This window comes from Pelophylax lessonae, assembly GCF_965119305.1.
Source record: "Pelophylax lessonae genome assembly, chromosome: 13".
Classification (NCBI taxonomy): Eukaryota; Metazoa; Chordata; class Amphibia; order Anura; family Ranidae; genus Pelophylax; species Pelophylax lessonae.
This window is the reverse complement of record NC_138780.1, coordinates 5,842,351-5,914,439: the sequence shown is the minus strand read 5'-3', so window position 1 is coordinate 5,914,439 and position 72,089 is coordinate 5,842,351. Positions and strand designations below refer to the sequence as shown.

Genomic DNA, 72,089 nt, shown 5'->3' with positions numbered 1-72,089 from the left:
TGGATGGTGGTCTCAGGTCTGAAGGATGACCTGCAATGCACAGTGCTCTGGATACCGGTGGTCAGAGGAGGCCTGTAATGCTGCACAGTGCTGGATGGTGGTCTTAAGTCTGGGGAATGGCCTGTAATGCAAAGTGCCCTGGATGCCGTTGGTCAGAGGAGGCCTGTAATGCACACACAGTGCTCTGGACAGACGGTGGTCTGAGGGGAGGCCTCAGGCCTGCCTGTAATTGGAATGTACACACTCACAGTGGGTGCTCTCTGCTTTGGATGGACTCCGTCTTGACCCGTGAGTCGGGAGTGGGACTCTTGTCGGGATTCGGGAGGCCTGTAATTCACAATGCTGCTTTGGTCTCTGGACGGTCGTCTGAGGACTCGGAGGCCTGAGATGCTGGCTGCACACAGTCGCTTGCTTGCTGGGAGTGGAAGCAGGCGGAGCTTCGTGGAAACTGGACGTTAGTTCACAAGGGTAAACGCCCCTGCCTCACATTTTTGTTTAGTTTTCGTTCGTTAACAAAAACGGAATCGATTTTCGTCATAGTTTTCGTCAGTGGACGAAGATGTGGTGGTACTTTTCGTTTTTTTGTTCGTCACTGTAAAAATGCAGCTGATGTAAATTTTGATGAAAACATTTTCGTTGACGAAATTAACACTGGCTACCATGACATGAAAGGCTTAGGGTACAACTGAGTTACAAATTGTAAAAATTCATTTTAACAAGATGTGGTATCCAGGCCTCCTTATGACCAACCAGCAGTCACTTAGAAGAAGTTTTGGACAGATGGGGATAGCTAAAAGGGGCACTAAGCAGCCACGATTGGCTCTAGAAAAAAAAATACAACACATGGCCCCATGGCGGCGAAGGAAAGAAAAAAAGGCTTAATGGCTGAGCCCAGGCCGGCCCTTCCTAGCCTTATGGTGTACATCGGCGTCTACATTCTGTTGGCGCCTGTCCCTCCCGGCCATGTTGACTTTGAGATTATCCAGCTTGATTCACACAACGAAAACAGCAAGTGGTCGAACAATAGCCCCTCCGAGGTGCTAAATGTCTACGCTTATGTGGCCAAGCAAATCACAATAAGGGCAGGATTGTGTTGTTTCATTTGCCATCTGCCCAATCTACGGACACGCCAAGCCCTGACGTCATGCCAGCCACCAACTGTTAGAGAGATGGGCCTGCCAAGCTGGCATAAACTACATAATTTAGCCACATTTGGTGACCATGGAGGCAATACCGGACCTCACAGGCAAAGAAATGATTGTCAGAGAGATTGCAAGAGACAAAAGATGATACTTCGATGTGAGCGGTCATGTTTCTGAGTATAAAGAGTATCACTTACACCCTTGTTGAGATGTTCCCTAAAGCATACAGCTCTGTACAGTGGCTATTTCCAGGGAACATGAAGAGGTTCTGATACTTCATATTGGTGAGATCTAAAGTGGTAATTTTCTTTAAATGGATCTCCAGGACATAGAAAGTCATTAATATCACTTTATATATCGGTAGTGAGATCTTACCTAGAACTGTTTCTCATCGTATGATGTGGGTCCCAAACCATTACCTACCAAGCTTCACATATCTCAAGTATCCTCTAGCATATGTACACTATATAGACAAAGGTTTGCGGGCTATCATTAGCCAAAGGTTTGTGCACCATCAATACCCAAAGGTTTGTGGACCATCAATAGTCAAAGGTCTGTGGACCAATAATAGCCAAAGGTTTGTGGACCATCAATAGTCAAAGGTTTGTAGACCATCAATAACCAGAGGTTTGTAGACCACTAATAGCCAAATGTTTGTGGACCATCAATAATCAAAGGTTTGTGAACCATCAATAGCCAAAGGTTTGTGTACCATCATTAGCCAAAGGTTTGTGGACCATCATTAGCCAAAGGTTTGTAGACCATCATTAACCAAAGGTTTGTGGACCATCAATAGTCAAAGGTCTGTGGACCAATAAGAGCCAAAGATTTGTGGACCATCAATAGTCAAAGGTTTGTAGACCATCAATAACCAAAGATTTGTGGACCATCAATAGCCAAAGCTTTGTGGACCATCAATAGTCAAAGGTCTGTGGACCAATAATAGCCAAAGGTTTGTGGACCATCAATAGTCAAAGGTTTGTAGACCATCAATAACCAAAGGTTTGTAGACCATTAATAGCCAAAGGTTTGTGGACCATCAATAATCAAAGGTTTATGGACCATCAATAGCCAAAGGTTTGAGGACCATCAATAGCCAAAGGTTTGTAGACCATCAATAATGAAAGGTTTGTGAACCATCATTAGCCAAAGGTTTGTAGACCATCAATAACCAAAGGTTTGTAGACTATTAATAGCCAAAGGTTTGTGGACCATCAATAATCAAAGGTTTGTGCACCATCAATAGCCAAAGGTTTGAGGACCATCAATAGCCAAAGGTTTGTGGACCATCAATAGCCAAAGGTTTGTAGACCATCAATAACCAAAGGTTTGTAGACCATCATTAGCCAAAGGTTTGTGGACCATCATTAGCCAAAGGTTTGTGGATCATCACCCCATTATCAGTGTTTTAAAACAATGGGCTCCAACTTGGTCTGCACCCACCATTTGTATGGCTATAACAGCCTTCACTCTTCTAGCAAGGCTTTACATACAATTCTGAAGTATGTAGGAATTTGTTCTGATTCAGAACAGTCATGAGGTCAGGTATGCTAAAACAAGAAGACCTGGTTTGCAATCTATGGTGTTTAAATGGGTTGACACCAGGGCACTTGAGTTCCTCCACACCAAACTGGTCAAACCATATCTTTAGGGAGCTGGCTCTGTGCAGGGGGGGGGGGGGGGCACAATCGTGCTTGAACAGTTAAAAGACCACAAGGTTGGAAGCACACAATTGTCTAAAACAGTGGTCTCCAAACTGAGGCCCTTTGCTTACCTTTATCCGGCCCTTGAGGCATTATTCCTGCCACGGACACCAACAATGGGGCATAATTCCTACCACTGACACCAACAATGGGGCATGATTTCTTGCACTGACACCAACAATGGTGCATGATTTCTTGCACTGACACCAACGATTGGGGCATAATTCCTACCGCTGACACCAACGACGGAGCACTATTTCTTCCACCGACACCAACAATGGGGTACTATTCCTCCCAACGACACCAACTATTTGGCTCCCCTAACATCTGAAGGAGAGTAAACTGGCCCTTTCTTTAGAAAGTTTGGAGACTCATGGTCTAAAATATCTTTGTATGCTATAGTATTAACAGTACCCTTCACTGGAAAGACCTGAACTCCATCATTTGGAGGATGGGGGGAAGTCTACATACTCCTGAATATACATTACATACTGTAAACTACGTAGATTTGTTTTTTTATGTGTAAGCTACAATTTGCTAAAAGTGTAAGATGTTGTCATGCATTGATTGTGTCAGAAACACACTTTGTACACGTGGGGGGTCTTTCTCATCCATAGAACCCTAGGGTTTCTTCGGAGGTTTCTAGTGGTTCCTTGTAGGAGAGGTAGAAAGTGATCACTGACACCACTCTGGTAAAATGGTTGAGAAAGGCTGACACAGGGTATGGTGATCAGCTCTTTATAATGTTTTTTCTAATTCAGAGATGGCTCTATGGAACCCTATGGTTTCTCCAAAGGCTGCAAGGGGTTCCTCGAACAATGGTCGATTTCTACCTCTAAAATAAGTAATCACCAACACCACTCTGGTAAAAGGGTTGAGAAAGGCTGATATAGGGTAGAGTGATCAGCTCTTTATAATGGATCTTCTAATTTAGAGATGGTTCCATGGAATCCTTGGGTTCCTCCAAAGGCTGCTAGGGGTTCCTCGAACAATGGTCGATTTCTACCTCTAAAATAAGTAATCACCGACACCATTCTGGTAAAAGGGTTGAGAAAGGCTGATATAGGGTAGAGTGATCAGCTCTTTATAGTGGATCTTCTAATTCAGAGATGGTTCCATGGAATCCTTGGGTTCCTCCAAAGGCTACTAGTGGTTCCTTGAACAATGGTTACTTATAGGAGAGGTAGAAAGTGATCACTGACACCACTCTGGTAAAATGGTTGAGAAAGGCTGACATAGGGTATGGTGTTCAGCTCTTATCAGCTCTTTATAATGGATCTTCTAATTCAGAGATGGCTCCATGGAACCCTAGGGTTTCTCCAAAGGCTGCTAGGGGTTCCATGAACAATGGTCAATTTCTACCTCTAAAATAAGTAATCGCCAACACCACTCTGGTAAAAGGGTGGAGAAAGGCTGATATAGGGTAGAGTGATCAGCTCTTTATAGTGGATCTTTTAATTCAGAGATGGTTTCTTTGAATCCTTGGGTTCCTCCAAGGGTTGCTAGTGGTTCCTTGAACAATGATTACTTATGAGAGGTAGAAAGTGATCACTGACAACACTCTGGTAAAATGGTTGAAAAAGACTGACGTAGGTGATCACCTCTTTATAATGGATCTTCTAATTCAGAGATGGAATCCTTGGATTCCTCCAAAGGTTGCTAGTGGTTTCTTGAACAATGGTTACTTGTATGAGAGGTAGAAAGTGATCACTGATAACACTCTGGTAAAATGGTTGAGAAAGACTGACAGGGTTTAATGATCAGCTCTTTATAATGGATCTTCTGTCAGCCTTTCTCAACCATTTTACCAGAGTGGTGTCGGTGATCACTTTCTACCTCTTATATAAGTAACCATCGTTCAAGGAAACACTAGCAACCTTTAGAGGAACCATCTCTGAATTAGAAGATCCATTATAAAGAGGTGATCACTATACCCTAATTCAGAGATGGTTCCTCTAAAGGTTGCTAGTGTTTCCTTGAATGATGGTTACTTATATAAGAGGTAGAAAGTGATAAGGGACACCACTCTGGTAAAGGGGTTGAGAAAGGCTGATATAGGGTAGAGTGATCAGCTCTTTATAATGGATTTTCTAGTTCAGAGATGGTTCCATGGAATCCTTGGGTTCCTCCAAAGGTTGCTAGTGGTTCCTTGAACAATGGGTACTTATAGGAGAAGCAGAAAGTGATAACGGACACCCCTTTGGTAAAAGGGTTGAGAAAGGCTGACAGGGTATAATGATCAGCACTTTATAATGGATCTTCTAATTTAGAGATGGTTCCATTGAAGCCTAGGGTTCCTGCAAAGGTTGCTAGGGGTTCCTTGAACAATGGTCAATTTCTACCTCTAAAATAAGTAATCACCAACACCACTCTGGTAATACTCTCTGATATAGGGTAGAGTGATCAGCTCTTTATAGTGGATCTTCTAATTCAGAGATGGTTCCTTGGAATTCTTGGGTTCCTCCAAGGGTTGCTAGTGGTTCCTTGAACAATGGTTACTAATAGGAAATGCAGAAAGTGATAAAGGACACCCCTTTGGTAAAAGGGTTGAGAAAGGCTGACATAGGGTATAATGATCAGCACTTTATAATGGATTTTCTAATTTAGAGATGGTTCCATGGAAGCCTAGGGTTCCTGCAAAGGTTGCTAGGGGTTCCTTGAACAATTGTCAATTTCTACCTCTAAAATAAGTAATCGCCAACACCACTCTGGTAATACCCTCTGATATAGGGTAGAGCAGGGCCAGGGATTCCCAAACTACCGCCCTGCAGCTGTTGAGGAACTACACGTCCCATGAGGCCTTGTAAAACTCTGACATTCACATACATGACTAGGCATGTTGGAAATTGTAGTTCCTAAACAACTGGAGGGCCGTAGTTTGGGAATCCCTGGGGTAGAGTGATCAGCTGTTTATAGTGGATCTTCTAATTCAGAGATGGTTCCATGGAAGCCTAGAGTTCCTGCAAAGGTTGCTAGGGGTTCCTTTAACAATGGTCAATTTCTACCTCTAAAATAAGTAATCGCCAACATCACTCTGGTAATACCCTCTGATATAGGGTAGAGTGATCAGCTCTTTATAGTGGATCTTCTAATTCAGAGATGGTTCCTTGGAATTCTTGGGTTCCTCCAAGGGTTGCTAGTGGTTCCTTGAACAATGGTTACTAATAGAAGCAGAAAGTGATAATGGACACCCCTTTGGTAAAAGGTCTGAGAAAGGCTGACATGGGATATAGTGATCACCTCTTTATAATGGATCTTCTAATTCAGAGATGGTTCCTCCAAAGGTTGCTAGGGGTTCCTTGAACAATGGTTACTAATAGGAGAGGCAGAAAGTGATCATGGACACCACTTTGGTAAAAGGGTTGAGAAAGGCTGACACAGGGTATAATGATCAGCACTTTATAATGGATCTTCTAATTTAGAGATGGTTCCATGGAAGCCTAGGGTTACTGCAAAGGTTGCTAGGGGTTCCTTGAACAATGGTCAATTTCTGCCTCTAAAATAAGTAATCGCCAACACCACTCTGGTAATACCCTCTGATATAGGGTAGAGCAGGGCCAGGGATTCCCAAACTACGGCCCTGCAGCTGTTGAGGAACTACACGTCCCACGAGGCCTTGTAAAACTCTGACATTCACATACATGACTAGGCATGTTGGAAATTGTAGTTCCTGAACAACTGGAGGGCCGTAGTTTGGGAATCCCTGGGGTAGAGTGATCAGCTGTTTATAGTGGATCTTCTAATTCAGAGATGGTTCCATGGAATTCTTGGGTTCCTCCAAGGGTTGCTAGTGGTTCCACAACAGGTGGAGGGCCGTAGTTTGAGGATCCCTTATATAGGTGTAGTTCCACAACAGGTGGAGGGGCGTAGTTTGAGGATCCCTTATATAGGTGTGGTTCCACAACAAGTGGAGGGCCGTAGTTTGAGGATCCCTTATATAGGTGTAGTTCCACAACAGGTGGAGGGCCGTAGTTTGAGGATCCCTTATATAGGTGTAGTTCCACAACAGGTGGAGGGGCGTAGTTTGAGGATCCCTTATATAGGTGTAGTTCCACAACAGGTGGAGGGGCGTAGTTTGAGGATCCCTTATGTAGGTGTAGTTCCACAACAGGTGGAAGGCCGTAGTTTGAGGAACCCTTATATAGGTGTAGTTCCACAACAGGTGGAGGGCCGTAGTTTGAGGATCCCTTATATAGGTGTAGTTCCACAACAGGTGGAGGGCCGTGGTTTGAGGATCCATTATATAGGTGTAGTTCCACAACAGGTGGAGGGCCATAGTTTGAGGATCCTTTATATAGACGAATGTTTAGAAAAACCCGACCATCCCATCTACGTCAGGTTGTTGGACACCCTGGACCAAAACTATGGGTATTACTAAAAAGTTGACCTCCGCTTTGAAGCTATAACAGCCTCCAGTCTCACGTGAAGGCTTTCCACAAACTTCTGGAGTATGTGGAAGTTTGCGAGGTCGGGTAATAATGGTGGGTAAGAAAATCCAGCTTTCAATCGTCCTTCCAATTTATACCAGGAGATGTTCAGTAGGGTTGAGGGTCAGACTTCTTGAGGATTTCCCCCCCCCCCCACACCAAACTGGTAAGGTCATGCCTTGATGGAGTTGAATTGTAGACAGGAGCAAAGTCGGAAAAGTCTTACCTAAATTTCCACATGGTTGGAAATGTACGAGATTGATTTACTAAAACTGGAGAGTGCAAAATCTGGTGCAGCTGTGCATGGCAGCCAATCCGCTTCTAGCTTGGTCTATTAACCACTTAACGACCAGCTGCAGGCATCATTTTAAAATATTTGGGGGTTTAATTAATTTTCTCTGCTTAGAAAAAAAAAAAAAAGGGTTTGGATGTTCTAACTAATTTTCTCTGCTTTAAAAATTAAATAATGTTTGGGGGGTTCTAGCCAATTTTCTCTGCTTTTAAAAAAAAAAAAAAATAATAATAATAATAATGCTTGGGGGATTCTAATTTTCTCTGCTTTAAAAAAAAATAATGTTTTGAGGATTCTAATTTTCTCTGCTTTAAAAAAAAAAAAAAAAAATATATATATATATATATATATATATATATATATATATTTGGGGGTTCTAATTCATTTTCTCTGCTTTAAAAAATAATGTTTTGGGGGGGGGGGGGGGATTCAAATTTTCTCAACTTTAAAAAAAATACATTTTTGGGGGTTCCAACCAATTTTCTCTGCTTTAAAAAAATAAATAATAATAATGCTATGGGGATTCTAATTTTCTCTGCGTTACAAAAAAAAAATGTTTTGAGGATTCTAATTTTCTCTGCTTAAAAAAAAAAATATATATATATATATATATATATATATATTTGGGGGTTCTAACTCATTTTCTCTGCTTTAAAAAATAATGTTTGGGGGGTGTAACATTTTATTCTTTAAAGCAGAGAAAATTGGTTAGAACCCCCACTTTTTTTTAAAGCAGAGAAAACTAGTGTTTTAGGGTTCCAACCAATTTTCTCTGCTTTAAAAAAAAAAAAAAAAATAATGTTTTAAGGATTCTAATTTTCTCTGCTTTACAAAAAAAAAAAAAATTAGAATCCCCCCAAACATTTTTTTTTAAACCGAAAATGAATTGGAACCCCCAAATATATATATTATATATATATATATATTTTTTTTTTATTTAAAGCGGAAAAAATTAGAATCCTTAAAACGTTTTTTTTTTCTCTGCTTTAAAAAAAAAAAGAGAACTCATTTTTGGGGATTCTAACTAATCTTCTCTGCTTTAAAAAAAATAAATAATAATAATGTTTGGGGAATTCTTACCCATTTTCTCTGCTTTATAATAATAATTGGGGGGGGGGGGGTCTAATTCATTTTCTCTGATTTAAAAAAAGAATAATAATAATGCTTGGGGGATTCTAATTTTCTCTGCTTTAAAAATAATAATAATGTTTTGAGGATTCTAATTTTCTCTGCTTAAAAAATAATATATATATTTTTGTGGGTTTTAATTCATTTTCTCTGCTTTAAAAAAAAAGAAAACACATTTTTGGGGATTCTAACTAATCTTCTCTGCTAAAAAAAAAATAATAATAATGTTTTGAGGATTCTAATTTTCTCTGCTTAAAAAATAATATATATATTTTTGTGGGTTTTAATTCATTTTCTCTGCTTTAAAAAAAAGAAAACACATTTTTGGGGATTCTAACTAATCTTTTCTGCTTTAAAAAAAAAAATAATAATAATAATGTTTGGGGGATTCTAACCCATTTTCTCTGCTTTATAATAATATTTTTTTGTTTGGGGGGGCCTAATGAATTTTCTCTGCTTTAAAAAAATATACGTTTAATTTTCTAAAAAAAAAAAATACTGATTTTTACATGTAACAAGTGTTAAAAAGGGCCTGGAGCTGAAGTAATTAAAACCTGGAAGCGGACTGGCTACCATTCACGGCTGCACCAGACTTTGAACTCACAGTTTTAGTAAATTAACCTCCATGCCTTTGTATGCTGTAGCATTCGAAGGTCCCCTCACTTGGATGTCCGTGTACATTTGGATACCATACCGAAAAAAAAAATTTAATTAAATATGAAATATCATAGGAAACTCCTTGGGTTGAGTCTAATCTAGGTTTTTATGCCAACTGGTTGATGACCATAAATGTTTGGCCATATAGTAATAGTGATGGTCAGGTGATTATAAGTTTTAGGGTTCACAAATTTTGCATCCAAGTACGCACCCCTCCCTAACCCAACAAAGAAAAAGAAGGAAACCATTATTTTTTAAGTAATAATACTTTAATAAAATTAAGTTCTTAATGTCAATTCAGCACATTTAATACATTAACCCTTCCCTTCTTTGTTTTCTACAAGTTGTGCAACATCATGTATGCTTTAACTATCTGCATTAAACAACAAAAAAAAAATTAAAAAAAAAATCCATAAAACAGGACTATATCTACTTTCTGCAAATGGCTCATGGGTTTCTATTTTTTTTTTTTTTCCAGGATGGATGTATGGGCGGTCAATTGGAAGAATTCGTTTGAACGGGCCGAATTCTTGAAACACATCAATGGCAATTTTTTTTTTTTTTTTTTTTTTAACATCCCAAAAAGGAAGCCCTCAGTGATAGAGTTTGAGAAAATAAGAGTACAACATTTTATTACAAATGTATAAAAAATTAAAAAAAAAAAAAAAAAATTAAATGAATAAGTCATAAACTTCTCTTGAAGACCCATAAGGGGACAACTGTAGTTACCAAGAGGACACGTAATACAAGTGTCAGTCCTACGGAAAGGGAACCAATCAGAGAAAGACGGGTGCCTTACGGCGCACCAAACCGCAATAACTGAACAATTATCCTTTACTATCACTTAGATAACTGAGAAATCAGATGCCATTTTTTATTATTTTTTTTTTAAAAAACAAAAATCCATTTTATTCCTTCCAAAATGAAATGAAAAATCGGATGGAAGAACATGACTATTTAATCTTGCCTCTTTTTTTCATTCCAACAAGATTTTGTTTTATTTATTTATTTGTTTTTTTAAGAACAGCGCCGTGTGTATTATATGCATATAAAATGACCAAGCCCCTCCCCCTCCCCCCTGCTTTTTTTTTTTTCTTCCCATTTATATAACTTTTTCCATGAAATGTATTTGAAATAAAAAAAAAAAAGAAAAAGAATATAAAGTGCATGAAGTATGATTATATATCTCAAGACGAGTTTCATTCAGGTTTGTTCAAGTAAAAGAAAAAGAAAAAAAAAAAAAAAAAAGGGGGGGGATAAGTCTGGCAACCTCTAAGGTTAGAATTTAATAAAAAAAAAATATATATATAAATCAGAGATTAAAAATAAAAAAAATGTAGTAAGATACCAGCAATTAATCTATGTCATAAATCTTCTTCCCATTTCATACAAGTATTAAATAGTCATCCGGATTTGTAATCTCTATATAAAGTTTTTTTTTACTTTTGTCTCGATTCATTAAAAAAAATTATTTTTTTTTTTAGTTTTCCACCTATGTATTTTGGCTCAGACTGCTTAGTGTTTCTCCTGGGCCCTAAAATGTTAAAGCTATTTGCAAAATGTTATGGGACAAGTCTGAACAAATACACATCCCCAGCTTGTCCTCTCTCTCTTTTTTTTTTTGAACATATTAAGTGCTATATTAGGAACCATATTTTTTTTTTTTTTGCCTAAAATGTGAAATTAAATGCAAAAATCAAATAACCCACTTTTTTTTGCAGAGGAATACACAGAGGAAAAAAAAAAAAAAAAAAAGCAAAAAGTTTTTTTTGGTTTTGAAATCGTAAACAAAAAAAAATTAAAAAAAAAAAAAAAACAGGACCTTTCGAGGGGTAAGAATGGGGGGGGGGGGGGGGGGGTTACATTTAGACTCCTCTATACCCACATACATTTCATTTTAAATACCAGCCACAAAAAAAAATAAAAATAAGTCCTTCAATACAATAGGCCCTCTTTTGGGACTTATTCTGCAATATGTACCCTTTTTAATAATATAGGGATTGAGAATAACCCCATAAATCAGCATTTGGCTATAAGATTGCTAGCAAATCTCTCTTTTAGTGCACAAGATTATTGCTGGGCTGTTGTCTTTGCTCAATGTCACAAACAGCAACGAAGATCAAAAATAGAAGAAAGAAAAAAATACCTTTATAAAATTCCTACACTGTATAAATACAATAATAAAAAAAAAAAAAAAAAAAAATTGTAGTATTTTGGTAACGATGTTTAAAAAAAGCTTAATAAAATATTTATTTTTTTTTTTTTTAATTACCATCTGTTTCCTGCAGAGGGCAGAAGATCCAAATGGTCATACACTGTTGAAAAAAAAGACGAGCCTATTAGCTCTCTCTGAGCTCACACAATAGTAAAAAGGTAAAGAAATAAACTATACACATTTTTAAAACAAAACTATTGACTAAAGGGTTTTGACACCGGCTTCCTCATTAAAAAAAAAATCTTCAAAAAAAAAAAAAAAATAATATAATGAATCCCTTAAGCTTGGGATAGCAAATCTGTTACACTAACAAATGCCAGGAGTTTTCATAACGGCTAGGAAGCCAGTGCAATTGGGATACCAATATGTCATCTTGTGGTCAGTTCAGGAAAAAAAAAATAAAAAAAAATAAAGAAAAAATATAAAAATTAGTAGAAAAATTTTGGTAAAAAAGTATAAACTCATCAATCAAACCTCTTTTTTTTTTTTTAAAGGTGGCTTGTTCATTTATATTTCCTGTTTGACAGAAACTTTACTTAACTCTCCTTCATTGGGCAGCCAAAAATTTTAGCCACACAAATTTGTTGAATTTTTTTTTTTCTGCCAAAACGCTTGTTGTGGCGCATATTAAAAAAATATATAAAATAAGTGAATTCGATTAATTCCTTATCAGTGGTGGGCCCCAGCATACGAAGGGGCCCCCTATGACCAAGCATTTTAGCTAAGTGCGAAAATATTAATAATTAATTAGAGTCTCGAAAAGATGGCATCTGGTAATAAAATTCTGGCCTTTCCCATTGCACATGGCCATCCCGCCATCTGTTGTGTCTTGAAGAGATTTAGATCAGATTGGAAAAAATAAATAAATAAAAAATTGGGGAGCTGGCTTTAGAGGGACTGCTAGATCAGGAATTAAAATAAAATAAAATATAAAAAAAAATTAAAATTAAAAAAAAAAAAAAAAAAAAAAAAGCTGGAATAGGAAAATTTTGATCGGTTAGGATTTTTCGTGACACAACTATCCAGCCCTTGACTGTAAAGTCAGAGATGGTGGGAAAAAAAAAATAGATAAATAAAATAAAATTTGCATCCACTAACGAAACATACAGTGATTTCCCCCTCAACACAACAAAAACTGGTCGGAAATATTATTTATGACAAAGAGATAAAAATAACCCCCCAAACAATACAGAAACTGTGGCATTTTAGAATCGTTAACGCAACAAAATTTTTTTGCTGGACTACCCAAAAATTAAAGCGTACAATGAGCTACCTAAGACACTTGAAAAGCTTTCTAAAATCCCCAGCTACAAAATATTGCATTTACATCACTAAAACAGCACGAGGTGTAATAAAGCCCCTTTGTTTATTTTTTTATTTATGACGCTGGTGGGTCGAACTAACTCCGCTAATGGTTGGAAGGACTAGGGACCCACTCATTTGCAGCGATCGGTGAATTCCTTTTACGGAAAAAAAAAAAAAAGGAACCCAAAAACCATTGTGGGAAGCTTTTTTTTTTTTTTTTTTAATTTTTAGGCATAAAAAGGCATTAATGTTCAATACTCTAAAACACAATGATGTGAATACTCACTAGACAAGGCATTTATAGCTAAATCTCCATCAACAGCAAAAATGTTCGGCACACGAAAAAAAAAAAAAAAAAAACAACAAAAAAAAAAAAAAAACATTTAACTTTATTTTATTTTTTTTTAAAAAAAGAAATACTTAAAATTTAAAATCTGGCTACAAAAAGTTTCAGTCTTTTTTTCTTTTCTGTCTACATATCTATGTTTTTTCGAAAGCTTAAGGATTACTTTATCATAAAATAAAATCCTTTATTTTTAATAAATTACCCAATAAAAAGTATTTTTTTTTTTCTTCAGAGCATGTGTCCTGCTTACCTTTACACGTAATAAATGCATTTATTAAAATAGATTATTAAATTATAAAGAAATGATTCTAATTTTTTTTTTTTTTAAGCAGTGTCATTTATTTTTTTTGCCTCTACTTTTTAATTTTTTTTTTTTTTAATTTTCCTTTTTGATTACAAATGAAATAGTTACAGACCTATTAACAGTCACGGCCTCCTGATGGGTCAGAAATAGACTCTTAAATAAAAAAAACTCTCCTCCAAATAAAAAAAAAAAATTCTTTTTTTTCCCTTTAATAGCTTTTTAACATCTCGGGGCAAATTAAAACTATCTTTATACTGCTTCCTTAAATATAAACAAAATTTGGTCTGTGTGTAGAATAAAACATTTATCTATATAATTTTTTTTTGATGACCATATCACAGTATAGTTTTTGCCTTATTAAGTATATTGTTCTATATCTCTCTCTTTTTTTAAGTGTCTATAACTGTTAAGTCCAGCAAAGGTATTACATTCTTATATGGAGATGGCTAAAACTTGGATCGGAAAGCAAAGATGAGATGTTCTTCAATGGTGGACCACACATGAGGCGTGTCTCAGAAATGGACCCTATTTCCCTCTAAAACAAAAAAAAAAAAAAAAGTAAAAAAAGGAAGAATACACGGTATTCATGAACAGGTAAAGCTTAGGTCTGCCCAATGATCCAGAGCAGACCTCCCCTCAAGAGCCTACTGACCACCTACTCTCTCAGAAGCCCCTAGATCTTGGAACAGCAACAGAGGTTTGGGCTTGAGATAACTTCCCCTCTCAACCCTAGGCTTGGGGTTCACGGGATATCTTCCCCTCTTCAGCCTAGGCTTGAATTCACGGTGATATCTTGCCCTCTCCACCCTAGGCTTGGGGTTTATGGCGATATCTTCCCCTCTCCACCCTAGGCTTGGAATTCACGATGATATCTTCCCCTCGCCAGGCTTGGGGTTCACAGGGATATCTTCCCCTCTCCAGCCTAGGCTTTGAGTTCACAGGGATATCTTCCCTTCTCCACCCTAGGCTTGGGGTTCACAGTGATATCTTCCCCTCCCCAGCCTAGGCTTGGGGTTCACAGTGATATCTTCCCCTCTCCAGCCTAGGCTTGGGGTTCACGGGGATATCTTCCCCTCTCCAGCCTAGGCTTGGGGTTCACGGGGATATCTTCCCCTCTCTAACCTAAGCTTGGGGTTCACGGTGAGATCTTCCCCTCTCCAGCCAAGGCTTGGGGTTCACGGTGAGATCTTCCCCTCTCCACCCTAGGCTTGGGGTTCACAGTGATCTCTTTTCTGCCCCCCCTAGGCTTGGGATTCACAGTGATATCTTCCCCACTCCACCTTAGGCTTGGGGTTCACGATGATATCTTCCCCTCCCCAGGCTTGGGGTTCACGGTGATATCTTCCCCTCTCCAGCCTAGGCTTGGGGTTCACGGGGATATCTTTCCCTCTCCAGCCAAGGCTTGGGGTTCACGTGGATATCTTCCCCTCTCCAGCCTAGGCTTGGGGTTCACGGGGATATCTTCCCCTCTCTAGCCTAGGCTTGGGGTTCAAGGGGATATCTTCCCCTCTCCAGCCTAGGCTTGGGGTTCACGTGGATATCTTCCCCTCTCCAGCCTAGGCTTGGGGTTCACAGAGATATCTTCCCCTCTCCACCCTAGGCTTGGGGTTCACAGTGATCTTTCCCTCTCCCCCCTAGGCTTGGGGTTCACAGTGATCTCTTCCCCTCTCCACCTTAGGCTTGGGGTTCACAGTGAAATCTTCCCCTATCCACCCCTAGGCTTTGGGTTCACACTGAGATCTTCAACTATCCACCCTAGGCTTGGGGTTCACGGTGAGATCTTCCCTTATCAACCCTAGGCTTGGAGTTCACGGTGAGATATTCCCATCTCCATCCTAGGTTTAGGGGTTCACTGGTGATAATTTCCACTCTCCATCCTAGGTTAAGGGGTTCACTGGTGATATCTTCCACTCTCCATCCTAGGTTAAGGGGTTCACTGGTCATATCTTCCACTCTCCATCCTAGGTTAAGGGGTTCACTGGTGATATCTTTCACTCTCCATCTTAGGTTAAGGGGGTTCACTAGTGATATCTTCCACTCTCCATTCTAGGTTGGGGTTTAGGGAGCTATCTTCCCCTCTCCTTCCTAAATTCCATTAGTTTAACCCCCCCTCCAATATTTTAGAAGGGGATTCCTATAACACAAATGTCTCCCAACAACCAACCATTAAGTTCAAGGGGTATGGCACCAGGACTGGACGGATTCCAAAAACAAGGTCTGATATTGGTAGCCAAAGTGCCTTCAAACATTTAAAATGGTGGCTATGTCTTCAGTACCTTTGTGAACAGAAGTTTCCTGGCTCCTGGGTTCTAGAAGGATTTGATAACTAGCGCTCAAAATGATTAATAGTCATCTCCGATTGGTCCACACAAATCATCTGCGGTGTCACCATCATTCTTCATGAAGCCATTTTTTTTTTTTGTTAGCTTAATTCAGTAAGTGGAATATACCTTTAGGTAAGACTAGAAAAAGCCTTTTATAACCCTACACCGTAAGCTCCGTGTGACTAAAGATGAGTCTACTCCAATGTTTTACATTTTTTAGTGCCCATATCAAAATAGTAGACACCTTTTGAAGGCCAGATCTAAGATCCAGCCTTGTTGGGTTACTGGGAGACAATAGCATCACCCGGGATCTCTTGACTTATGAAGCTCTGAGGTCCCACAATGAACCATCTTCTCAAATGTGCATCCCTAAACATTGGTTCACAGGGAAACCTTACCCCACTTTTTTTTTTGGTGGCTTCCCGATGACACCACAAACCCCGGGGCTCCGTCTCCAAACCTTTGTTTCCCAAGCTACGACCCATCTTGTTATACAGTATTCTCTAAGATCCAGCCTTGTTGGGTTACTGGGAGACAATAGCATCACCTGGGATCTCTTGACTTATGAAGCTCTGAGGTCCCACAATGAACCATCTTCTCAAATGTGCATCCCTAAACATTGGTTCACAGGGAAACCTTACCCCACTTTTTTGGTGGCTTCCCGATGACACCACAAACCCTGGGGCTCTGTCTCCAAACCTTTGTTTCCCAAGTTACGACCCATCTTGTTATACAGTATTCTCTCGATGAGTATCCACAATCCTATCGGTCACAGGAGGGTAGTTTCTATCCTTTATATATCTCTATTTATGTAATGCCAGTACAGATACCCCTTTTTTGGGGGGGCAGCCATGTCAATCTGAAGTGCCGTATGTTTAAAGAAGGCAAAAAAATCCCCCATAACTAAATTCACACGTGAAAGACAATCCTGAAATGTTTTGACACAACAAAGCGCAAGTGGCACAAGGCTACAGAAAGTGGTTGTTCAAAAAAGTGATGTAACCCACAACAACCAGGTCCTAATTGTCAGGTTCGTAGTGCACTTTAGAAAAAAAAAAAGGAGAAAGCTTTGGGCTGACTGATACGGGTTACATAACCTCCGCTCGTGAAGCACCGTACGCCAAAAAAAATAAGTTAATCTGAGAAAGTCGATCCAGGCAACGAGGTTACGGCACTTTGAGTGTCAACTGGCGTTCAAGTGGTGGACCCCTACGTGTCTTCTGAAATTTCAAGTCAGCTTGCCCACCATTCCCGTTCATTTGGTTCACAGTTGGTATAATGGGTAACCATTGCCTACTACGTGGGTTGTTGAGAAAGCCATTTTCTGAACGAAAATTATTCACGGCCTGTCCATTCACTAAAAGACATCTCGGAGGAGGCAACCTATCCAGACAAGCAATATCATTAGGAATGAAGCATAGCCAGTCACTAGAGGACATTAAATTCAACATAAAATGCAATCCTTCCATTTACTGAACTACGTGGATGCAGCCTATCCTTTCACTAGTGACCAAATTACAGCACTGAACCCATCTGGTCACCAATGGTTGGAGATACCATTTAGACCACAGCCTATCCATTCAATACTAAACAAGGCAAGCAGTGAAAACGCGCCTCCGGTCCTCACTAGACCACGGGGACATCACTAGGAAAGCAGACGATCAATTTCGATGGACACTTTACGACATCACAGAGAATGCAACCTATCAACTCAATGGAGATTGGTGACATCACTGAGAACATAGCCTATCCATTCACTGGATACAGGTGATATCACTGAGCAGGTAGTCTATCCAACTGGAAACCAAAAAGATATTTCTTAGAACCATTTACTAGAGGGCAGTGACGTCACCCATAATGCAGCCTAGCTGTTCAGACTGGTGATATCACTCAAAATACAGTTATCCATTCACTAAAGATCAGGGAAATCAATGAGAATGCAGCCTATCCATTCACTAGGGAGCAGTGACATCACCAAAGATCTAACTTATCCATTCATTAAAGTTGGATGACTTCAGAGAGGCTGTAGTCTATCCATTCAATAAAGAACAATGACATTTCTGGGAATGCAGCCTATCCATTAACTAGAGATCGGTGACCTCACGAAGGAGGTTGCCTATCCATTAGAGAGACCGAAGATCTTACCACGGATGTTGCCTATCCATTATGGAGACCAGGGATCTCACCCATGATGTCGCCTATCCATTTACTAGAGACCAGTGACATCACTGAGAATTCAGCCTATCCATTCACTAGAGACCGGTGGCCTCACCAAGGATGTTGCCTATCCATTATAGAGACCAGGGATCTCACCAAGGATGTCGCCTATCCATTTACTAGTGACCAGAGGCATCACTGAGAATTCAGCCTATCCATTAACTAGGGACCGGTGACCTCACTGGGGATGTTGCCTATCCATTTACTAGAGACCGGAGACATCACTGAAAATGCAGCCTATCCAGTCACTAGAGATCGGTGACCTCACCGAGGATGTTGCCTATCCATTCGCTAGAGACGTCACTGAAAACGCAGCCTATCCACTCACTAGAGACCAGTGACCTCACCGAGGATGTTGGCTATCCAGTCACTAGAGATCGGTGACCTCACCATAGATGTTGCCTATCAATTTACTAGAGACGTCACTGAAAACGCAGCCTATCCATTCACTAGAGACCGGAGGCATCACTGAAAATGCAGCCTATCCACTCACTAGAGACCAGTGACCTCACCGAGGATGTTGCCTATCCATTTACCAGATACATCTCTGAGAACTCAGCCTATCCATTCACTAGAAAGAGATGACATCACTGAGAATGCAGCCTATCCATTCAATAGTGAGTGGTGGATGGAGGATGTAGCCTATCCAATCATTAGAGACTGGTGACATCACCAAGAATGTAACCTATTAGAGGCACCTCACAGAGAATGCACCATATCCAATCATTAGAGACTGGTGCCATCGCATAGAAAGCAGCCTATCCATTCACTAGAAAGTGGTGACATCACCAAAGAAGTAGCCTATCCAATCATTAGAGACTGTGGCATCACCAAGAATGCAACCCTTTTAGAACGGTGATCACAAGGCTTGTTGATAGGATCCATCTAAGCCGGTTTCCTCTACCAAATGAATAGGCTGGCACAAGGTCTCCATCAGCTGCAACTTCACCACAACTCAAAATGGTTATTTTTCGTGGAAGGGATACGCCATGGTTAGTGCCAAAACTCTTAAATGGCTTTCTCAAAACCCACTTCTCAATAAAGAAATAAAAAGGTCACCTCAAACCAGATGCATTACCAAAATTGTACAGTACCGCTAAATGGGCTGCCACCAAGCAAATTGTTCTAGTGAGTGGGCTAGCCATTGGTCAACTTAGAATTCCCCCCCCCATTTGCGGGGTTAAGGACTCAAACTTTAGGTTCAACTGCCTTGGAGCTGGGCATGAGACCCATTAAAAAACAGCCGGTTCCATAACCTACTTCAAGACAGGATCCCTTTTCTCCGAAAAACTTGGGGCAAGTACAGAGAATGGTCAAGACAACGTTTCAGGTCTGAAGGACACCGAGTTCCCTTAGGTCCGATAAGACTATCCATTCTGGGACACAAAGGGGTTGTACCACCACAGTCCTAGGAGAGAGAATGGGCCCAGATACAGCAAACCACTGGACTATCTCACAAACTTCTCCAACGAACCAAAATTTTATGAAAAGTGCTTTTTTTTCCCTCATGAAATGTATCAACCATTGGAAGGAGTATGCAAGAACGTAAAAAAAGGTTGACCAACCTTGGAGGTGTAGTTGGTTACGTACAAGTAAGCAAGCTTTACAAAAGACTTGTAAGACTGGTAGTTAACTGTTAAATCCTTCAGTGCAGTAAATACATTCCCACTGAAGGTTTTTATTTTTTTTTGTCTCTTTTTTTTTTTTTTATTAAATAAAAGACCTTAGAAGCTTTGAGAGCGGAATTAAATAATTCAACCAAACTCTTTGACAATGTAGACTCATGCAGTCAAAAAAAAAAAAAAAAAAAAAAAAAAAAAAAAAAACAGTCCCATCTCGAGCCTATCCTGTCCTACGAGACCTGACTGAGCAGTTCCCACCGAGACTGACCTGAAATATTAATTTTTTCCATTAGGTCCCTTTTGTTTTGTTTTTTTTTTTAATAAAAAGTAAAATTGCTACATTTGATTTAAATAAAAAAAAAAAAAAAAAAATACTGCTAATCCGTAATAAGCTATAAAGAGTGCTACATACATTTAAAACCATACATTAAAAAAATTATATATATAAAAAATGTCGAAAGTATACTTTTTTTTGAAATATTTGGGTGAACTTTGTTTCCCATAAAAATCCACGTTAAAGAAGAATATTGGTATTTTTTTTTTTTTCTTGGGGAAAAAAAGGGGGGGGGGGATTAGGGAAGCTTCACATCCCTTGCCCCCACATTCGGATGCATCAGATGCAAAGTAATGGGAAGTTTTTTTTTTTTTTTTCACAGGTGCGGTATGGAAAAAGGAGGGCTATGTGTAATAAAAAGAACAGCCCCTCCTTCGCCAGGGAAGAGTTGAAAAAATGGAACACACCACCACCGGATGATGGCACAAGGACAAATTTTTGGAATCTTCAGATACCCCAAAAAAAAAAAAAAAAAAAATATATATGGTATTTTAGAGTTCACAGAACACAAGTGGAAAAAAAGTTTTGCAACTGTCATGATCTAGTGTTGTTCTAGTCCCAATGCAAAAAAATAAAATAAAATAACTGGGATGGCATCATCCAGGAAGCACCAATTTTTGGATTACTCCAACCCTAATCTAACTGGGAAGGGATGAAAAAAAATTTAAAAAAAATTAAAAAAATAATAAAATATATGTATATATCAGATGAGATGAGCAATATATGACAGGGCGCAGTCTTTTGTATCGCAAGCCCCTCTGGTTTGACTGTCGTCCCGTTAAATTTGATCCGAAGAGCAGTAGGAGACCCTAAGACGTCAAAGGCTGGAGTTTTACACATGGCACAATCAAAAAAACAATTTTTTTTTTTCCTTCCAGCACGTGAAACTTTGGTCCAACGTATCTGCATTATCATTGAAAATGTTCTGTCTTGTCCAGTTACAAGGAAGAAAATAACTTTGTTATATTTTTTTTTTAAATCTTTGCATTCAGGAGGAAAAAAAAAAAAAAAAAAAGTCCTGTGGACACAATTGGAAGTGTTCCTCCGTTCCATCACCTCAGTGCTCTCCTGCTTAAAAAAAAAAAAAAAACGACTGCTTTTTGCTCGTCTAAATGGCCATAGACACCTGGCAGGTACAGCGGCAGTTGTCTGAGATAAAGAGGACCGCAAATCGTGGTGCCTCGAATTCAGTGCACAGTAAAAAAAAAAAAAAAAAAAAAAAAAAAAAAAAAATCAGTAATTTTTTTTTTCCCCCCCATGTCTTTTTGTTTCATTTCCCTACATAAAAAAAAGCAAGACCTCCATGCATAAGTCCTGATAGCTGTGTGTTTTTTTTTTCGTTGTAATATTTTTGTGGTGCTTAAAAATTGAATCCCGGCAGAATATTTTTTTTTTCCATCTGAAAAAAAAAAAATAAAAAATAAAAAAAATAAAATAAAAAAAAAATAAAAAATAAATAAATCAGCAAATGACAGTTAAAATTACAAAAAACGGTAGATTAAGCTGCATTTTTGTTGAGCGTGAGGTAAGTGTTGTGTCCTCAATGTTGCAGGTTCCCAGAGTTTGATACGTACAGTTTTTTTTTTTTGTAATTTTTTTTTTTTTTTGCTAGTAAAAAAAAAAAAATGATAAAACAGATTCCTGTAGTCAGGCAGAAAGAGAGAAAAAAAAAGGCATCGCTGGGCGCAGGGAGGAGGGGCCTGCAAATGCCTACAAAATTTTTTCGACCTGGCTAGAAGTACCCCTGAGTGCCCATAAACGCTTCGTCCAATAATCCTCGATTTAGCCCTTCTGCTAAAGCTGCCCGCTTTTTTTTTTCTTTTAATTTCCGAAAAGGAGAACAAGAACAGCACACGCGGGGAGAAAAAAATAAAAAAAAAAACAATCCGCGACGGCTGAACTGATGTAACTCCCAATGTTGTAGAAATCAGGTAACTGACGTAACTCCCAATGTTGTAGAAATCAGGTAAATGTTGTTCCTTTCTTCGCAAGAACAGCGCCTCCCATCTGTCATCCACTATAACAGCAACAGAATACGAGGGACGTTCAAGGTTTGGACTGCATCAAAAAAATGTTTTGTTCCTCTGTTCTTATTATCCGCTCAACACTTTTTTTTTTTTTTTTTTATCCACAACTACAATGTGTCATCTGGTGGAAAACCTGCTTTTATCCAATGTTCTCCTGTCAAGAAAAAAAAAAAAATAATAAAAAAAAAAAAAAAATTATATAAAAAAAAAAAAAAAAAAAAAAAGTACATCTGGTATTGAGAGATTTTTTTGGGCGTGAAATCCCCAGAAAAACCAGCTGTGATTTTTTTGGGAAGGGTGACCCCCTTCATTAACCAGTAAACATTTTGTCCACGTTCTCATCGAAAAGGTTCCTGATAAGTTAATTGGCGGTAAGAATTTTCGATGAAGTTTAAATATCGGTTGTTGACCTCTATGCACCACAAAGTCCTGCACCCTTTCCCCCCCGCCCCACCCCACCCCACAGTCCCATTCCCTGCGTCTCTTAAGAAAATATTCTGATAGCCTGAGTGGCAGATGCATGGCAAACGGGGCATTCGGGTTCGTTACGCTCGCAGATACGGACGGCGCATTCCATGCAGAAGAGGTTGTGTCCACAGGGAACAAGTGCAGCTGTGACCTCGCTTTCGAAGCAGACCATGCACTCCCGGCTTCCTGAAACAGAGGTCCGGGTGGCGTTGATCTTGGTAAAGCCTTGAAGAGCTTCCCCTTGGCTCCTCCTTGGCAAGCTAGTAAGGCCGGATTCCGGAGACCGCTGCGTAGAGTTGGTCTGGATTGTACCGCTACTCCCGGAACGCTGTTGCTTGGTGAAAATACTTGGCGTGGAGCTGTTGTTCTCCTGACCGCCCCACATAGGACCTCCGGTCTCGGCCACGCCGTAATACACCTCTTGCTTGTAGTTGGGGAACAGGTATCCGTAGTTGAATTCGTTTTGATCGTTGAGCCTTGGCGTCTCGTAAACAGGTTCCGCCGGGCAGTCGCCGATGCAGCCGAGGCTGTTCTGCCGGAAAGTCGACAGAGGCTTGCACCCGGCCGCCGTGCCGTGGACCCTCCAGCTTTCCGGGTATCGGTTTTCCATGCCGGAGTCCGGGCTGCTGGAGAGAAAGTCATTCTCGTTGTTGTACTCGAGGATTTTTCCGGTGCGTACCGCGATGTGCGTCTCTATCTCCTCCCGAGCGCGTTCCACGTTTCCCGGGGCCCCCGTGATCTCAAAGACGGGGTCTCTGTCGCGGCTGGGCGTGATGATGTAGGTGTTGGTCTGCTGCTGGATCCGTTTGATGGTAGCACCCTTGGGTCCGACTACCAAACCCACCACTCTGTAAGGGACTCGCACCCGGATGGTCACTTGACCGGGTAGGGTCGGGGCGCTGCCGAAGGCAGTGCCGGCTTTGTTACGGGAAGCTCTGATCATGGAGAAATGTTCTGCCGCCGAAATGATCTCGCGTCTTGCCATGGCAACGTCCTCTCGCCGTCCGGTCACCATGAACACTGGCTCTTCTCCCCGGACGGGCGTCTTGATGTATGTATTGGTTTTGGCCCTCAACGCTTTGATTTTGCAGCCTGGATATTAGAAAAAAAAAAAAAAAGACAAAAAAAATAAAAATTAGATAAGAATCACAAACCATAAAGCTACAAAAATATAACAATCAGCACCAACATATAGGACAACAATGTGGAAACTGGGTAGAGAGTAATTGTCTATCAAAGAAAAATGGCGGCACAGTCCCCTGGGAATAAAATGGCGAAGGTAAACCAAGCCATCGTTGCCTATAGGCGATGTCACCGCTCCCAGGCATTCCTAGCCATTGGTTGAGCGCTTTTTCCCCTCCAGCCGCCGCAACGGGTGCGGTGACATCACCTATAGGCAACCATGGCCTATCCCGTTCTTGCTGCTCCCTCCTCTCCCCTGCAGCTGCCGCTAGCTGACATGGGAGAGTCAGTTCACGTGACCGGAGCATCCGGAAAATAAGCACATACATCTTTCTTACATGTTAGTCAGCAGAGGTGTTTGGAGTGGGGGGGAGGGAACAATTTTAAGATGAATTAGGTCAAGGCTCCGTTCACACCTAGGGGCGTTCCGGGTCTCGTGCAGAAATTTCCTTGATTTCCAAATTGCAACAAAATGCGGGACGCGCTTGCGATCCCTTTACTTTCAATGGCATTCCATTGCGATTACTGGCCGACAAATAGCGGCAAATTGGCGCAAGCAGAATCACGGGACGCCTGCCGCCCAAAATAAGTTCCGGAACGTGGCAATTCCGCCCACGATCCTCAACACCTCGGTGTGAACGCAGCCTTTGCCTGGAATTCTACTTTTAAGCCAGGCTGGTTACACAAATGCCCTCTACTGCTGTTAAGCAATACAGCTCAGCGATTGGATAAAAGAGAAGCAGCGGCAAATTAATGGAACAAACACTCTCCTTCTGTCAGCAGCTTAGTGATTGGATAAAAGAGGAGCAGCGGAACACTTATGAAGCCAACACTCTCCTATCAACAAAATCGTCACCAGCACATGCATCACCGTCTGATTAGCATAGAGCACTGAGACCTCCCCTCCCCTCTCCATCCCCCGGCTTCAGTTTTAAACCACTAGGGTGCTAAAAATACAGGATTACAAAATGTAATGTCCTGATGAAGCCCCACGTGTCCCCAGCTTCATCAGGAGGGACACGTGGGGCTTCATCAGGGGGGGCACGTGGGGCTTCATCAGGGGGGGCACGTGGGGCTTCATCAGAGGGGACACGGCTCTCGGGATACGTGGGGCTACAGCTCCAGTGATTGGATAAAAAGTGGAGCAGCGGCACATTAATGAAACACTCTCTGTCAACAGCTCAGTGATTGGATAAAAAAAGGGGCAGCGGAACACATATGAAGACAATACTCTCCTCCTGTCAGCAGCTCAGTGATTGGATAAAAAAAGGAGCACCGACACACCCATAAAGCCAACGCTCTCCTTCTGTCAACAAGTTCTTCACCAGCACGTGCATCACCGTCTGATTAGCATAGAGCACTGAGACCTCCCCTCCCCATCCCCCGGCTTCTACAAATACAGGATTACAAAATGTAATGCTGCAAACAAAGAAAGCCTGATGAAAAAAAAAATCCCTGAAGAAAGCATGCAGGTAATATTCCATCTCTTGAGATGAGATAAAACACAAAAGGAAAAATCATATTAGAAAGCACACATAATATGAAGACGTAAAGTGTGGGATCAGAGGAAAAACAGAATAATAGATAAAATTATATAAAACTAGGGGCAAATTGATGGGATGAGACTGGAATAAGCCAGAAAGGGGTTAAAGGAAGCCAGATTTGATGGGGTAATTCAGACCAGAGACGGCTCTGGGGACACGTGGGGCTTCATCAGGAGCGGACGTGGGTCTGGGGACATGTGGGGCTTCATCAGGAGCAGGTCTAGGGACACGTGGGGCTTCATTGAGGGGGGGGGGGCACATCTCTCGGGACGCGCGGGGCTTTGGGGGGGGGGGGGGCTGCACATCTCTCGGGACGCGCGGGGCTTCGGCGGGAGGGCGGCAGCTATCGGGACGCGCTGGGCTTTGGGGGTGGCGCCTCTCGGGACGCGCTGGGCTTCGGGGGGGGGGGGGCAGCTCTCGGGACGCGCGGGGCTTCGGGGTGGGGGGGGCAGCTCTCGGGACGCGCGGGGCTTCGGGGTGGGGGGGGGGGGGGGCAGCTCTCGGGACGCGCGGGGCTTCGGGGTGGGGGGGGGGGGGCAGCTCTCGGGACGCGCGGGGCTTCGGGGTGGGGGGGGGGGGCAGCTCTCGGGACGCGCGGGGCTTCGGGGTGGGGGGGGGGGCAGCTCTCGGGACGCGCGGGTCTTCGGGGTGGGGGGGGAGGCAGCTCTCGGGACGCGCGGGGCTTCGGGGTGGGGGGGAGGCAGCTCTCGGGACGCGCGGGGCTTCGGGGTGGGGGGGAGGCAGCTCTCGGGACGCGCGGGGCTTCGGGGTGGGGGGGAGGCAGCTCTCGGGACGCGCGGGGCTTCGGGGTGGGGGGGAGGCAGCTCTCGGGACGCGCGGGGCTTCGGGGTGGGGGGGAGGCAGCTCTCGGGACGCGCGGGGCTTCGGGGTGGGGGCAGCTCTCGGGACGCGCGGGGCTTCGGGGTGGGGGCAGCTCTCGGGACGCGCGGGGCTTCGGGGTGGGGGCAGCTCTCGGGACGCGCGGGGCTTCGGGGTGGGGGCAGCTCTCGGGACGCGCGGGGCTTCGGGGTGGGGGGGGCAGCTCTCGGGACGCGCGGGGCTTCGGGGTGGGGGGGCAGCTCTCGGGACGCGCGGGGCTTCGGGGTGGGTGGGGGGGGCAGCTCTCGGGACGCGCGGGGCTTCGGGGTGGGGGGGGGGGCAGCTCTCGGGACGCGCGGGGCTTCGGGGTGGGGGGGGGGCAGCTCTCGGGACGCGCGGGGCTTCGGGGGGGGGGGGCAGCTCTCGGGACGCGCGGGGCTTCGGGGGGGGGGGGGCAGCTCTCGGGACGCGTGAGGCTTCCGCTCTCGGGACACGGGGGGGACGCGCCTCTCGGGACACGCGGGGCTTCATCGGGGGGGGGGGACACGGCTCTCGGGACACGCGGGGCTTCATCGGGGGGGACGGGACGCGGCTCTCGGGACACACGGGGCTTCATCGGGGGGGGGGGGACATGCGGGGCTTAATCGGGGGGACACGCGGGGCTTAATCGGGGGGGGGGGGACACGGCTCTCGGGACATGCGGGGCTTTATCAGGAGTTTCACAGCTCTGGAACACATTGGGCTTCATCAGGAGGGACACATGGCGCTTCATCAGGAGCCGAGTTGATAAAAACATGCAACATGGATTGGAAAAAGCCCCACCATCTATCATTCTTGGTAAGACACCTCACTTTCCATGACTAGCCTTAAAGTGTATCTAAAAGCCAAAACTTTTACTTTCCTAAAATCTGACCTCCATCCTCCGGGTGTACCGCCTCTGATTTCAATGCAAAATGTGAGCAGGTGCAGTCAGATCGAGCCCACCTCATCATCTAACCATTCCCTCCCCATCCGAATTGTCTCTGGCCCACCTCTTTCTTTCAGTGATTTTCAGTTCTTTCAATCAAGGAGGCTCAGAATCGCATGTGGGTGTTACCCATGTAAATGCGGCCTGCCTAGGATTGCCCACTCCTCCAGACTAGCATTTACCCATCGAGGCAATTTGATATTTGCATAACTCCTCCCACCGCTTGCCACTGTGATGTTTTCAGGAAGCTATGTACAGCCCCTCCCACCAGTCATGATCTGCCCACATAGCAGAAAGAAGCACAGAGACACACCGATGACATCACTGGGTGACAAATAAAAGGTAGGTAATCGAAACCAAAAAGGTTTTATTTAAAAAATGTAATTATGTTAATAAGGGAGGAACCAGGAAAAGCAAAAATGACAAAACATTCGATCTCAGGAAAGAAAAATCAACAGTTCAGGATTGATTTTTCCAATCTGTTTATCTGCGATGAGGTTTCAGATCTCCGCAGGCCGGAGGAATATCTATGCCGCGTCGAAGCAATCATCCATGTTAATGCAAAGTCATTCGAGAAAAAAGTTCCTCTAGCCATTGACCGTCTTAATGTTTTGAGATGATGAGATCCATTCACACCATACATGGAACAAGATCCGATACAAAAGGCCAATCGGAACAAAAAAAAAAAGAAAAGTGCAGACTAGAGGGACGGCACAAAAGTGGGTCCACATCGGACAGAATGTATAATATAGAAAGTTGGGGTAAAGCAATGCCAGTAAGGGGTAGCCATGTGTCAGCATGAAGATCACTCATCATGGACAACTCCAACCAGTTTGAAACGACTGTGTGTATTGTAAAAGATCAACCACGACCAAAGGCATCATTACATCCTTGTGGGAGGGGCAGAGACACAAACTACTTGGGGAATTCTCCCCATTGTGGGAGGGGCAGAGACATAAACTACTGTAGAAGATCTCACCATCGTGGGAGGGGCAGAGACAAACTACTGGGGGAAATCCCACCATTGTGGGAGGGGCAGAGACACAAACTACTACAGGGAATTTTTTACCATTGTGGGAGGGGCAGAGACACAAACTACTGGGGAAAATATCATCATTGTGGGAGGGACAGAGACAATCTAATGGGGGAAATCTCCCCATTGTGGGAGGGGCAGAGACACAAACTACTGGGGGGAATCTAACCATTGTGGGAGGGGCAGAGACACAATCTAATGGGGGAAATCTCACCATTGTGGGAGGGGCAGAGACACAATCTAATGGGGGAAATCTCACCATTGTGGGAGGGGCAGAGACAATCTAATGGGGGAAATCTCACCATTCTGAGAGGGGCAGAGACACAATCTAATGGGGGAAATCTCACCATTCTGAGAGGGGCAGAGACACAAACTACTGCAGGGAATTTTTTTATCATTGTGGGAGGGGCAGAGACACCAACTACTGCAGGAAAGCTCACCATGGTGGGAGGGGCAGAGACACAAACTACTGGAGGGAAATCTCATCATTGGGGGGGGGGGGCAGAGACAAATTACTGGAGGGAAATCTCACCATTGTGGGAGGGTCAGAGACACAAACTACTGGGGGGAAATCTCCTCACTTTGGGAGGGGCAGAGACACAAACTACTGGGGGGAAATCTCATCATTGGGGGAGGGGCAGAGACAAATTACTGGAGGGAAATCTCCCCATTGTGGGAGGAGCAGAGACACAAACTACTGGGGGGGGGGGGGGTAATCTCACCATTTTAAAAGGAGTGTACTGCTGCAGGGAAATTACTGAAGCCCACTAACACATACTGGAAAAATATCGGACTCACCAGTGCCTACCAAAATGGAGATTTGGATAAAGTTAGAAATGTCGTCTATGTAACGCCCTATAATGTCTGTCACTTGCCAGCATTCGGTTACATCGATCAAAAAATACAAGTTTTTGATCAATATTAAGAGAACAATCACCCCTCTTCAGGAATGGGCGCAATTAGAGGCGATTTTTAAGATGCAAGACTATCTGGCTCCCCTGTAATAAAAGCATTTTTTTTTTTTTTGTGTCCCCCTACCTGGAAGGAAAATGGTTAATAAAGAAGGTGTATGCGAGGAGCCGGCCCATGGGGGTGCTATTAATCTCCTATCACCCCCTCCCCTTACCCAGAACCCAGTCCGGGACTCTCGCAGAGCAAACAAAACCCTTATTGTTGGCCGTCTCACGAGGGTCTCCGTGCTCTAGGAAATGAAGTCTGCTTTAATAGCCTGCTAAAAGCCTCGAGGTTTTTATTGTAAGGGTGGTCACAATCCCCCCCCCCCCCTCCTTTAACTGTTAATAGAGTCGAGGGGAAAAATAGGGGGGGTGCTGATGGCTTGTCCTTGTACCCTCATAAAATCAGGCTCATAAACTCGCCCTCTCAAACGCTGCATTCATAGGCTCACAAAATAATTAGACAGCCAAACGCGTGTCGGTTTGACGCAGGGGTAAACAGGACCGCGACTAATTGCCGCAACCGCTCGCAGTCTGAGAAAAATGGCCCCAAATTATTCCCCCACTTTAACCGCTAATTTTAAAACCAACCCCCGGCCGCTTCTAAAAATAGGGCAGGCTGGTCCCAGAATAGCAATTCAAGGCGAGCGTTCAACCGTCAAAATTTAGGTGACATTCCTTTGGTGTTTTGTTTTTTTACTTTTGGTGTTTACACTCTCGGGAGGGGGGGGGGGGGGGGGGAGTCCCTGCTGGCGATCGGCAGCTACCCATGCTATGCAACATGCCTTTAGGGAAGGTTCATGTGACAGTGAGTGCGTCATATCAGGAGGAGTTTTTTGTGTGCACTTTGCGTTAAAATATTTTGCACCCAACACGCACTGTGATAAAACGCTGCCTGACTCACTTTGTTGGTGTGAAAGGTAAAAAACAAAACAAAAAAAAAAAACAAGGCTTTTTGCCTCGTCCCTGTGTTGGGACTGTTGAGCAATGGTGCCCAACGTGTGGCATCAATAGGCCCCAACAAGCAAGGCCAAGGCAAGGCATAGAAGCCTTGTTCCCACTTATTGCAGCAAATACTTTGATATACAATCTACCACATCGCACCTTGCCACAACCAACAGAACCGAATGCTGGGCCCGTTCACACCAGATCCATTGGGCAAGGCCAAGGCAAGGCATAAGAGCCTTGTTTCCACTTATGGCAGGTAATACTTTGATATACAATCTACCGCATCGCACCTTGCCGCAAAGAACAGAACCGAATACTGGGCCGTTCACACCAGATCCATTGGGCAAGGCCAAGGCAAGGCAAGGCATGGCATAAGAGCCTTGTTCCCATTTAGGCAGCCAATACTTTGATATACAATCTACCGCATCGCACCTTGCCACAACCAACAGAACCGAATGCTGGGCCCGTTCACACCAGATCCATTGGGCAAGGCCAAGGCAAGGCCAAGGCAAGGCATAAGAGCCTTGTTTCCACTTATGGCAGGTAATACTTTGATATACAATCTACCGCATCGCACCTTGCCGCAAAGAACAGAACCGAATACTGGGCCGTTCACACCAGATCCATTGGGCAAGGCCAAGGCAAGGCAAGGCATGGCATAAGAGCCTTGTTCCCATTTAGGCAGCCAATACTTTGATATACAATCTACCGCATCGTACCTCACCGCAACCAACAGAACCGAACAGTGGGCCGTTCACACCAGATCCATTGGGCAAGGCATAAGAGCCTTGTTCCCATTTTGGCAGCCAATACTTTGATATACAATATACCGCATCGCAACTCACCGCAACCAACAGAACGGAATACTGGGCACATTCAGATCCATTGGGCAAGGCCAAGGCAAGGCATAAGAGCCTTGTTTCCACTTATGGCAGCCAATACTTGGATATACAATCTACCGCATCGTACCTCACCGCAACCAACAGAACCGAACAGTGGGCCGTTCACACCAGATCCATTGGGCAAGGCAAGGCATAAGAGCCTTGTTTCCACTTATGGCAGCCAATACTTTAATATACAATCTACCGCATCGCACCTCACGGCAACCAACAGAACCGAATACTGGGCACGTTCACACCAGATCCATTGGGAAAGGCCAAGGCAAGGCAAGGCATAAGAAGCCTTGTTCCCACTTATAGCAGCCAATGCTTTGATATACAATCTACCACATTGCACCTTGCCGCAACCAACAGAACGGAATACTGGGCATGTTCGGATGCTTTGGGCAAGGCCAAGGCAAGGCATAAGAGCCTTGTTCCCAATCATGGCAGCCAATACTTTGATATACAATCTACCGCATCGCATCTCACCGCAACCAACAGAACCGAACAGTGGGCCGTTCACACCAGATCCATTGGGCAAGGCATAAGAGCCTTGTTCCCACTTATGGCGGCCAATACTTTGATATGCAATCTACCACATCGCACCCCCCGGCGACCAGCAGAACCAAATAAAACGTTTTGTGACATTTCAATTAAGTTGAAAAAAAAAAAAAAGTACAGCGTGTTGGCACCTTCACTTCGCACACCAGCAGCAGTGTCTTTGCTGGTGCGAACAAACCCTGAAGATGGCAGTGGACAGCTCAAATTCTTGCTGAATCTACTGAACTAAAGCCATGGATGGTCCTTCAAAAACCACCTGGCCCAACTTAAAGGGTTTGTAAACCTCTGAAATGAAAAATGAACAAGGTGTATCCTTCTATGGGGTGTACTTGCTTCAATCCAAAGCAACGGGTGTGATTTCTGTTTCCTCTCTCTTCTATCCACATTAATCACTACCGACAGGTTATCCAACAGGAACTGAAAAATAAGGAAAGTGGAATACTTGGCAGATTTGACACCCAGGTCTGTGAAATTAAGACTTTTTTTTTTACACTAATAAAAAATGAAATTAAAAACTTATTATAATAGGCTACTGGAGAAAAATGCTCCTTACATTGGTGGCCACTGGAGACCACTGGAGAAAGAGGCTCCTGCCACTGGTGGCCACTGGACAAAGAGGCTCCTTCCACTGGTGGCCACTGGACAAAGAGGCTCCTTCCACTGGTGGCCACTGGACAAAGAGGCTCCTTCCACTGGTGGCCACTGGACAAAGAGGCTCCTTACACTGGTGGCCACTGGACAAAGAGGCTCCTTACACTGGTGGCCACTGGACAAAGAGGCTCCTTACACTGGTGGCCACTGGACAAAGAGGCTCCTTACACTGGTGGCCACTGGACAAAGAGGCTCCTTACACTAGTGGCCACTGGACAAAGAGGCTCCTTACACTGGTGGCCACTGGACAAAGAGGCCCCTTACAATGGTGGCCACTGGACAAAGAGGCTCCTTACACTGGTGGCCACTGGACAAAGAGGCTCCTTACACTGGTGGCCACTGGACAAAGAGGCTCCTTACACTGGTGGCCACTGGACAAAGAGGCTCCTTACACTGGTGGCCACTGGACAAAGAGGCTCCTTACACTGGTGGCCACTGGACAAAGAGGCCCCTTACAATGGTGGCCACTGGACAAAGAGGCTCCTTACACTGGTGGCCACTGGACAAAGAGGCTCCTTACACTGGTGGCCACTGGACAAAGAGGCTCCTTACACTGGTGGCCACTGGACAAAGAGGCTCCTTACACTGGTGGCCACTGGACAAAGAGGCTCCTTACACTGGTGGCCACTGGACAAAGAGGCTCCTTACACTGGTGGCCACTGGACAAAAAGGCCCCTTACAATGGTGGCCACTGGACAAAGAGGCTCCTTACACTGGTGGCCACTGGACAAAGAGGCTCCTTCCACTGGTGGCCACTGGACAAAGAGGCTCCTTACACTGGTGGCCACTGGACAAAGAGGCTCCTTACACTGGTGGCCACTGGACAAAGAGGCTCCTTACACTAGTGGCCACTGGACAAAGAGGCTCCTTACACTAGTGGCCACTGGACAAAGAGGCTCCTTACACTGGTGGCCACTGGACAAAGAGGCCCCTTACAATGGTGGCCACTGGACAAAGAGGCTCCTTACACTGGTGGCCACTGGACAAAGAGGCTCCTTACACTGGTGGCCACTGGACAAAGAGGCTCCTTACACTGGTGGCCACTGGACAAAGAGGCTCCTTACACTGGTGGCCACTGGACAAAGGCCCCTTACAATGGTGGCCACTGGACAAAGAGGCTCCTTACACTGGTGGCCACTGGACAAAGAGGCCCCTTACAATGGTGGCCACTGGACAAAGAGGCTCCTTACACTGGTGGTCAGTGGGAAGAATGCTTAGCACATTAGTAGTCAGTGGAGAAATAGTGCCCCATCATTGGTGTCAGTGGGAAGAATAGTGCCCCAAGGGCCAGATAAAGGCAAGCAAAGGGCTGCAGGGCCACAGTTTGGAGACCATGAAGTAGGCCAACAATATGACTAAATGTAACAAGGCTGCTTTGTACGATCTGTGTCATAATACCTGCAATATACCATACAGTACAAATTCTATACACTGCTACTTGTCACATTCTTCTACTAAAACATAAAATTAATAAGGAAATAAAAGAGGGTAATCCTAGAATTTAGAACTGCTGGAAGCCAACAAATTTTATACGTTGCCAAAAACATTGTCACCGGGACACCAAGGTCCACAACGATTGCAATCCGCACTAAATGAAGACTGCTACGTCCCCCCCCCCCCCCCCACTACATCCTTATCTCTAAAAGCCTCAACTTTTTCTAGATACAATACACCTGGCCAACTGGAAGGTCCAGTAAGCCTGAACGTTCGTATAAAAGAGCAAACAATAACATTCCAACTGTAAAATGAGTTTTATTAGAACATATTGCTGAGTTCTGGCCATAAAGGGAAGAAATTATCCTACAAACACTTCCAGTCCAGCTATCCCATTGGAAGACACTGCAGGCCGACCCTTGGCTTGGCTTCTTCAGCCCACGGAGCACATAGGTCAGCTTTTGTACATACACTATATTACCAAAAGTATTGGGACGCCGGCCTTTACACTCACATGAACTTTAATGGCATCCCAGTCTTAGTCCGTAGGGTTCAATATTGGGTTGGCCCACCCTTTGCAGCTATAACAGCTTCAACTCTTCCGGGAAGGCTGTCCACAAGGTTTAGGAGTGTGTCTATGGGAATGTTTCACCATTCTTCCAGGTCAGACACTGATGTTGGACTAGAAGGCCTGGCTCCCACTCTATAGCGCATGTTACATGGCACCAGTGCATTGATCATGAGATGGAGCGAATGTGCCCACACTCCTAAGTGATCCTTCGCTCCGCCCTAAAACGATACGTCCATCCTGAACCAATATTTCAGTATCTTTTTCCAGGATGGTAAATTAAGTCACGTGTGTGTTGGGGGGGGGGCGCGCTTACCCTCCCCAGATCTACAAAGCAGATATCACCGCTGGAATCCCCAAGAGCTAACACTTTGTTGTACTTTTAACCCCTTAGGGATCTCGAAACCACGGCCCTCCAGCTGTTGCAGAACTACGTCTGAGGCATTATGAAACTCTGACATCCACAGACATGACTAGGCATGATGGGAATTGTAGCTACTGAACAACTGAAAGGCCGTAGTTTGGAGACTGCAGCCTTAAGGGGGTTTAAAATGCCGGGAGGCGGTGCTCATGGTCATGTGATCACCGATTGGCTGCCACATGATTGGAAAGCTCCTGATCGCAAGCAGCGATCTGTAGCTTTCTGTTAGCCACTAGTAACTTTACCGGGAGAGGCCTCTCGGCACACCTCTGTTTGAACTAATGCCAAGGCGGTCCCAATGCCCACCTGCCGAGAGGCCGTATATTTGTGTGTGCTCGGGGCCAAGAGGTCAAAAGGACCGAGCGCCCCAATAATCCGGCTTTAACCTAAGTGGTGCAGTTGGGAGTTTCCCCCGCTCTGCGTGGGCTGCATCATCAGGGTGGCGGGTATACAGACGCATCGCCCAGGAGGGTGGCGGGCACTAGTTTTGGGCATTACCCCTCTCCCTCTCTGCAGGTCGAAGCGTTAATTGGCCCTCTTTTTTGCCGTTTTGACACAATTAGACCTCGTTCTTTTACACGGCCCCTCCCAATTAGACCTCATTCTTTTACACGGCCCCTCCCAATCAGCGTCTTGCACCCGGGCTGCGAGCGGACAAATGGCTCCCAGACAAAATGGCCGCTTTGTCACACCAAATGGAAGCATAAAAACCAAAAAAAAATAATTTCTACAAAGTGCTTTTCTTTTTTTTTTACTTTCGGGGAGCAAATGTACAATACACTTTTTTTTTTTGGGAGATTTTGCCCGTCTTCTCCACGTTTGATTTAACCCTGCATTAGCCGCACTGCCTCGGGCCAAGTTTTGGCCAAGCAGGCCGCAGAGGACCCCGGCCAGGCCAGGAACTGGTTAACAACAGGGGACAGTCAGAGTTTCGAGCGGCTGCAGTAATCCCTTGTGAAAAGGCCTCATTCTCCGGGGAGGGTGAGCGAGGGGGGGCGCCTTGAAGCCGCCACAAAGGATTTCTTAGAATCTTGCTCAGTCCTGTCGGATGGGTCCCAGGCCTGACTGGCCACATGCGGTGTCCCCCCCCCCCCCCGCCTTGTCCATACGCGGCGCACATATGTGACACCGCCAGCCCGGGACTGGCGTCTGCAGAGTGTCAACAACAACAACATATGCCGCAGATCGCAAGCCCTGATTAGTAACTTATACGTTCGGCCGGGGGATGGGGGGGTGGTTATCATATGACGACCCCCCCCCCCCCGCCATCTAAATCTCTTCGTCTTCTCAAGGGAGCGGTCTCTCTTTCTCATTCCACCCTCTTATATTATTCAAGTTTACACAAATTTTTCCACGGTGAACAAATGGTGGAACTTGTACCCCCAACACCAAACTCTGGCCTTGCCCAGTTGTACCGGCTCCTTTCCTGGACCAAAAATGGCTTCTTCTGATGTTACCGCACACTGTGAGCATCTCGCAATGTGCATTAGAAGCTGAAGCAAGTCAGATAGACTCATTTCCTGCCTGGAGGACATCCAGCATCGTCTAGTGCAGTGATCTTCAAACTACGGCCTTCCAGCTGTTGTGAATCTACTCATCCCATGAGGCATTGTAAAACTGACATTCACAAACATGACTAGGCATGATGGGAAATTGTAGTTTCTGTACAACTGGAGGGCCATAGTTTGGAGACCCTTGGTCTAGTGAGTCCATGGGTGCTCAACCCATGTTCCTCCAGCTGTTGCTGAACTACAAGCTTTGTAACGGTCAGGCTTCCAACGTCTCATGGGACTGGAGTTGACTTGAGTTGTAGTTCCGCAACAGCTGGAGGGCCACAAGTTGAGCACCTACGAGTCCTTTCCATCTTCTCTTAAGGGAGTGGTCCCTTTCTCATTCCACCCTCAAACATCATTCAAGTTTACGTAAATTTTTCCAAGGTGAACGAATGGTGGAACCTGTACATTTCCCAACACCGAACTCCGGCCTTGCCCACTGCCAGTTGTACCGGCTCCTCTCCTGGACCAAAAATGGTCTAGTGCAGTGATCTTCAAACTACGGCCTTCCAGCTGTTGTGGAACTACATGTCCCATGAGGCATTGTAAAACTCTGACATTCACAAGCATGACTAGGCATGATGGGAATTGTAGTTTCTGTACAACTGGAGGGCCATTGTTTTGAGACCCTTGAACCAGGAAATCCATGGGTGCTCAACCTGTGGTCCTCCAGTGGTTGCGGAACTACAAGCTTGCAACGTCTCATGGGACTTGAGTTGCATTTCTACAACAGCTGGAGGGCCACAGGTTTAGCACCTACGAGTCCTTTCCATCTTCTCTTAAGAGAGTGGTCCCTTTCTCATTCCAACCTCCTATATTATATTCAAGTTTACGCAATTTTTTCCAAGGTGAACGAATAGTGGAACTTGTACATTTCCCAACCCCAAACTCCGGCATTGCCCAGTTGTACCGGCTCCTCTCCTGGATCAAAAATGCCTTCCTCTGATGTCACCGCACACTATGAGCTTCTCACAATCTACATTAGAAGCTGCAGTGAGTCAGATAGAGCCCCATTGGGAGGGGCCGTGTAAAAGAACGAGGTCTAAATGTCTCAAAAAGGCAAAAAGAGGGCCAATTAACGCTTCGAACTGCAGAGAAGGATAGGGGTAATGCCCGAACCTAGTGCCCACCACCCTCCTAGGCGAGGACATTCAGCATCGTCTAGTGCAGTGGTCCTCAAACTACAGGCCCTCCAGCTGTTGCGGAACTACACGTCCCATGAGGCATTGTAAAACTGACATTCACAGACATAATTAGGCATGATGGGAATTGTAGTTTCTGCACAACTGGAGTAGAAACTTTTTTCTTTTACCATTGAATCAGGGATGGAAGTACTTGGGTTATCCATGAACTTCACTCAAAGTACCAAACCTCTTTTTATTCTGCACAACTGGAGGGCCATCGTTTGGAGACCCCCTAGTCTAGGGAGTCCATGGGTGCTCAACCTGTGGTCCTCCAGCTTTTGCGGAACTACAAGCTTGTAACTGTCAAGCTTCCAACGTCTCGTGGGACTTGAGTTGAGTTGGCTTGAGTTGTAGTTCCACAACAGCTGGAGCGCCACAGGTTGAGCACCTACGAGTCCTTTCCTCACCAGCTTGACTGTCCCTGGCCCCGCCCCCTTAATTCATTGGATTTCAGTTCAATCATGGAGGCTAAGCATCACATGTGAGCATTACCTAGGGCCTGCTCAGAACCCCTCACCCCTCCAGACTGACACCCGCCCATCAAGGCATTCTATTTGCCTAACTCCTCCCACTGCTTGCATCAGGGCTGAGCGCTCTTCCTTTCTATTCATTGGACTTCAGCTCTTCCAACGATGGAGGCTCCACATCACATGTGGGCGTTACCTATGCAAATGCAGCCTGCCTAGGAACGCCCACTCCTCCACCTAGGAACGCCCACTCCTCCAGATTGACACCCGCCCATCAAGGCATTCTATTTGCATAACTCCTCCCACTGCTTGCATCAGGGCTGAGCGCTCTTCCTTTCTATTCATTGGACTTCAGTTCTTCCAACGATGGAGGTTCAACATCACATGTGGGCGTTACCTATGCAAATGCAGCCTGCCTAGGAACGCCCACTCCTCTGGACTGATACCCACCCATCAAGGCATTCTGATATCTGCATAACTCCTCCCACTGCTTGCAACAGGGCTGAGTGCTCTTCCTTTCTATTCATTGGACTTCCAATTCTTCCAACGATGGAGGCTCAACATCACATGTGGGCGTTACCTATGCAAATGAAGCCTGCCTAGGAACGCCCATTCCTCCACCTAGGAACGCCCACTCCTCCAGACTTACACCAGCCAATCAAGGCATTCTATTTGCATAACTCCTCCCACTGCTTGCATCAGGGCTAAGCGCTCTTCGTTTCTATTCACTGGACTTCAGTTCTTCCAACGATGGAGGCTCAAGATAACACGTGGGCGTTACCTAGAGCCTGCTAAGGACCACCCACTCCTCCATACTGATACCCGCCCATCAAGGCATTCTGATATTTGCATAACTCCTCCCATTGCTTGCATCAGGGCTGAGCGCTCTTCCTTTTCATTCACTGGACTTCAATTCTTCCAACGATGGAGGCTCAACATCACATGTGGGCGTTACCTATGCAAATGCAGCCTGCCTAGGAACGCCCACTCCTCTGGACTGATACCCGCCCATCAAGGCATTCTATTTGCATAACTCCTCCCACTGCTTGCATCAGGGCTGAGCGCTCTTCCTTTCTATTCATTGGACTTCAGTTCTTCCAAGGATGGAGGCTCAACATCACATGTGGGAGTTACCTATGCAAATGCAGCCAAGGCACGCCCACCGAGAAACCGCACATTTGCGTGTGCTCCACCCCAAACTCGCGTATCCATGTCTTTATGGAGCTTGCTTTGTGCACTGGTCCAAATCATTTGCTGAAGGGGGGGGGGGGGGGGTTATGGTTTCTTGATTGGCCTGCACAGATTCTTGACCTCAACCTGATCGATTGCGCTCCAATCTATCCCAAAGGTGTTCCATCGGTTTAAGATCAGGACTCTGTGCAGGCCAATCAAGATCCCCCCCCCCAAACTCGCTCATCCACCCAAAATCCATTGAGCCCAAAGTCTGACGTGTTTCGAGACTTGCTCTTCCTCAGGTGGCTATTTCTTGGATTTTTTTTAGAAGTACAGAACAAAATAAGCAAAAGTGAACTTCTTTCTCGGACTTCTAAAAAAGTCCAGGAAATAGCCCCCTGAGGAAGAGCAAGTCTCAAAACACGTCAAAATCACCCCGTGTTGGAAGACCGACGCGTTTCGGCTATCTCATGGACCCTTTAAAAGTAAATTAAAGAATAAAAGCAAATGTGATTTTTTTTCCTTCAAGTCTCAAAACGTGTCGGACTTCAAGTTCAATTTATTCCGGGCTTCAAAATGAGGGGGCCCAACGCCTTTTTTTTTTGGGGACCTTTTAGAAGTACAGAACAAAAACAAAAGTCATTTTCTTCTTTCTTGGACTTCTAAAAAAAGGTCCAAGAAATAGCCCCCCCCCCCCCCCCCCGAGGAAGAGCAAGTCTCGAAACATGTCGGAATTCTGGCTCATTTCTGGGCTGTTAAATACTCCATGGGTTGGGGGTCCGACGCGTTTCAGCTATTTCTTGGACTTTTTACATGAACAGAACAAAATAGGCAAAAGGGATTTTCTTCAACTTTCTTGGACTTCTATAAAAGATCCAAAAAAGCATTAGATTTGGGGCTCGCTTTTGGGTTAACAGCTTCAAAATTACCTCCTGTTGGGATCTGACGCGTTTCGGCAATCATGGACCTTTTAGAAGAGAAAAAAAAGCAAAAAAAAGTTATTTTCTTCTTTTGTGGACTTCTAAAAAGGTCCAAGAAGCACTCCCTGAGGAAGTGCAAGTCTCGAAATGCATCGGACTTCGATTCTGGGCAAAATTACCCTCTGGGTTGGGGGACCGACGCGTTTCGGCTATTTCTTGGACCCTTTTAGAAGTGCAGAATAAAAAAAGGCACAAGTGATTTTCTTCTTCTTTCTTGGACTTCTAAAAAAAAAAAGGTGCAAGAAACATCCCCTGAGGAAGAGCAAGTCTCGAAAAACGCTGATCTTGGCGTTTTGAATGCTTTTCGAGGGCAGTGGAGGGATTTGGTGTCTTGTAGACCACAGATCTGTCCATCCATAAAGAGGACCCCTCACTGCCTATTACTGTTACAGGGATGATTACATTTATTGTAAGAGCAAAAAAAGTGATAAAAACAAAAAGAAGATTAAAGCTACAATGTAAAAACAAAAACGCACGCGTCGGTCCTGCGCGCACGCAAACAGCAACCGTCCCACACGTGAGGTATCGCCGGGAACGTCAGATCATTGCCAGTAATTTTAGTGCCAGACATTCTCTGTAAATGTAAAGTGGTAACTTGTAAGGGCCTTTAAGCATCGCCTATCGATAGTAAAAATTACGTCATTTGACGCTGTTGCGCGGGCGTGCATAATTTTTAAAAGCATGACATGTTTGGTATCCATCTACTCAGCTTAACATCTTTTATAGTTTACAAAAATTGGGTTATGCATTTTTTTTTTTTGCATTTAAAGTGTATTTATTTCCCAAAAAAAAAAAAAAACTATTTTATTCTCTAGGGTTTCTGCTTTAAAAAAAAAAATTAAATAAAATGTTTGCACATACATATATACATATATATATATATATATATATATATATATATATATATATATTTTTTTTTTAGTGTGTGTGCAAACATATATTTTTTTTTAAAATAATAAAACCGTATTTTTATGCTAGAAAATTGCGTAGAACCCCCAAACATGATATAGATAGATGGATAGATATATTTATATGATAATAAACATTTTTTTATAATATATATATATTTATTATAAAAAAAATGTTATTATCATATAAATATATCTATCCATCTATATCATGTTTGGGGATTTTATGCAATTTTCTAGCATAAAAATATGTTTGTTTGTTTTTTTTTTTAATAATAAAACCATATTTTTATGCTAGAAAATTGCATAAAATCCCCAAACATGATATAGATGGATAGATATATTTATATGATAATAATTTTTTTTATAATTATATATATATATATATTTATATTATAAAAAAAAAATATATATATAATTATTAAAAAAAATTTATTATCATATAAATATATCTATCCATAAATATATCTATCCATCTATATCATGTTTGGGGATTTTATACAATTTTCTAGCATAAAAATATGGTTTTATTATTAAAAAAAAACAAACAAACATATTTTTATGCTAGAAAATTGCATAAAATCCCCAAACATGATATAGATGGATAGATATATTTATATGATAATAACATTTTTTTTATAATAAATATATATATATATTATAAAAAATGTTTATTATCATATAAATATATCTATCCATCTATCTATATCATGTTTGGGGTTTCTACGCAATTTTCTAGCATAAAAATACGGTTTTATTATTTAAAAAAAAAATAATAATAAAAAAAAAAAAAAAAAAGATTTTTACATGGAAACAAAAAAATGCCCAGTCTTCAAGTGGTTAAAGCATGACATGTTTGGTATCTAATTACTCAGCCTAACATCTGTTATAGTTTACAAAAAAATTGGGTTATATATTGTTTTATTGTTGCATTATAATTAAAAAAAAAAGTGTATCCCCCCCCCCAAAAAAAAAAAACTGCATTTGAAAAACCGCGGTGCCACATAAAAAAAAATTGCAAAACCCACCATTTTATTCTCTAGGGTAGGGGGTCTCAAACTGATGGCCCTCCAGCTGTTGCCGAACTACAAATTCCCATGAGGCATTGCAAGACTGCCAGTTACAAGCACGACTCCCATAGGCAGAGGCATGGTGGGACTTGTAGTTCCGCAACAGCTGGAGGGCCGCAAGTTTGAGACCCCCCCCCCTTCCATGGCCTCTGCATAAAAAAAGAAGAAAAAATTTATATATACAGTGGGTACGGAAAGTATTCAGACCCCCTTAAATTTTTCACTCTTTGTTATATTGCAGCCATTTGCTAGAATCATTTAAGTTCATTCTTCTTCCTCATGAATGTACACATAGCACCCCATACTGACAGAAAAACACAGAATTGTTGACATTGTTGCAGATTTATTAAAAAAGAAAAACTGAAATATCACATGGTCCTAAGTATTCAGACCCTTTGCTCAGTATTTAGTAGAAGCCCCCTTTTGATCTAATACAGCCAGGAGTCTTTTTGGGAAAGATGCAACAAGTCTTTCACACCTGGATTTGGGGATCCTCTGCCATTCCTCCTTGCAGATCCTCTCCAGTTCTGTCAGGTTGGATGGTAAACGTTGGTGGACAGCCATTTTAGGTCTCTCCAGAGATGCTCAATTGGGTTTAAGTCAGGGCTCTGGCTGGGCCATTCAAGAACAGTCACGGAGTTGTTGTGAAGCCACTCCTTCGTTATTTTAGCTGTGTGCTTAGGGTCATTGTCTTGTTGGAGGGTAAACCTTCGGCCCAGTCTGAGGTCCAGAGCACTCTGGAGAAGGTTTTTGTCCAGGATATCCCTGTACTTGGCCGCATTCATCTTCCCCTCGATTGCAACCAGTCGTCCTGTCCCTGCAGCTGAAAAACACCCCCACAGCATGATGCTGCCACCACCATGCTTCACTGTTGGGACTGTATTGGACAGGTGATGAGCAGTGCCTGGTTTTCTCCACACATACCGCTTAGAATTAAGGCCAAAAAGTTCTATTTTGGTCTCATCAGACCAGAGAATCTTATTTCTCACCATCTTGGAGTCCTTCAGGTGTTTTTTTAGCAAACTCCATGCGGGCTTTCATGTGTCTTACACTGAGGAGAGGCTTCCGTCGGGCCACTCTGCCATAAAGCCCTGACTGGTGGAGGGCTGCAGTGATGGTTGACTTTCTACAACTTTCTCCCATCTCCTGACTGCATCTCTGGAGCTCAGCCACAGTGATCTTTGGGTTCTTCTTTACCTCTCTCACCAAGGCTCTTCTCCCCCGATAGCTCAGTTTGGCCGGACGGCCAGCTCTAGGAAGGGTTCTGGTCGTCCCAAACGTCTTCCATTTGAGGATTATGGAGGCCACTGTGCTCTTAGGAACCTTAAGTGCAGCAGAAATCTTTTTGTAACCTTGGCCAGATCTGTGCCTTGCCACAATTCTGTCTCTGAGCTCTTCAGGCAGTTCCTTTGACCTCATGATTCTCATTTGCTCTGACATGCATTGTGATCTGGAAGGTCTTATATAGACAGGTGTGTGGCTTTCCTAATCAAGTCCAATCGGTATAATCAAACACAGCTGGACTCAAATGAAGGTGTAGGACCATCTCAAGGATGATCAGAAGAAATGGAAAGCACCTGAGTTAAATATATGAGTGTCACAGCAAAGGGTCTGAATACTTAGGACCCTGTGATATTTCAGTTTTTCTTTTTTAATAAATCTGCAACAATGTAAACAATTCTGTGTTTTTCTGTCAGTATGGGGTGCTATGTGTACATTCATGAGGAAGAAGAATGAACTTAAATGATTTTAGCAAATGGCTGCAATATAACAAAGAGTGAAAAATTTAAGGGGGTCTGAATACTTTCCGTACCCACTGTATATATAAATTTTGTTTACATGTAAAAATCGTTATTTTATTGCTAGAAAATGACTTAGAACCCCCAAACATAAATAAAAAAAGTGTGTGTATATATATATATATATATATATATATATATATATACACATATACATACACACACACACACACACACACACACACACACACACATATACACATACACACTTTTTTATTTATGTTTGGGGGTTCCAAGTAATTTTCTAGCGATAAAATACAGATTTTTACATGTAAACAAAAATGTCAGAAAAAGACCTGGAGGTCAAGTGGTTAGGCACGTAAGCAACGCCCCCCCCCCCCCCCCCAAAAATAAATAAATGAATTAATTAAAAAAAAAAAATAATAATAATAATAATGGGCAGACTGGATGGACTCTTCTGTCTTTTTCTGCCATCACTTTTCTGTTCCTACACAGAATACCTTATAAAGCAATTTTTTTGATTAAGCCTGGAGTGAAGGCCTAAAGGTGCTATCCTAAAAACTTAAGAGAACTTCCTACAACTCAGGCATTAACTTTTCCCTATTTTTCACATAACTCTACTTGCCTAATATTCAGAATGTACGGTTCCATGACATTTTTAGGCATCCGATAGACCAGTATCTGGTAAAAATTGCCTATTTTTAGAAACCGCACCAAATTTAAAAAAAATCCTGACTCCGCGTAGTATGACACAGCAGTGCATAGTGGAGGAAAGCATATGACCACTGGATCACGCTATACCCAACACGTGACCCCGGAGGCCTCAGAGGCACAATGGACTTGCCAGAGGTCACACGGACTCTGCTGCTGCATAATAAGCCTCTCTTCCTTTCAACTTCTCAGAGCGAGGACCCCCAACTTTTAATGGGTCCGGCGTTTTGGTGTCGAAGGTGCTGAACCCGTTAAATACAGTATAGGCGACTTGCAATTCTCTGTCCCCCCCCCTTCCTTTCCTCTGGCAGGGCAAAAAGGAGCTGCCAAGTGATTTGACACTCTTTCGCTAACCAATGCGGGTTGCAAATGCTTCGTGTTGAGTCACTTTTAAATGCTAAAATTGGCTTTAAACAGGCCTGGCGGGCAGCCAAGAGAAGAGTAAGGAGAATGGGATAGCGCTGGGGCGATGGGGAGAATGGGTGGGGTTAACCAACGCACAACAAAGAGATCGTCTCACCTTTGTCCTCCTTCCTTGGGAGACAAGAGACGTGTGACCTTCTAACCTCAGCACCTCCATTTTTTTAAATAATAATTTTCGGGGGTTAGTTCTACGTAGGAGAACGGGACCAAATCTTTCATTAAAAAAAAAACGAAGCTTAAACCTGGTAAACACCATCACTGAGCTGAATAGCAAATCCTCTCCTGGGTAATTCTCAGTTGGGAAACGAGAGCCCATAATAATCTGGGAGTATCAGGTTACTTCCAATCCTGGTTCAAGGGTCGTTTTTTTTTTTTTTTTTTTTTTCCTGCCAGTTGATCAAAAGAAGTCTAAAAACGGAGGGAAATTTCGAGAAATTTTTCTCTTGTAAAGAATTTTGAACAGTTAGTTTTAAAACCAGTCCTAGTGAATTGTGGGTACCATTTCACCCCCCAACCATGCTTAGACGTTGGCCTAAGCAAAGACCAATTCTCGACATTCCCTACAAATATTCAAATCCCAATTAATGATATCTTTTTTGTTCTTGCAGAGAAAAATTGGTCTTCTCTTAGGCCATCTAACTAGGATTGGAGGTTGGGGAAGGGGGGGGGGGGGGTTCACGTGATACCCACAATTCCGGGACTGGGTTTACAAAGAACTGTTTAAACAATTACATTTCTTGATTTCCCCTACGAATATCTTCTCAATGTTCCCTACGAATATTAATTACCAATTAATGATGTTCGAATTTCTTCCAAAGAAAAATTAGTCTTCTCTTAGGCCAATGTCTAACCATGATTGGGGGTTGATGTGGTGCCCACAATTCACTGGGACTGGGTTTACAAAGAACTGTTCAGAATTCTTTACAAGAAAAAGGTCTCGATATTCCCTATGAATATTAATTCCCAATTAATGAGATTTTAATTTCTTCCAAAGAAAAATGGGTCTTCTCTTAGGCCAACATCTAACTATGATTGGGGGTTGGGGTGTGATGGGGCACCCACAATTCCCTGGGACTGGGTTTACATCACCCCCCCCCCCCCCCGGGATGGATGTTGACCAAAGAGAAAAACAGATTTTCTTTTGAAGAAATGTGATCATTAAATGGGAATTAATATTCGTGGGGAAATTTGGAGACATTTTTCTTGTAGAGAATTTTGAATGGTTCACTGCAAAAACCAGTCCGGTGAATTGTGGGCACCGCATCATCACGAATATTAATTACCAATTAATGATGTTCGAATTTCTTCCAAAGAAAAATTGGTCTTCTCTTAGGCCAACTTCTAACCATGATTGGGTGTTTATGTGGTGCCCACAATTCACTGGGACTGGGTTTACAAAGAACTGTTTAAACAATTACATTTCTCGATTTCCCCTACGAATATTAATTTCCCATTACCAATGTTCGAATTTCTTCCTAAGAAAAATTGGTCTTCTTTTATGCCAACGTCCAACCATGATTGGCGGTTGATGTGTTGCCCACAATTTTCGGGGACTGGGTTTACAAAGAACTGTTCAGAGTTCTTTAAAAGATTAATTTCTCGTTATCCCCTACGAATATTAATTACCAATGTTCGAATTTCTTCCAAAGAAAAATTGGTCTTCTCTTAGGCCAACGTCTAACCATGATTGGGTGTTTACGTGGTGCCCACAATTCACCGGGACTGGGTTTACAAAGAACGGTTCAGAATTCTTTACAAGAAAAATGTCTTGATATTCCCTACGAATATTAATTCCCAATTAATGAGATTTGAATTTCTTCCAAAGAAAAATTGGTCTTCACTTAGGCCAACATCTAACTATGATTGAAGGTTGGGGTGTGATGTGGTACCCACAATTCACTGAAACTGGGTTTACGTCACCCCCCCTCCCCCCAACCTTGGTTGGACGTTGACCAAAGAGAAAAATACATTTTCTTTTGAAGAAATTTGATCATTAAATGGGAATTAATATTCGTGGGGGAATTGAGACATTTTTCTTTTAAAGAATTTTTAACACTTCACTGCAAAACCAGTCCTGGTGAATTGTGGGCACCACATCATCTCCCAACCCCCAATCATGGTTAAATGTTTGCCTAAGATAGGGATCTCCAAAACTACGGCCCTCCAGCTGTTGCGTAACTTCACACCCCATGAGGCATTGTAAAACTCTGACAGGACTAGGCATGATGGGAAATTTAGTTCCTGAACAACTGGAGGGCCACAGTTAGGAGACCCCTGGCCTAAAAGAAGACTAAGTTTTCTTTAGAAGAAATTTGAATATCCTTAATTGGGATTTAATATTTGTAGGGAATAGAGACATTTTTCTGGCAAAGAATTCTGAAGAGTTCATTGTAAACTCAGTCCCAGTGAATTGTGGGTAGCACATCACCCCCCCCCCCCAACCCTCAATCATGGTTAGATGATGGCTTAAGAGAAGACCTTTTCTTCTTCAGAAGAAATTCGAATATCATTAATTGGTAATTAATTTTCAGACATTTTCGTAGGGAATATCGAGAATTTTTTCTTGTAAAGAATTTTGAACAGTTTGCTGTGGTACCAATAATTCACGTGGACTGGGTTCAGAATTATTTACAAGAAAAAGGTCTCAATATTCCCTAGGCATCATAATTCCAATTCATGATATTTGAATTTCTTCCAAAGAAAAATGGGTCTTCTCTTAGGCCAACATCTAACTATGATTGGGGGTTGGGGGGGCGATCTGGTACCCACCATTCACTGCGACTGGGTTTACAATGAACTATTCAGAATTCTTTACACAATTAATATTTCTCAATATTCCCTACAAATATTAATTCCCAAATAATGAAATTTGAATTTCTTCTGAAGAAAAATTGGTCTGATCTTAGGTCAACGTCTAACCATGATTGGCGGTTAAGGGGTGATGTGGTGCCCACAATTCACTGGGAGTGGGTTTACAATGACCTGTTCAGAATTTTTTACCAGAAAAATTTCTCGATATTCCCTACAAATATTAAATTCCCAATTAACGATATCTGAATTGGTCTTCTCCTAGGCCAATGTCTAACTATGATTAGATGATGTGGTACCCACAAATTCACTGCATCTGGGTTTACATAAACCCCCCAACCCCGGTTATCCATTGACCTAAGAGAAGACCAACTTTTCTTTGGGAAAAATTTGAATATTGTGAATTGGGATTTAAAATTCGTAGGGAATAGAGAGTTCTGAATCGTTCACTGTAAACCCAGTTTCAGTGAACCGTGGGCCCAATCGTGGTTGGTTAGATAATGGCCTAAGAGAAGAACAAATTTTTCTTCTTTTCAAAGAAGAAATTCAAATATCATTAATTGGGAATTATTTTTCGTAGGGAATATCAAGAATTTTCTCTTGTAAAGAATTCTGAACAGGTCATTGTAAACTCGGTCCCAGTGAAGCACCACATCACCCTCCCAATCATTGTTAGGTGTTGGCCTAAGAGAAGAAGACCAATTTTTCTTTGGAAGAAATTAGAATATCATTAACTGGGACTAATTAATAGTCGTAGGGAATAGAGAAATTTTTCATGTAAAGAATTCTGAACAGTTCATTGTAAACTACCAGTCTCAGTGAATTGTGGGCACAACATCACACCCCACCTTCAAATCATGGTTAGACGATGGTCTAAGAAGTCCAATTTTTATTTGTGACAATTTCAAACATCATGAATTGGGAAATAACTCAAACTAGAAAAGCACCACCTTGCAAGCTGGGCAGAAACAAACTATATAAGAAACCACTATGATCCCATGGGATAGGAGACTGTGGAGGTCTCGTATCATTAATTGGGAACAAACCCTTCAAATTCTGCTAGAAGATAACCTCCAGGTCCTGTAATGGTCTTTTTTGCTGAACTACTGGTGCTTTGTGTCAGGATAGAACAATTCTGCTTGCGGTTTATTGACTGAACGAAGCAAAAAAAAAAAAGCCCCAGTGAATTCTGGGTATCGCATTCCCACCCTCCAAATCTTGGTTGAAAGCCGACATCCTATCACATATGTCCTATTACACGTCAAGTTTGTCCGTAATAAAAGGGATCATTTTCGGATGAAAAGGTTCAGACCTCTCCTCAAACCCTTTGCAACTTCCACCAGCACCCCGCTAAATTCAGGCCATCACATCCTAATCCTTGGCGAAAGTTGACCTGATTTTTTTTCTTCCCTTCTCAAGCTAATTGAGAACAAGTCTAATTGTTCTTGACCAAACGGGTTAAAAGAGAAAGAAGCTGGCGGACAAATAAATCAGAGCCCCCATCTGAGACCTCCTCCTCGGGGGCATTTCACCCAAAATGGAGAGAGACGTTTCTACGATTAAGCCTAATTTTGGGTGAAATGTGTCAAAGGAGGAAGTCCTAGATGGGCCTTCATGTTTGTCTTACAAATAAATTACATATATAGGAATTATATGGTGTACCAATGGGAAATTGAAAGCCTCGTACACACGCGTCGAAAATCGGCAGGGAATTTTCGTCCGACGACCGATCGGCTGATTTTCGGCTTGTTAGTATGATGCTTCCGACAACCGACTCTGACTTTTCGGCCGAAAAAAAATCTGGTGTGCAGGCTATAAAATTTTTGTCCGCCGTCAAAACACGACCGATTTTCGTGCAGTCAGTACAGATTTCGACAGGGAAAAAATCTAATGAGCAAGACTGGGCATGCTCAGAGAAGAAAGAACACAAAGAAAGCAAACCAACACATGACATCACTTCTGAAGTAGAATTTTGTCGGGCGAGAAAATTCGTGTGCAGTCTAGGCACATTCCAACCAACAAAACACCACCCTGGACAAAAGACGGACGATCGGTCGGCCGATAATCGTTGTGTGTACTAGGCTTTAGCCGAATCCAAGGACAGCTTGGGCTGTAGACAAGCCCCTGCCTGGTACCCAGCTTGCCAAGAGGGTGATCCAGCATACAGGCTGTAATATTTTTGCTTTTCGGTTAAATCAAATTTTTTTTTCTGTATAGCAGCATGAAGGCAATACGGGAACCCATGGGTGCCTGCAGAAACAAAAACGGTCCTCTAGCACCCCAGGAATTCCCATCGTCAGCTAAAAAAAAAGTTACAGGATAGACCATCCTTTCAGTCTCCTTACTGATTCTTTCACACAAGAGACCTCAATGTCCAACAGGTAGTTGTGGGAGGCACGAAGGGGCAGGCCAGCCCTTGACTTGGTCTAAAACTCAAAATTTACCACTAAAAATACAGGTTCCTCCAGGGTGCTTAAGGAGGTACCCGCAAGGGAACTGAAGTCAACACGTTACATGCAGGCCAATCCTTTACAGCAGGGATCTCCAAACTACGGCCCCCCAGCTGTTGCAGAACTACACATCCCATGAGGCATTGTAAAACTCTTGACATTCAAAGACATGACAAGGCATGATGGGAATTGTAGTTCCTCAACAACTGGAGGACCGTAGTTTGGAGACCCCCTGCTTTACAGCATTAAAAGAACTGAACACCTTTAAAATGGATTTCCAGACAAATTTTAGTTTTGGGTGAAGTGGGAAAAAGCTACAACCTTTTTTGTTTTCGGTCTGTACCTTATTGTAGAAATTTCCCTACAATTACCACATGGAAAATTTTCTAGAACAGTGACAACTATAAAAACTTTTTCCCTTCCACCACTCCGTCAAAAACAAAAAAGAAACTTAAAATTTTAAGAGTTCCCAGGGGGGCAAAAGACATCGGTCAAAAGTTCTGACAAATCATTTTTAAGATATTGCCGGCCTTATCTTGGGGGTACAGAAGCTGTAATCCAGAAAAATCCTTTCCAGGTGATACAGTTCCTCCTCCAGAATGATCTAGTCTTGGGGTGCCTGCACAGGCTCTTGAAAACATATAGATATATGGCCCCGATCAAAACACTACTTTTATCTTCTAAGGTCACCAAGTCTGGTGGCGTCTGTACAGATTCCTAGTAACATATGGGCAGATTGTCCCGATCCAAACACTACTTTATGTTCTAAGGTCACCAAGTCTCAAACCGGGTGAGGTCTGCACAGGTACTTCAAAACATATAAACATATGGTCCTGATCAAACCAATACTTTATCATTTAAAGGTCCCCAAGTCTGGAGATGTCTGAACATCCCCCTAGTAACGTATGGGCACATGGTCCCGATCCAACCACTTCATCTTCGAAGGCAGGGGTGTCCAAACTATGGTCCTCAAGCTGCTCAGGAACTACAATTCCCATGAGGCATTGTAAATCTCTGACATTCAGAGACATGACAAGGCATGATGGGAATTGTAGTTCCTGAACAGCTAGAGGACCATAGTTTGGACACCCCTGCCTTAGAAGATAAAGAAGTGGTTGGATCGGGACCATGTGCTGTTCTAAGGTCACCAAGTCTGAGGGTGTCTATACAGGTTCCCGGTAATGTATGTACATATGGTCATATGGTCCTTATCCAACCACTACTTTATCTTCTAAGGTCACACAGTCTGGGGATGTCTGCACAGATATATGGTCCCAATCCAACCACTACTGTATCATCTAAGGCCATCAAGTCTGGGGATGTCTGCACAGGTTCCTACGAACATAGTCCCGATCCAAACACTAAATTTTTTCCTAAGGCCACCAAGTCTAGGGGTGGCTGCACAGGTACTTAAAAACAAAGATATATGGTCCCAATCAAACCACTACTTTATCATCTAAGGCCATCAAGTCTGGAGTGGCTGCACAGGTTCCTAAAAATGTAGTGTTTGGATCGGGACTATGTTAGTAGGAACCTGTGCAGACATCCCCAGACTTGATGGCCTTAGATGATACAGTAGTGGTTGGATTGGGACCATATATCTTTGTTTTTAAGTACCTGTGCAGCCACCCCTAGACTTGATGGCCTTAGAAAAAAAAATGTAGTGTTTGGATCGGGACTAAGGCCACCAAGTCTAAGGGTGGCTGCACAGGTACTTAAAAACCAAGCTATATGGTCCCAATCCAACCACTGCTTTATCATCTAAGGCCATCAAGTCTGGGGATGTCTGCAAAGGTTCCTACTAACCTAGTCCCGATCCAAACACTACATTTTTTTCTAAGGCCACCAAGTCTAGGGGTGGCTGCACAGGTACTTAAAAACAAAGATATATGGTCCCAATCCAACCACTACTGTATCATCTAAGGCCATCAAGTCTGGGGATGTCTGCACAGGTTCCTACTAACATAGTCCTGATCCAAACACTACATTTTTTTTCTAAGGCCACCAAGTCTAGGGGTGGCTGCACAGGTACTTATCGGGACCATATGTCCATACGTTACTAGGAACCTATGCAGCCACTCCAGACTTGATGGCCTTAGATGATAAAGTAGTGGTTGGATTGGGACAATATATCTTTGTTTTTAAGAACCTGTGCAGCCACCCCTAGACTTGGTGGCCTTAGAAAAAAAATGTAGTGTTTGGATCGGGACTATGTTAGTAGGAACCTGTGCAGCCACTCCAGACTTGATGGCCTTAAAAACAAAGATATATTGTCCCAATCCAACCACTACTTTATCATCTAAGGCCATCAAGTCTGGAGTGGCTGCATAGGTTCCTAGTAACGTATGGACATATGGTCCCGATCCAAAAACTGCTTTATTATCTAAGGCCTCGTACACACGCGTCGAAAATCGGCAGGGAATTTTCGTCCGACGACCGATCTGCCGATTTTCGGCTTGTTAGTATGATGCTTCCAACAACCAACTCCGATTTTTCGGCCGAAAAAAATCTGGTGTGCAGACTATAAAATTTTTGTCCGCCATCAAAACACGGCCGATTTTTGTGCAGTCAGTACAGATTTCGACAGGGAAAAATCTGATGAGCAAGTCTGGGCATGCTCAGAGAAGAAAGAACACAAAGAAAGCAAACCAACACACGACATCACTTCTGAAGTAGAATTTTGTCGGGGCGAGAAAATCCGTATGCAGTCTAGGCACATTGCAACCAACAAAACACCACTCTGGACAAAAGACGGACTATAATCGTTGCGTGTGTACTAGGCTTAAGACAACCAAGTCTGGAGGCGTGTACACAGGTTCCTAGTAACGTATGGACATATGGCCCTGATCCAAACACTGCTTTATTTTTTAAGGCCCCCCATTCAAACACTGCTTTATTTTCCAAGGCCAAGTCTGGGGGTGTGTGCACAGGTACTTAATGACATATGGTCAAAATCTAACCAATACTTTATCTTTTAAGGTCACCAAGTCTGGGGAGGTCTGCACAGGTTCCTAGTAAGGTATGGACATATGGTCCAGATCAAACCATATTTCATCTTACGTTTACAGGCATTCAAGGCTCGAGCAGACCATCTCAGTGACTTTTGGGTATCACAAGAAACCAAAGCCCCAGTCCTTCACGATATTCTTTAATGTCAAATCTTACTCATAATTTGACCCAAGGGTCACTGTCGGTTTCTGATCGCTTACAATCACGCATACGTGGCAACTGTCCCTTGCTCTACCGCTTCAAATGTCCTATTCATCGGATAAATCGACCAAGCATGACGCAGAGATACACACACAAAAAAAAAATGAAGTTTCTCATCGCACAATGAGACGGGTCAACAAGGGACCTCTTGTCAATGAAGTGGGCCCTGCTACTCGGCTGTGTTCCTAGATCTATCCCAAGTAACTATATCCCGAGTAACAGAGATAACCCAGAAGCTCACACTTCTCGTATGGCAGCAAGATGGGGTTGCATCAACCAGATGTCCATAGTTTGAACACACAAAGCCAGCACCACTGGCCTACCTTGACAAAAGGCATGAAAAGTCTTTAAGAAACCAAAAAAAAAAATAAAAAAATACACTGCTCATAAAGATCATTAATACAGTCCATAAAAATTCGAAACGCCTGCCAAAAAACGGAGAACTGCTTGACCGGCGCTAAAGCCGAGCGAGCTTTAACCCCTTCGTTACCGTACGGTAGCCTACAAAAGAACAATACGAAGCAGGATCTTGAGCAGCACTCCAATCCCCTTCTCCGAGCCCAGCCTACACACACACGCACGCACACAAAAAGCATGACGGACAACCTGAACAAAGCAAATTATGCAGGCCCTAACCCCATTGGTCAGCTTGTCTCTGGTTCTTGACGGTTAACTCATACTGAAGCTCTATACCAGTCTCTTCTTGATCATCTTTGAACAAAAACTTTCTAATCGCCATAGGAATACAGAAAAAAAAAAAAAAAAAAAAAGGAGTTTAATATAAACCCAAAATAAGACCTAAAAACTGAAATATTGTGTGAACCATAGACAATCATTTTTTTAAAAACCTCATTTCACCAAGAATGGTGTAGAATTTAAGTTAGAGTTTTAAGAGTTCTGGAAGTCACCAAAAAAAAAGCATTCACGAAAAAGCGTTTGGCGCAAGTGGGAAGAGTGAAATAATGGAAGTCGTGTTTTTTTTTTTCTTCCCGTCAACATCCTTCACCATGCCAAAAATGTGCCGTGTGTTTACCAACACTGCGCTTGCTCGGAGGACCGCGTGAGGGTGCCGCTGCCAACAGCCGCCACGCCCCTCCATGCCACCACCCCATATGAGCAGCCAATGGCTATCACCTGCCTCTCAGGCAGATGACAGATACAAAGGGCTGTATCTAGGTTTATAAAAGAGGGGGGCTGCAGAGTCATGGAAGATCTACAGACGCAGCGCCAAGCCACGTGTCTCGCCAACGCTGGTAGAATCATAATCTCTGGTAGATTAAAAAAAAAATAATATCAGATTTAGGTTTCTAGCCCCCCCCCCCCCTTTAGAATCCTTATCTGGTAAAAACATGCTTTATAAGAGATCCATCTCAAGGTAGAAAAATCTCATCTCATGGTCTTTGGATGGCGTAGACCAGACCAAAGAGCCTTTTTGCTCAAGTTTCGGGGGTATGTTTGAAGGCACAAAGGTCGTGGTCAATAAAGTCTTAGATCACGTTGAAAGCCTTCTCGAGGTACGATGGTACATGCCCCCTTCTTGGTCTGGTCTACAATATCCAAAGACCACAAGATGTGATCTCACTACCTTGAGATCGATCTCTTAAATCTGAATCCCAACCTGTTATATAAAGAGATCCATCTCAAGGTAGTGAGATCTCATCTCATGGTCTTTGGATAGCGTAGACCAGACCAAAGAGCCTTTTTGCTCCCCTTCTGCCTTTTGTTTAAGTTTCGGGGGCATGTCTGAAGGCACAAAGCTCATGGTCAATAAAGTCTGATCACGTTGAAAGCATTCTCGAGGTACGATGGTACATGCCCCCTCTTTGGTCTGGTCTACACTATCCAAAGACCGTGAGATGAGATCGATCTCTTAAATCTGAATCCCAACCTGTTATATAAGAGATCCATCTCAAGGTAGTGATATCTCATCTCATGGTCTTTGGATAGTGTATACCAGACCAAAGAGGGGGCATGTACCATCGTACCTCGAGAATGCTTTCAACGTGATCTAAGACTTTATTGACCACGAGCTTTGTGCCTTCAGACATGCCCCCGAAACTTAAACAAAAAGGCAGAAGGGGAGCAAAAAGGTTCTTTGGTCTGGTCTACACTATCCAAAGACCACGAGAGGAGATCTCACTACCTTGAGATGGATCTCTTATATAACAGGTTGGGATTCAGATTTAAGAGATCCATCTCAAGGTAGTGAGATCTCACCTTATGGTCTTTTGGATAGCGTAGACCAGACCAAAGAGGGGGCATGTACCATCGTACCTCGAGAATGCTTTCAACGTGATCTAAGACTTTATTGACTTACGACCTTTGTGCCTTCAAACATACCCCCGAAACTTAAACAAAAGGCAGAAGGGGAGCAAAAAGGCTCTTTGGTCTGGTCTACACTATCCAAAGACCATGAGACGAGATCTCACTACCTTGAGATGGATCTCTTGTATAACAGGTTGTGATTCAGAAACGATGTCTAGGTATTTCTGCAACCAAAAAAAAAAAAAAAACAAACCTTCCATTTTTTAAACAAGACACCTAACCCACTCCTCCCCTCCTCTTTAAAAATGGAACCTTCTCCCGCCATCTCCCAAATAACAAAAAAGAAATCTACGAAATACAACATCGCAAACCAGCTCTTCCAAAAATAACTTTTCAATCATTCATCGGAGGGGGTTGAAGGTCGCAACGTCAACCTTTTCGAAATCGTCTTTAAAAAAAATGCCGATCTCCGAACCCTCCGCAGTGTCTCCCTAGCCTTCTGAGAAAGCATAGACACGCATGGCTCTGATCGCGACTGTAAAATAAGGACCACACCCCCCTAACTGTTTTTCCGCTACAAACCTGCGCATTTCGCACGCATTCCCTCGCACTCAGACACAAAAGCAATAACTGGTGCAAATTTTTTTTTTCTTTTGTCTGAAACACAAAAATTTCCTCTGGAACAAAAAAACAAAATCAAAACCAGTAAAGGGTCAATGAAAAAAAAAAAAACCACAGGGTCGGTGATCTCAAAGTTTAATTTGCCAAATTCCGAACAAAAACACAGATTTTTCTAAGAGGGGTCCACCATAGATTAATGAACATCTTGAGGGCCAGCAGGTAGTTAGGCAAGTTTGCTACCCTTTTCGGCCACTTTGTTCCGACCAAAAACGTGAAATATCACCCCAGTTCCTTTGTTTGGCTGCCCAGTAATGTAAAACATTGTAACAACAACAAAAACCAAAATCAAGCCCATTGTGAGACGTCTTGAAGACCTCAATCTCCAAACGCTGGAGTTAAACATCTAAAAGATTTGGCTATGAATTATTTAAAACGAAGGAAGCGTTAGCTGATTCTTGGAGCGAGACCCCCATGACGACATGGGCTGGAAGGGCTCACCGACAGGCAGTGTTTTTTTTTTTTTTTTTTCTTGTTGTTTCAGACAAAAGATGGGACAAAAAAAATTGTGCAGCTCGGGGAAGCACATGTGCAGGAGAGAGAGAGAGAAAAAGTCTAGAGCTTCAGACAAAGAGCCTGCAACAAGCTCACTTCCTGCACCAACGGCACGCTGCAGAGTCTCCGACACACAACAAAAAAAACACAAATTCTTACACAGGTGGTGCCCGAGATTTACGACTGCCACAAACACAACAAAAGCAACAACCAAAAGATAAAACAACAAAAAAAGCACAACAACGTCTACCACCAGCCCCCGGCCCGACACTGTCTACTGACTGTCTGCAGTTACATAATTTCACGAGAGGCACGTTTTTTTTTTCGAAAGAACCTCAACGTCTCGGAGATCCAAACATTGTATCCCTCAAGACGTGAAAAAAGGGGGAACCCAACGGTCAAAGCCAGGGGAGAAACGAAAAAAGGGGGGGTGCTCCGGGGCTTTTTCGACGAGGCTGTCTGGGAGGAAAGGCTTTGTTGCCAGTTGTCTGTCTGAAGCACATGCTAGGTAGCCCTTTTTCGTGTTTTGGTAAAGCCCTTCACTCCCCTCTCGCAATCTCTCGGAAAAACGGCAAGCCAGCCTTTTTTCTCGCGGGGGGTCGACTCGGGGGGGTTTTTTTGGGTGGAGGAGGTTAAATCAGCCGAGCCACGCAAATCTGTTGTTGTCGTCCGGATTTACTTGGATAAACAAATCGGGACTATTTACAATGAACGCGGCACGTGCGCCGCCGAACAAAGACCTAAGTTGACAGCTATTGCGGGCAATATTTCAAGTTTACACCTACTCTTTCTCCCCCAACTGGAGGAGGGCGAGATGCGACCAATACCAGAGGGGAGACCAATCCCAGAGGGGGGTCCGGGGTTTTTTTTTTTGGGCGTCCCGTTTATGGGGGTTCCTGTCCTGGAGGCCAAATGGGCAATGTAGAGGGGGGCAAAAGTCCAAAACGTCGCTGGCTTCAGCTTGTGCCAGCTTGGCACGCCAGCCAACTTTCCGATTTTTTTTTGGTTTGCGCCAGTCGGGGCAGATTGGAGAACAATGCGCAAAGCAACAGTGATGTCACATCATTCATTCTACACACGGCAGGTTTTGGAAAGAGGAGGGGGGGGGGGGGGAGGAGGAGGGGGGCGTGTGCGCAAAATGGGGTCCGGAGAACATCACTGCAGCCCCAAGCGAGCAGGGAACGCGCTAGGCTAGAGATATCCGCAAAGGGCAGAGGTGACTCCGCACCTCACTTTATCACGGGTCAACTTGTTGGGGGGGAAAGCTGATCCCTTCGCACCCCCACAGATACCCAAATTTCCTATTGCCACACCCCCCCAAAAAAAAGTTAACAGCAACCGCTTCCTATTTTAAACTAGATCGTCACGCCGCGAACGGGGTCCGGCTCGCGCAAGCGTCGTCTCCGGCACCAAACACAGCAACACGCGGCACACACCCACCAAAAAACTTATTTCGGAAGCACGTTGCCGCATCTTACGCCCACCTCACACCACAAAAAATAACTGCCCGCGCGAGATTTGCACGCACCTACACCTTTGATTTTTTTTCATTGCATTCACACGGCTGCCTGTGCCTCTCTGTGACATGGAATAGATTGCTAGCTCTGGGGTCGAGAGACCGCTTCTTTTTCGGCACTCGCCGTACTTTTAAAACAACTTTATATTGGATTTAGGTAGCGTTGATGGACTTTAGTGAGCTCAGTGCATGCATTCACCACCCCCCCCCCCCCCAACCACAATAAAAAACGTGCAGCCAAGTCAACAAAGAAGTTGGGCCACAACTGTCTCCTGAACCAGGCACTGCAAGAGTTAGTGGGCAAAGACAGAGGGTGGCAAGGGAGAGGGACCACGGCGCATCCCCAAACACATCTTAGGGACCGCTGGTGAGCCAGAAAAAGGTGGGTGTGGTATCTCTTCAATTTAACCCTAGCTGGTCCTCCCCCTAAACGAGAACAAAGGCTGCCTGGCGTACGGTCGGGGGTTAGCGGGCACACAAAGCAAACACACAACTTTACGTAGAAACTTAACGCGAGGAGGAAGTTGCCCCGGGACAAAATTCTGTCTTCCTGGAACGTTGAGGACCCCCCCCCCCCCCAGCCTAAAGGACAGAGGCTTGCCTCCGTGTGCACGCGTGTGATCCCCCCAGGGCAGGAGGAGGGGGGTTTAGGTGGGCAAAACAGTTCCTTCTAAAGGATAACTGTCCTTTCTTTAGGAGTAAACTGAGCCTTTCAATAGGACAAATGTTCCCCCCTATGGGGACAAGTTGACACTTCTATAGGACAAAAAAAGTTCCTCCCTATAGGGGCAAGCTGTCCCTTCTACAGGTGCAAATGTTCCCCCCCTATGGGGGAAAGTTGACTCTTCTATGGGGCAAAAGTCCCCCCCTATAGGGGCAAGCTGTCCCTTCCATAGGAGAAATGTTTCCCCCTATAGGGGCAAGCTGTCCCTTCTACAGGTGCAAATTTTCCCCGCTATAGGGGCAAGTTGACACTTCTATAGGGCAGATGCTACCCGCTATAGGGGCAAGTTGTCAATTATATAGGGTAAATGCCCCCTATAGATGCAAGTTGACAATTCTATAGGGTAAATGCCCCCCCCCCCAGGGGCAAGCTGTCCCTTCTACAGGTGAGAATGTCTCCCCATATAGGGGCAAGTTGACACTTCTATAGGGCAAATGTAACCCCCCTATAGGGACCAGCTGTCCCTTCTACGGGTGCAAATGTCTCCCGCTATAGGGGCAAGTTGACACTTCTATGGGGTAAATGTCTCCCCCTATAGGGGCAAGCTGTCCCTTCTACAGGTGCAAATGTCTCCTCCTATAGGGGCAAGTTGACACTTCCATAGGGTAAATGTCTCCTCCTATAGGGGCAAGCTGTCCCTTCTACAGGCACAAATGTCTCCCCCTATAGGGGCAAGTTGACACTTCTATAGGGTAAATGTCTCCCCCTATAGGGGCAAGCTGTCCCTTCTACAGGCGCAAATGTCTCCCCCTATAGGGGCAAGTTGACACTTCTATAGGGCAAATGCCCCCCCCCCCTTTATAGGGGCAAGTAGACACTTCTATAGGGCAAATGTTCCCCACTTTAGGGGCAAGCTAGCCCTTCTATAGGGCTAATGTCCCCCCTATAGGGGCAAGATGACACTTCTAAAGGGTAAATGTTCCCCTATAGGTCTATATAGGGGGAAGTTGACACTTCTATAGGGCAAATGCCCCGTTTATAGGGGCAAGTTGACATTTTTATAAGAAAATTCAGCTGCCCCTTCCATAGGGCAAAATGTTTGCCCCTTCCATAGGGGCAAACAGTCCCCATTGTAGGGCAAATGTTATGCCTGTAAGGTCCCAAACTCTCTTCTATAGGGCACACAGTTCCTTTCTACGGGACATACGTTCCCACCCCCCTCAAAGGGGAAAACTGTTGTTTCTGTGAGGCAAATGTTCCCATATAGAAGTTGTCACTTCTATTGGGCAAATGTTTCCCTCTTTCTAGGGGCACACTGTCCCTTCTATAGGGGACCTTCCACCATCTGTCCTTTCCCATGGGGGCAAATGATTCCCTCTCTCTAGGGGCACACTGTCCCTTTCTATAGGGGACTTTCCGCCATCTGTCCCCTCCCATGGGGGCAAATGTTCCTGTATAGAGGAAACTGTCCCTTTCTATAAGGGGAACTTCCACCATCTGTTCCCCTCCCATGGGGCAAATGTTTCCCTCTCTAGGGGCATACGGTCACTTTCTATAGGGGAACTTCCACCATCTGTCCCCTCCCATTGGGGCAAATGTTCCCTACTATAGGGGGAACACAGTCCCATTCTATAGGGGACCTTCCACTCTCCATCCCCTCCCATGGGGGCAAACGGTCCCTACAATATAACGAACGCTCCCTTCTATAGGAGAAATGTTTCTCTTCTATAGGATGAAGGTTCTCCTCCTATAGGGGCACACTGTCACTTTCTATAGGGGACCTTCCACCCTCCATCCTTTCCCATTGGGGAAAATGTTCCCTACTATACAATGAATGCTCCCTACTATAGATTGAAGGTTCCTCCCCTATAGGGGAATGCTGTCCCTTTCTATAGGGGACCATCCACCCTCCCTCCGTCCCATGGGGGCAAACGTTCCCTACTATATAACGAGCGCTCCTACTATAAGACGAAGGTTCCTCCCCTATAGGGGCACGCCGTCCCTTTCTATAGGGGACCTTCCCCGCTCCGGCAAATGTTTTCTACTATAGGACGAATGCTCCCTACTAAACAACTAATGTTCCCTTCTATAGGACGATGGTTCCTTTCCTATAGGGGCACGCTGTCCCTTTCTATAGGGGACCTTTCACCCTCTGTCCCATCCCATTGGGGCAAACGTTCCCTACTACATAACGAGTGCTCCTCCTATAGGACGAAGGTTCCTCCCCTATAGGGGCCTGATGTCCCTTTCTATAGGGGACCTTTCACCCTTTGTCCCATCCTATAGGGGCAAACGCTCCCTACTATAATACGTACCCTTCTATAGGATGACAGTTCCTCTCCTATAGGGGCATGCTGTCCCTTTCTATAGTGGACCTTCCACCCTTCGTCCCATCCCATTGGGGCAAACGCTCCCTACTATACAACGAACTTACCCTTCTATAGGATGACAGTTCCTCTCCTATAGGGGCATGCTCTCCCTTTCTATAGGGGACCATCCACCCTCTGTCCCCTTCCATTGGGACAAATGTTCACTACTATACAACGAACGTACCCTTCTATAGGATGACAGTTCCTCTCCTATAGGGGCATGCTGTCACTTTCTATAGGGGATCTTTCACCCTCCATCCCATCCCATGGGGGGCAAACGCTCCCTACTATACAACGAACGTTCCCGTCTATAGGACGACGGTTCCCCTCCTATAGGGGCACGCTGTCCCTTTCTATAGGGGACCTTTTCTCCCTCCGTCCCATCCCATGGGGGCAAACGTTCCCTACTATACAATGAAGGTTCCCTTCTATAGGATGAAGGTTCCCCCACTATAGGGGAATGCTGTCCATTTCTATAGGGGACTCCTCCGTCCCAAGGGGGCAAACGTTCCCCACTATACAACGAACCTTACCCTTCTATAGGACGACAGTTCCTCTCCCATAGGGGCTCGCTGTCCCTTTCTATAGGGGACCTTCCACCCTCCGTCCTATCCAATGGGGGCAAACGTTCCCTACTATACAATGAACCTTACCCTTCTATAGGACGAAGGTTCCCTTCTATAGGATGACAGTTCCTTTTCTATAGGGGCATGCTGTCCCTTTCTATAGGGGACCTTCCACCCTCCATCCCATGGGGGCAAGTGTTTCCTACTATAGAACGGATGTTCCCTTCCATAGGACAAAGGTTCCCCTTCTATAGGGGCACACTGTCCCTTTCTATAGGGGACCTTCCACCCTCCGGGGGGGGGGGGGGCAAACGCTCCCTACTATACAACGAACCTTACCCTTCTATAGGACAATGGTTCCTTTCTATAGGATGAAGGTTCCCCTCCTATAGGGGCACGCTGTCCCTTTCTATAGGGGACTCCTCCGTCCCAACGGGGCAAACGTTCCCCACTATATAACGAACCTTACCTTTCTATACGACGACGGTCCCCTCCTATAGGACGAAGGTTCCCCTCCTATAGGGGCACGCTGTCCCTTTCTATAGGGGACTCCTCCGTCCCAACGGGGCAAACGTTCCCCACTTTACAACGAACCTTACCCTTCTATAGGATGATGGTTCCCCTCCTATAGGGGCACGCTGTGCCTTTCTATAGGGGACTCCTCCGTCCCATCCCATGGGGGCAAACGTTCCCCACTATACAACGAACCTTACCCTTCTATAGGATGACGGTTCCCCTCTTATAGGGGCACGCTGTGCCTTTCTATAGGGGACCATTCACCCTCCGTCCCATCCCATGGGGGCAAACGTTCCCCACTATACAACGAACCTTACCCTTCTATAGGATGACGGTTAACCCTCCTATAGGGGCACGCTGTCCCTTTCTATAGGGGACTCCTCCGTCCCAACGGGGCAAATGTTCCCCACTATACAACGAACCTTACCCTTCTATAGGATGATGGTTCCCCTCCTATAGGGGCACGCTGTGCCTTTCTATAGGGGACTCCTCCGTCCCAACGGGGCAAACGTTCCCCACTATACAACGAACCTTACCCTTCTATAGGATGATGGTTCCCACGCTGTGCCTTTCTATAGGGGACCATTCACCCTCCGTCCCATCCCATGGGGGCAAACGTTCCCTACTATACAACGAAGGTTCCCCTCCTATAGGACAAAGGTCCCCCCCTATAGGGGACACGGCGATGTAAACTCCCCCCCCCCCCCATCCCCCGTCAGTGGGCACAGACTATAGACGGCACGCTATAGACGCCAGACTGCAGCACGCTATCCTCACATAAACTTTCCAGCTCAGGAAGTGGCGAGCGAAAAGGCAGACAATAGAAGATCGGGAACGGAGAGACAACAAAGGGACGGCGTCCGGGATAAAGCGTCCCCACATGGACGAAACGAGTCGGCGGAGCGTTAGCCCAAACAAAGGCACATGCGGCGCTGGCGGTGGGCGAGGGGGGTGTGTAATGACAACGTCCCGCCGCGGTGCCCAAACAAAGAAAAGGGGGCGGCAGTGGTGGTGGGGGGGTACCCCATTGTTTTGGTGGGTGGGGGGGTACCCCATTGTTTAGGGGGGGGGGGTGTATGGAGACAAAGGGGGGGGGGGTACTCCCTTACCTTGTCTGCCCACAATCTCAGCCACGTGTTCGGAGCTGGGCACCGGCACACACTCGGTAGTATTGGAACTCTTTAGCCGGAGCTCGGCCTCCTTATACAGGGCACACAGCTTGCTGCTCTCCCCCTTCTCCCGGGTGCCAGGGCTGCTGCTGCTGCTCCCTCCTCCGCTGCTGCTGGCATTGTTGTTGGCGCTGTCCTCCTCGCTCTCCCCCAGCCCCAGCAGGCACAGCTGGTCCAGGGCGATCTGCAGGGCTCTCTCGTCCTCCAGGACCCGCTCCTTGGTGAGCTCTGCCAGGGCCCCATTCCTCTCCATCATCAGCCCTGGCACCACCAGACTAGGCATGGCTGACAAAGGCTGGGAACAAAGAGGGGCAAGAGAGAGAGAGAGAGAGGCAGAGGAGCCACGGGGAGAGACACACGGGGGGCGGGGACATAGGGGGGGGAACACTACGCCTACCGGGGGAGGGGACACGGGGGAGGGAACGCCTACGGGCCGGAGGGAGAGACGCACGGGGGCGGGGCACACAAGAACGCCCCCGCCCACTACAGGAGGGGACACGGGGAGAGAAACAAGCAGGGGGCGGAGCTTCGCTAACGCCACGCCTATTGTCTGCTTACTGGAGGAGGAGCCAAGAAGGGAACAGAGACACAATGGGCGGAGCTACGAACACCCCACGCCTTTTGTCTGCCTACCGGGGGAGGAGCCGATCGCCCGCCTGCCTGCTTGCTGGGTGTTGTAGTGCTATAAGGGGGAGGGGTGTGTCTGCTGGGTGTTGTAGTGCTATAAGGGGGAGGGGTGTGCCTGCTGGGTGTTGTAGTGCTATAAGGGGGAGGGGTGTGCCTGCTGGGTGTTGTAGTTTTATAAGGGGGAGGGGTGTGTCTGCTGGGTGTTGTAGTGCTATAAGGGGGGAGGGGTGTGCTTGCTGGGTGTTGTAGTGCTATAAGGGGGAGGGGTGTGTCTGCTGGGTGTTGTAGTGCTATAAGGGGGAGGGGTGTGTCTGCTGGGTGTTGTAGTTCTATAAGGGGGAGGGGTGTGCCTGCTGGGTGTTGTAGTGCTATAAGGGAGAGGGGTGTGCCTGCTGGGTGTTGTAGTTCTATAAGGGGGAGGGGTGTGCCTGCTGGGTGTTGTAGTTCTATAAGGGGGAGGGGTGTGCCTGCTGGGTGTTGTAGTGCTATAAGGGGGAGGGGTGTGTCTGCTGGGTGTTGTAGTTCTATAAGGGGGAGGGGTGTACCTGCTGGGTGTTGTAGTGCTATAAGGGGGAGGGGTGTGTCTGCTGGGTGTTGTAGTGCTATAAGGGGGAGGGGTGTGCTTGCTGGGTGTTGTAGTTCTATAAGGGGGAGGGGTGTGCCTGCTGGGTGTTGTAGTGCTATAAGGGGGAGGGGTGTGCCTGCTGGGTGTTGTAGTTCTATAAGGGGGAGGGGTGTGTCTGCTGGGTGTTGTAGTGCTATAAGGGGGAGGGGTGTGCCTGCTGGGAGTTGTAGTGCTATAAGGGGGGAGGGGTGTGTCTGCTGGGTGTTGTAGTGCTATAAGGGGGAGGGGTGTGCCTGCTGGGTGTTGTAGTGCTAGAAGGGGGGAGGGGTGTGCCTGCTGGGTGTTGTAGTGCTATAAGGGGGAGGGGTGTGTCTGCTGGGTGTTGTAGTGCTAGAAGGGGGGAGGGGTGTGCCTGCTGGGAGTTGTAGTGCTATAAGGGGGGAGGGGTGTGTCTGCTGGGTGTTGTAGTGCTATAAGGGGGAGGGGTGTGCCTGCTGGGTGTTGTAGTGCTATAAGGGGGAGGGGTGTGTCTGCTGGGTGTTGTAGTGCTAGAAGGGGGGAGGGGTGTGCCTGCTGGGAGTTGTAGTGCTATAAGGGGGGAGGGGTGTGTCTGCTGGGTGTTGTAGTGCTATAAGGGGGAGGGGTGTGCCTGCTGGGTGTTGTAGTGCTATAAGGGGGAGGGGTGTGCCTGCTGGGTGTTGTAGTGCTATAAGGGGGAGGGGTGTGCCTGCTGGGTGTTGTAGTGCTATAAGGGGGAGGGGTGTGCCTGCTGGGTGTTGTAGTTTTATAAGGGGGAGGGGTGTGTCTGCTGGGTGTTGTAGTGCTATAAGGGGGAGGGGTGTGCCTGCTGGGTGTTGTAGTGCTATAAGGGGGAGGGGTGTGTCTGCTGGGTGTTGTAGTGCTATAAGGGGGAGGGGTGTGTCTGCTGGGTGTTGTAGTTCTATAAGGGGGAGGGGTGTGCCTGCTGGGTGTTGTAGTGCTATAAGGGGGAGGGGTGTGCCTGCTGGGTGTTGTAGTGCTATAAGGGGGAGGGGTGTGTCTGCTGGGTGTTGTAGTGCTATAAGGGGGAGGGGTGTGTCTGCTGGGTGTTGTAGTTCTATAAGGGGGAGGGGTGTGCCTGCTGGGTGTTGTAGTGCTATAAGGGGGAGGGGTGTGTCTGCTGGGTGTTGTAGTGCTATAAGGGGGAGGGGTGTGCCTGCTGGGTGTTGTAGTGCTATAAGGGGGAGGGGTGTGTCTGCTGGGTGTTGTAGTGCTATAAGGGGGAGGGGTGTGTCTGCTGGGTGTTGTAGTTCTATAAGGGGGAGGGGTGTACCTGCTGGGTGTTGTAGTGCTATAAGGGGGAGGGGTGTGTCTGCTGGGTGTTGTAGTGCTATAAGGGGGAGGGGTGTGCCTGCTGGGTGTTGTAGTGCTATAAGGGGGAGGGGTGTGTCTGCTGGGTGTTGTAGTGCTATAAGGGGGAGGGGTGTGTCTGCTGGGTGTTGTAGTTCTATAAGGGGGAGGGGTGTGCCTGCTGGGTGTTGTAGTGCTATAAGGGGGAGGGGTGTGCCTGCTGGGTGTTGTAGTTCTATAAGGGGGAGGGGTGTACCTGCTGGGTGTTGTAGTGCTATAAGGGGGAGGGGTGTGTCTGCTGGGTGTTGTAGTGCTATAAGGGGGAGGGGTGTGCCTGCTGGGTGTTGTAGTGCTATAAGGGGGAGGGGTGTGCTTGCTGGGTGTTGTAGTGCTATAAGGGGGAGGGGTGTGCCTGCTGGGTGTTGTAGTGCTATAAGGGGGAGGGGTGTGCCTGCTGGGTGTTGTAGTTCTATAAGGGGGAGGGGTGTGCCTGCTGGGTGTTGTAGTGCTATAAGGGGGAGGGGTGTGCCTGCTGGGTGTTGTAGTGCTATAAGGGGGAGGGGTGTGTCTGCTGGGTGTTGTAGTTCTATAAGGGGGAGGGGTGTGTCTGCTGGGAGTTGTAGTGCTATAAGGGGGAGGGGTGTACCTGCTGGGTGTTGTAGTGCTATAAGGGGGAGGAGTCTGCCTGCTGGGTGTTGTAGTGCTATAAGGGGGAGGGGTGTGCCTGCTGGGTGTTGTAGTTCTATAAGGGGGAGGGGTGTGCCTGCTGGGTGTTGTAGTGCTATAAGGGGGAGGGGTGTACCTGCTGGGTGTTGTAGTGCTATAAGGGGGAGGGGTGTGTCTGCTGGGAGTTGTAGTGCTATAAGGGGGAGGGGTGTGCCTGCTGGGTGTTGTAGTGCTATAAGGGGAGGGTGTGCCTGCTGGGTGTTGTAGTGCTATAAGGGGGAGGGGTGTGTCTGCTGGGTGTTGTAGTGCTATAAGGGGGAGGGGTGTACCTGCTGGGTGTTGTAGTGCTATAAGGGGGAGGGGTGTGCCTGCTGGGTGTTGTAGTTCTATAAGGGGGAGGGGTGTGCCTGCTGGGTGTTGTAGTGCTATAAGGGGGAGGGGTGTACCTGCTGGGTGTTGTAGTTCTATAAGGGGGAGGGGTGTGCCTGCTGGGTGTTGTAGTGCTATAAGGGGGAGGGGTGTGCCTGCTGGGTGTTGTAGTGCTATAAGGGGGAGGGGTGTGCTTGCTGGGTGTTGTAGTGCTATAAGGGGGAGGGGTGAGCCTGCTGGGTGTTGTAGTGCTATAAGGGGGAGGGGTGTGCTTGCTGGGTGTTGTAGTGCTATAAGGGGGAGGGGTGTGCCTGCTGGGTGTTGTAGTGCTATAAGGGGGAGGGGTGTACCTGCTGGGTGTTGTAGTGCTATAAGGGGGAGGGGTGTACCTGCTGGGTGTTGTAGTGCTATAAGGGGGAGGGGTCTGCCTGCTGAGTGTTGTAGTGCTATAAGGGGGAGGGGTGTACCTGCTGGGTGTTGTAGTTCTATAAGGGGGAGGGGTGTGCCTGCTGGGTGTTGTAGTGCTATAAGGGGGAGGGGTGTGTCTGCTGGGCGTTGTAGTGCTATAAGGGGGAGGGGTGTACCTGCTGGGTGTTGTAGTTCTATAAGGGGGAGGGGTGTGTCTGCTGGGTGTTGTAGTTCTACAAGGGGGAGGGGTGTGCCTTCTGGGTGTTGTAGTGCTATAAGGGGGAGGGGTGTGCCTGCTGGGTGTTGTAGTGCTATAAGGGGGAGGGGTGTGCTTGCTGGGTGTTGTAGTGCTATAAGGGGGAGGGGTGTGCCTGCTGGGTGTTGTAGTGCTATAAGGGGGAGGGGTGTGCTTGCTGGGTGTTGTAGTGCTATAAGGGGGAGGGGTGTGTCTGCTGGGTGTTGTAGTGCTATAAGGGGGAGGGGTGTGCCTGCTGGGTGTTGTAGTTCTATAAGGGGGAGGGGTGTGCCTGCTGGGTGTTGTAGTGCTATAAGGGGGAGGGGTGTGCCTGCTGGGTGTTGTAGTGCTATAAGGGGGGAGGGGTGTGCTTGCTGGGTGTTGTAGTGCTGTAAGTGGGAGAGGTGTGCTTGCTGGGTGTTGTAGTGCTATAAGGGGGAGGGGTGTGCCTGCTGGGTGTTGTAGTGCTATAAGGGGGAGGAGTCTGCCTGCTGGGTGTTGTAGTGCTATAAGGGGAAGGGGTGTGCCTGCTGGGTGTTGTAGTGCTATAAGAGGGAGGGTGTACCTGCTGGGTGTTGTAGTGCTATAAGGGGGAGGAGTCTGCCTGCTGGGTGTTGTAGTGCTATAAAGCGGAGGGATGTGCCTGCTGGGTGTTTTAGTGCTATAAGGGGGAGGGTGTGCCTGCTGGGTGTTGTAGTACTATAAGGGGGAGGAGTCTGCCTGCTGGGTGTTGTAGTGCTATAAGGGGGAGGGGTGTGCCTGCTGGGTGTTGTAGTGCTATAAGAGGGAGGGTGTACCTGCTGGGTGTTGTAGTGCTATAAGGGGGAGGGGTGTGCCTGCTGGGTGTTGTAGTGCTATTGCTATAAGGGGGAGGGGTCTGTCTACTGGAAGTTGTAGTTCTACATGATTGAGAAAAGAGCTATCCCAGACAGCTGGGTGTTGTACTATGATAAGGGTGAGGGTCTCTGTCTGCTGGGAGTTGTAGTACTATAAAGGGGAGGGGCTCTGTCTACTTGGAGTTGTATTGCTCTAAGGGGGAGGGGGATTGTCTGCTGGGTGTTGTAGTACTATAAGGGGGAGGGTCTCTGTCTGCAGGGGTTTATAGTACTATAAGGAGGAGGGGCTCTGCTGGAAGTTGTAGTGCTGTAAGGGGGAGGGCACACTGTCTGCTGGGAGTTGTAGTACTATAAGGGGGAGGGGCTCTGTCTGTTGGGAGTTGTAGTACTATAAGGGGGAGGGGCATTGTCTGCTGGGAGTTGTAGTACTATAAGGGGGAGGGGCATTGTCTGCTGGGAGTTGTAGTACTATAAGGAAGAGGGGCTCTGTCTGCTGGGTGTTGTAGTACTATAAGGAGGAGGGGCTCTGCTGGAAGTTGTAGTACTATAAGGGGGAGGGTCTCTGTCTGTTGGGAGTTGTAGTACTATAAAGGGGAGGGGCTCTGTCTGCTGGGAGTAGTAGTACTATAAGGGGGAGGGGCATTGTCTGCTGGGAGTTGTAGTACTATAAGGAAGAGGGGCTCTGTCTGCTGGGTGTTGTAGTACTATAAGGAGGAGGGGCTCTGCTGGAAGTTGTAGTGCTATAAGGGAGAGGGCACACTATCTTCTGGGAGTTGTAGTACTATAAGGGGGAGGGGCTCTGTCTGCTGGGAGTAGTAGTACCATAATGGGAGGGGCACTGTCTGCTGGGTGTAGTGCTATAGGGGGAGGGGCACTTCCTGCTGGGAGTTGTAGTACTATAAGGGGGAGGGGCTCTGTCTGCTGGGAGCTGTAGTACTATAAAGGGGAGGGGCTCTGTCTGCTGGGTGTAGTTCTATGGGGGGGGGTCTCTGTCTGCTGGGAGTTGTAGTACTATAAGGAAGAGGGGCTCTGTCTGCTGGGTGTTGTAGTACTATAAGGAGGAGGGGCTCTGCTGGAAGTTGTAGTACTATAAGGGGGAGGGGCTCTGTCTGTTGGGAGTTGTAGTACTATAAAGGGGAGGGGCTCTGTCTGCTGGGAGTAGTAGTACTATAAGGGGGAGGGGCATTGTCTGCTGGGAGTTGTAGTACTATAAGGAAGAGGGGCTCTGTCTGCTGGGTGTTGTAGTACTATAAGGAGGAGGGGCTCTGCTGGAAGTTGTAGTGCTATAAGGGAGAGGGCACACTATCTTCTGGGAGTTGTACTATAAGGGGGAGGGGCTCTGTCTGCTGGGAGTAGTAGTACCATAAGGGGAGGGGCACTGTCTGCTGGGTGTAGTGCTATAGGGGGAGGGGCACTTCCTGCTGGGAGTTGTAGTACTATAAGGGGGAGGGGCTCTGTCTGCTGGGAGCTGTAGTACTATAAAGGGGAGGGGCTCTGTCTGCTGGGTGTAGTTCTATGGGGGGGTCTCTGTCTGCTGGGAGTTGTAGTAGTATAAGTGGGAGGGGTCTGACTGCTGGAAGTTGTAGTACTATAAGAGGGAGGGGTCTGCCTGCTGGGTGTTGTAGTGCTATTGCTTTAAGGGGAGGGGCATTGTCTGTTGGGAGTTGTAGTACTATAAGGGGGAGGGGCTCTGTCTGCTGGGAGTAGTCCCAGCAGACAGTGGAGGGGCACTGTCTGCTGGGTGTTGCAGTACTATAAGGGGGAGGGGCACTGTCTGCTGGGTGTTGCAGTACTATAAGGGGGAGGGGCACTGTCTGCTGGGTGTAGTGCTATATGGGGAGGGGCATGGTCTGCTGGGAGTTGTAGTACTATAAGGGGGAGGGGTTCTTTCTGCTGGGTGTAGTTCTATAGGGGAGGGGTGTTGTCTGCTGGGAGTTGTAGTACTATAAGTAGGAGGGGCTCTGTCTGCTGGAGGTTGTAGTACTACAAGGTGGAGGCGCTCTGCCTGCTGGGGGTTGTAGTGCTATTAGGGGGAGGGGCACTGTCTGTTGGGACTTGTAGTTCTATAAGGGGGAGGGGCTCTGTCTGGTGGGAGTTGTAGTGCTAAAAGGAGGAGGGGCTCTGTCTGCTGGGGGTTGTAGTACTACAAGGTGGAGGCGCTCTGCCTGCTGGGGGTTGTAGTGCTATTAGGGGGAGGGGAACTGTCTGCTGGGACTTGTAGTTCTATAAGGGGGAGGGGCTCTGTCTGGTGGGTGTTGTAGTACTATAAGGGGGAGGGGCTCTGTCTGCTGAGGGTTGTAGTACTATAAATGGGAGGCGGCTATGTCTGCTGGGAGTTGTAGTAATATAAGGGGGAGGGGCTCTGCCTGATGAAAATTGTAGTTCTATAGGTGGGAGGAGCACTTTCTGCTGGGACTTGTAGTACTATAAGAGGAGGGTCTCTGTCTGCTGGGAGTTAAAGTATTATAAGGGGGAGGGACACTCTCTGCTGGGTGTTGTAGTGCTATTGCTATAAGGGGGAGGAGTCTGCCTGCTGGTAGTTGTAGTTCTACATTATTGCAGAAAGGGCTTTACCTGACAGTTGGAAGTTGTGTTCTTTTAGGGGGAGGAGCATTGTCTGCTGGGAGTTGTAGTACTATAAGGGGAAGGGGCAGTGTCTGCTGGGAGTTGTAGTACTATAAGGGGAAGAGGCTGTCTGATGGGAGTTGTAATACTCTAAGGGGAAAGGGCTCTGGCTGATGGAAATTGTAGTTTTATAAGGGGGAGGGCTCTGTCTGCTGGGGCTTGTAGTGCTGTAAGGGGGAGGGGTTCTGTCCACTGAGGGTTGTAGTGCTATAAGAGGGAGGGGCTCTGTCTGCTGGGGGTTGTAGTTTTATTAGGGGTAGGGGCTTTGTCTGTTGGGGGTTGCAGTGTTTTAAGGGGAGGAGTCTCTGCTGGGAGTTGTAGTTCTATAAGGAGGGGCTCTGTCTGCTGGGGGTTGTAGTGCTTTAAGAGGGAGGGTGTCTGCTGGGAGTTGTAATTCTATAAGAGGGAGGGGCTCTGTCTGCTAGGAGTTGTAGTTCTATAAGGGAATGGGCTCTGTCTGCTGGGGGTTGTAGTTGTATAAGGGAATGGGCTCTGTCTGCTGGGGGTTGTAGTTCTTTGAGGAGGGGCTCTGTCTGCTGGGAGTTGTAGTTCTATATGGAGGAGGGGCCCTGTCTGCTGAGAGTTGTAAGCTTATTAGCAGGGGGGATCCGTCTGCTGGGGGTTGTAGTTTTATTAGAGGTAGGGGCACTGTCTCCTGGGAGTTGTAGTTCTATAAGGGGAAGGGGCTCTGTCTACTGAGGGTTGCATAACTATATGGAAGAGGAGCTCTTTCTGCTTGGTGTTGTAGTGCTTCAAGGGGTAAGGTCTCTGCTGGGAGTTGTAGTTCTTTATGATGGAGGGGCCATGTCTGCTGGGAGTTGTAGTTCTATAAAGCGGAGGGGCCCTGTCTGCTGAGGGTTAAAGGTCTATATGAGGGAGGGACTGTCTGCTGGGAGTTGTAGCTCTATAAGGGAAAGAGGCTCTGTCTGCTGAGGGTTGTAGTTCTTTATGATGGAGGGGTACTGTCTGCTAGAAGTTGTAGTTCTATAAGGAGGAGAGGCCCTGTCTGCTGAGGGTTGTA

General features: G+C 45.6%; 1 protein-coding gene across 1 annotated transcript; it reads right to left on the bottom strand.

Moving 5' to 3' along the window:
- Nucleotides 1-22,527: 22,527 nt before the first annotated feature.
- Nucleotides 22,528-63,691, bottom strand: MEX3A (mex-3 RNA binding family member A; the record flags this gene model as incomplete). Its single annotated transcript, XM_082242720.1, has 2 exons — nt 22,528-23,603; nt 63,349-63,691. The coding sequence occupies 2 exons, from the start codon at nt 63,689-63,691 to the stop codon at nt 22,528-22,530; spliced, it is 1,419 nt and encodes a 472-aa protein (XP_082098846.1).
- Between the last annotated feature and the right edge of the window lie 8,398 nt (nt 63,692-72,089).